This window comes from Bufo bufo, chromosome 5 (assembly GCF_905171765.1).
Source record: "Bufo bufo chromosome 5, aBufBuf1.1, whole genome shotgun sequence".
Lineage (NCBI taxonomy): Eukaryota > Metazoa > Chordata > Amphibia > Anura > Bufonidae > Bufo > Bufo bufo.
The window spans coordinates 391,672,086-391,735,498 of record NC_053393.1 but is presented as its reverse complement, the minus strand read 5'-3'; the positions used below and the strand labels follow the sequence as shown (position 1 = coordinate 391,735,498).

Sequence of the window (63,413 nt, the reverse complement as noted above, 5' to 3'; positions counted from 1 at the left end):
TTAAATAAAGGATTAAAAGTGCTGATCGTACTTCATAAGAGTGAGTACCTACAAATATATATGAAGAATAATATACGGCTGAATTGTATATAAAGACTGTGAAATAATTGAGTCGGCGTGAGACTCTAAGTCAGACCGTGGGGAATAACAGCAATTTTATTGTATATAGTGATAGGTGCAGGTCCCACCTCTTGGACCCGCACCTATACTTAGAATGGATCCTGCATAGTGCTGGAGGGCGCACCGTGCATGCGTGGCTGCCCTTCATTCATTCCTATGGGAGCGCCAAAAATAGCCGAGTGCTGGCTTGACTATTTCTGACAGCCCCATAGAAGTGAATGGAACGGTGGCCGCGCTTGTGCGGTGTGCTTCCCATTCATTTCAAAAAGTCATACACACCCCAGAATTGTATTAATTAAAAGTACAGATCGCCCCATAAAAAATTAGCCCTCACACGGCTCGGTACACATAAAAGTAAAGAATTTGGCAATGCAAAAAAAAATAAAAAAAAATCTAAAGTTTGAATTTTTTTTTCAATATTGAACTGCAAGAAAAACTATACATATGTGGTCTCTTTGTAATTGTATTGACCCGAAAATTAAAGGAACAGGTCAGTCTTACCACATAGGAAACGGTGTAAATAAAACCCCATAAAACTGTGGCGGATTGGTGTTTTTTTTTTTTTATAATTCCACCCCAGTATAAAATGACCTGGTCCACCCCATTACAAAAAACGGAAAATGACCTGGTCTTGAAAGAGTTACTAGGTTGTTGTTGGCCAACATGGTTTTCTTACATCCTTTCTCAGACTTGTGAATGCAGTACTAGTGATGTTTAATCATTAATACCACTGTATGCTTGGTGAGTGGTTTGTCAAGGAGGCCGGCAACTAGTTCCTCTAAGCCAAGCTAGCCGTAGCCAAATCCTGCCCCTTCTCCTTTGATTGACTCTTTTTTTCCTATAGAGAAGTCTTTGGAAAACAACTGAAAAAACACCACACTCATTTCATACTGTAATTTGGAAAAAATACCAAAGTACAAAAGAATGGCAGAAAACTGCCTTGTTATGCCACTACAAAAAACAACAACATTGTTTGTAGGGCATTTTATCATTTTCCATTGTGAACATGTACTCATTGACTAAAAATATTAATAATGCACCAAGAAGAAGTTGTTGGAATGGAATAAAGCTTTACATGTGTGATATAGTTAAGCGATTAAAATATTAGAGGCATAGTATACGTTTATTGGGCAAAACTATACAATTGAAAGGAGGCTCTAGTACCTTGTTGGGCCACTTGTAGCCTGTATACCAGATGAGATATGGTTGGGCATGGAGGCATACACGTTCCATATGGTATCCTGCAGCACATTTGCCCAAAGATGTTGCAGCTGGGTCTGTAGATCCTGCACACTTGTAGGTTGCAGAAACTGGCGCCCAGCTAGTCCCATAAATGCCCTATTGGTAATATTTCTGGCAACTGGGCAGGCCAAGAAAGTATTGCAATCTAGTGGAGATATTCCTGGGAAACCCTTGCTGTGTGTGGGTGAGCCTTATCCTGCTGAAAAATGCCAGTTCAAAGCCCTGCAATAAGAGGCAACCAATGTAGCTGCAGGATGTCCTGAATAGACTCCTGAGCTGTTACTGTCTCTTGCATCACTACTAGGGGTGACCGACTGTCTGACACTCCCCAGCAAAGACAGGATTGAAGTGCTCACCAATTCATTAAAATGACCATCCTGCTTCTATCATTCCAACATGAGCCCCCGGTCAAAGTCTGTCAACTGGGCAAAATGTCTTTGTGTGTGTTGTGGAGGCATTTCTGGGAGTCACTGATCACTCACCAAGAGGAACACTACCCAAAAGTAGCCCCTGGGAGCCTTTTTATAGGGCAGCTTGGGAGCACTTATGCCCTATTGTTAAAGACTTAGTGTCTAATCAGACCACATAGTGTGAGACAGATCAGACTCCAATTTCTTTGACTCAGTCCATTACTTTACATGACAGTTCGCATCAATCCTTGCACGTATTAGGGGAACATTAGTTTCAGTTTTGATCAACAACTGACCACAAGCAGCTAAGTTTTGGTTTATTCACGGATCTAAATGATCTCAGGAGTTCTAGTCTGTTCATGCATTTGTCAATTCCAAAGCAAAAACAAGATTGTTCTTGGAATCTAGTGCAATGTGTGCTGAAGTGCACAATTAGGGGAAGATCAATACAGTCAGATGCTGGACTTTCATCTCTTCTTGCATTTCGAATAATATATCAAAATGTCTCAGCATATTAGGCCATAGCCATCCCATCAGTATTCGCCAGCTTTATTCATGCAGGGATACAATGTTTCATTCTGCATGTACAATGTAATATAATAGCAAACCTAGAATGTGATCAAAATAAATCTAGAGATTTGGCCTATGAGGAAATGTACGGGGACTGAAAATATTTACTAATCCTAATTACAGAACTGCGGCATTTCCTGCAACCTGAGGAAGATAAATAAGGCAGAAATGTGTTATGTGTGGTCTGCCAGAATGATAAATCCTCTCAGTCTCACCTCCCAAAAAACTCTCAAGGACACACACGACTGTAGACTGCGTTCTCTGGCTCTATCTACAAATACCAGGATTGTGCCCTAGAGGAATGGACCTGAAGAACGATGACTTGTGTCTCACGCAGATGGCGTGGTGAAGCCTTTATTCATGTGAGGTATAAAAGGTAAGCTTTTTTCTGTTCATTGAATTCTGCTAAATTATTTTTACCCTTATGAATACTTTCAGCCTACAATGAAAAATGTTCTTTCATTTTTTTTTTTATATATCCTTGGAATACTTCACATTAACGTTATATTATTTTACACGTGTACAAGGAAAAATGCTGAAAACTTGCATACTGTAAGTACTGTACAAATTTAATTATATACAATTGTCATTTCCATTAGTTATTCCTGGAAGCATTTGAAAAGTGCAAGGTAACCAGTCAGTGGGGTTAGTATGGTTAAAGGGGTTGTCCGGGTTCAGAGCTGAACCCGGACATACCCTTATTTTCACCCATGCAGCCCCCCTGAGGTTAGCATCGGAGCATCTCATGCTCCGATGCGCTCCCTTGCCCTGCGAGACAGGCTCTTTTATTTATCATAACACACTGCCGGGTGGAGGCTTCCGCCCGGCAGTGTGTTCGGTGAGGTCACCGGCTCAGATGGGCGGGCTTTAGCACTGCCCTAGCCGTTTTACTGGCTAGGGCAGCACTGAAGCCTGCCCATCAGTGCCGGCGACGTCACTGGGCTTTCTGGTAGCTCCATGGAGAGCTTGGTTCCTTACCGGAACTCCTAAAAATGCCTTTGCCCTGCACGATTTAGCGCAGAGCAAAGGAGAGCATCGGAGCATAAACTCCGATGCTCAAGTCAGGGGGGCTGCCTGGGTTAAAATGGGGATATGTCCGGGTAAAGCTCTGAACCCGGACAACCGCTTTAAAGGGACAGTCCTGCACAAGCTGACAAACTGCTATTCCTAGTGCCATGCTTGAGAGAACTAATTGCCATGGTGTTTTTTTGCCTTGAACGTCCCTTTAAAAATATAGGGGGTCATTTAAATATATAAAAGGAATGCCAGTTTTTGGTGTAAAAAAGTTGCAAGGGAATTTTTATGCAATCCTCGCTGCCGGGGCCGAAATATTGGTCCTGGCAAATTCATTAACATTTACCCCTGTTTCCAAGCGTAAATGGTCTTTGAAATGTACTCCAGTCATGGGCGTGTGGACTGCTGGAGAATGCACCTAATTTATGACGAGGAGCACACCTCATCATAAATTATGTGCATCCTCTGGCAGTGCAGAGGCTATCAAATAGCAGTCTTTGATAAATGACCCCCATAGAGTATATGTGGGAGCTGTATACTGTCAATAGGAACATTATATAGCAATATGTATAGGGGGTGATTGTGGGGTGAGAGACAAGCATGTGGACAGCCCTAGTGCCAATTATTCGCAAATCAGAGGTTCCGTTCCGTGCTTCCGTTCCGCACCTCCGATTTGCGGACCCATTCAAGTGAATGGGTCCGTATCCGTGATGGGGAATGCACAAGGCCGGTGCCCCGTGTATTGGGGACCCGCTGTATGCAGGCCACAATACGGCAACGGAGGGGCACACAACAGTTGCCCCTTCGTTGACGTATATCGGCCCACATACGGCGGTTCCGCAATACACGGGGCACCGGCCGTGTGCATTCCGCATCACAGATGAGGACCCATTCACTTGATTGGGTCCGCAAATCCAGAGATGTGGTGCGGAACGGAAGCATGGAACGGAAAACCACGGAAGCACTACGGAGTACTTCCTGGGGTTCCGTTCCGTCCCTCCGCACCGCAAAAAGATAGAACTTGCTCTATCTTTTTGTGGAACGGACGGATCACGGACTCATTCAAGTGAATGGGTTTGCAATCCGCATGCGGCTGGCCCACAGTCGGTGCCCGTGCATTGCGGACTGCAATTTGTGGTCCACAGCACAGGCACGTGGGGGCAACGGTCGTGTAAACGAGCCCTAACTTTTAGGGTTTATTCAGGGATAGATACCTCCCGACCAAGCAGTGCCACCACTGCCCGGACACCTGGACCCCATTTCTCCTCCTTGGATTACCCATAATATGTATCCGGAACCACATGGTCCCCTGTCCAGTACCAGTCCTACAACAATATGGTAAGGCCGTTCCGTTCACTTACATAGCAAACCCCATTTACATAGCAACCCCCTTTCCTTGAATTTTGGTGTTTTTCCGTTTATTATTTTAGCACACATCTCCCCCCCCCCCCCCCCACTTATTGGGGCTGCATTGTTTGCTATAATATTCATATTACACCCTATTAGCTAGCTCAGTAGTGTTTTATGGCTGAACTTTGTGCTGGATGTTGGTGGAGCACCAGCCCCTGCTCTGGTCCTTGTACCTATCCCATCTTTTTTGAGGGGTATATATACTTTTTCTCTCTTTCTGTACGCATTGAATAGGAACATAGGCACCCACCAGTGCTACACCCACGTCCCACATCTATTAAATAGGTTAGTGGTCAGTGCACTGTGTAGGTCTGTCAAGTGTTGCGATCAAGTACAGATGACTTATGCACTATGCAGGGTAGCACTTAGTTCCCCCGTTCTGCGGACTCGTATAGTTGACCACTTTGTACGTTAGCTGCTGTTTTTACATGCACATTTCCATTTTACGGAGGCATCACTAGCAGGGGCATAGTAACTGCCTGGAAAGGCATCCTATGACAGTGCTGAAAGTCACTTAGCTCTTGGAAGCTAATGTTTTTCTCTAAAGGCTTTATGGCTCCATGCCTCATTTGATGTTCCTTTTTAACAATTGACAATTAGATGAAATGACCCCCAAACCCACTTATAGGCCATACAGTATATCTTCACGGAATGATCTATGTGTACGCGCTGCTGCCTCATCTAAAAAAAAAATATATAACTGCAGGACTTGGCGGTTCAGAGCCATTTAGTGCCATCCTTATTAATAAATCTTATTGGGTCGCTAAAGACCCACCTTCACCAAAGGTTGCTATTCTCCCTTTTTCAAACAAAAACCATCACTTCAGTATTTCATATACAGGATTAGACAACTGCCAAGTTATTGCAGTACAAAAAGATAGATCCTCAGACACCTGTCATGTTGATGAAAGCAGCGCCATCGTCTGACCTTTGCCAGTTCAAGGTCGATAATGAGACAAGTCAGGCAGTAAGATCAGCTTGTGCTGACTCCATTAGTGTTAGCTCTGTGTGTGTGCCGAGTAGCACTGTACCTCCTGTCAATTAGTGTGGGTAAACCAGAGGCAGAGCCGCGTGCGCTGCTGCTACCTCTTCCTTTACACCCTGCTGCATTTTAATTAGCCTACTCCCTTGACTATTCCTTTAGAGCTTCATTACCGCCATCTTCTAGAAATTCAGGGGAAGCTTTTTTTTTTTTTTTCTTACATTTCTCCTCATAAATTAAAAGAAAAGGCTGATTATACGAACAATAGATTCTGATAATGTAGGACCGTGTGCAGGATTTTAAGGGCTTTCTTATAATACAATGTTCTTCGGTGTCGGTCAGAACCTTCCGCACAATCAAATGAAGCCCATGGGGCGCAATTTCAAATCAGCAGGGGATATGGGCTTTTCCGGTGAAGAAGAGTGGAGGTCTATGCGTTCATGTGTGTAAGCATGCATGGCGTTCATGCTGGAATAACTCTCATCATATTCATGCATAAAAATATTCACTAATGTAAAAGCCATACCAGTGTGCAGAGAACTGGTTAAATGGAATTAGTGAGGCAATAGAAATGTGGAGCCGCTGCCGTTCTTTTGTTTAGAAGGTCACTTATCTCCCTGGTGCAGAGAATTAGAACATTCACTTGTAGTTTGTGTTTGTCCGTGCGTGTGTGTATGTCTCAGATAAAGTAAAATTATGCTCCAAGCGGAGATGCAAAGAAAGTCAATGGACAATGATTCAAACCAAAAGACTAAGTTACTAGGCTGAGACCTTAATTTATGCCGTGTTCTGAAATGGTTTTTTTGTACCCTTTATAGCAGAACAAATAAAAAACCCATATTTAACCATAATGCATGGTGACTCCCTTAGCTTTCTGTTATTCTGTGATATACAGTAATATCCGATTTATTTCAGCATTGTGCAAGAACATGACTACATGATAGGATGCTAAAAAGGGTTGTTCACCTTTTGAGAGTGTTTTGGGCAAACCCTTCTGCTGGTTAGGCCTGCAAGGGGAAGCACTTACCTGCTCCCCACTGCTAGATCCCGGCTCCTTTGCTCTACCACCACATGTCCCTTGCTCAGGTCTCCCACTGTCAATATCTGCTTTTTATATATTCTTCATTTTTCATTTTTATATAGTCAAATAATAAAAACATATTAGCATGACATAAATGCAAATCATTATGGCATTAATATCCAAAGTCATACAATATTCAACATTGTAAGATGATCATGCACATACATGGATTTTGAAACATTTGTCATTTCCTTTTAGTTCCTTATAATAGCTAGGGAAATGAAGGAGAGCGGGGGGATTCTTTTCCAGAGATCATCCACAGCGCTCTCTGCTCGATCCATGTGCGAGGCATAAGATAATAAATGAAGGCAGTGAAAAGAAATAAGGGAAGAGCAAGAAATCAAGAATAAGAGTAGGAAGGAAAAGAATAGTCACAAGGAGAGAGAAAGAGAGGGAAGAGGGGGGGGGGGGGGGCACAGATATCAACGTCTCAGGTCTAAATATTATTGCATCTGTTTAGTCAAGAAGTCAGGGTTCACCTACGCCAGAGACCTCCAAGGACTCCATATCTTTGTGAATTTCTTCAAATCTGTATATTTGTGTCACCTTGGCTTTCAATTCTTGTATAGAAGGGGGGTTAACATCTAGCCAATGTAAGGGGATTAATGTTTTAGCCGCAGCTATAATATGTGAGATCAGATTCTTTTTTGAGGGGGAGTTTTGGGGGGTTGGAAGCGCAAGGGCCACCATCTCTAATGTAAGTCTAAAGTTGGGAGTTGTAAGTTTTTGAATCAATGCTTCTATTTCCTTCCAGTAGGACTTAATCTGAGGGCAATTCCACCAGATATGTGATAGGGAACCTACACCAACACCGCATCTCCAACATTCCCTTGTAGAGGCTAGACCTCTCTTGTAGAGAAAGTCAGGGGTTTTATACCACCTGGTTAGTAGTTTAAAATGGTTCTCCTGCAGTCGGATGCAGCGGGAGAAACCATGTGAATTCCTCAGTATCTGCTTTACCTCAGTATCAGTCATTACCCTGTCCAACTCCCATTCTCTGATGTACACAGGCTTCAGAGGTTCACCCTCGCCTCCCACCACTGGGTAGAGCTTCGACACCTTCTTAGCAGCAGTAAGTGGTGATAAGATTAATTTCTCAAATTCAGTTAAGGACCTCTGGAGAGAGCACTTCTCTTTCAACTCCCCACACACAGCTTTAATATGTGGCTTTGCAAGGAAAAACCCTGGAGATTCAGTGATCGAGCATGGAAGAGCTCCTAAAATGGAAGCCTCTACATTTGGGGTAATTTCACCAAGCCTTACCAATGTTAGAGAGTTCCAAAGATGTGGTTTGTCTAAGTTATCACGGTTTAGGAGATCTGGTAATAGGCTCACAGGCAGCAAAGGTGAAGGATCAGGAGCTAATGTTTTGCTCATGTCTCTCCATACCTCTCCAAGACCACGAATCAGTGGATCTATAGTCATGTCTCTGTGAATGTTCCTATCTGGGAGCCATAGGTGTTTCTGGAAATGTCTTCCTATGCTGTGTCTACAGATGGCTTGAACATCTGGGCATCTTTTTGGATCTACCATTTCAAGCTATCTATTAAGTTGTATCGCTCTATAGTATCTGGTTACATCCGGTAGACCTAGTCCTCCCTTCTCCTTATTTCTGATTAGGATTTCATGGGATATCTTAGGTTTCCTACTGTTCCACAGGAACTTAGAGAACATACTCTTCACACTCTTGAGGAAAGATTTAGGGAGCCAGATCGGGACTAATTGCATAACATATAGAACTTTTGGCATTACATAAGCCTTCAGAATGTTTTTTCGTCCCATCCATCAATATCTGCTTTGACGCTGCTGCAGCCAATGAGTGGTCGCAGCAGTGCCCTGGCACCTTTGCATCACGTGACACAAGGGGGGCAGGTCACCTCTGTGGCCAGTCATTGGCTGCAGCAGCATCAAAGCCGATACTGACAGTAGGAGACTTGAGTGAGGCAGCAACTTTGGGGGAGCAAAGGAGCCGGGAACCAGCAGCTAGGGCTCTGGCCAGGGCTGGTGGTGAGGTCAGCCTAAAACCCTATGAACAATCCCTTTAAGATAGGGAAATCAAAGTATTTGTACAGCCTTAGGCCCCCTGCACACGAACGTGTGCACCCCGTGGTCGTGCTGCGGCCCACAAAATGCGGGCCGCAATGCACGAACACAGTCCGTGGGGCAGCCGCAGTGGATCACGGACCCATTCAAGTGAATGGGTCCGCAATACGGCAACATGAAGCACACGCTCGTGTGCAGGGGGCCTTATACAGGCGCATCAAAAATAACAAGTTAAAAATTAATTAATTAATTAAAGTGACCCTCCAGTTCAAGAAATAGATGCACATTAACTAGAGAATCAACAGAACACTTAGGCTACTTTCATGGATCTGCAAAAACGCTTCAGTTACAATAATACAACCGCATGCATCCGTCATGAACGGATCCGGTTGTATTATGTCTTATATAGCCAAGATGGATCCATCATGAACACCATTGAAAGTCAATGGGGGACGGATCTGTTTTCTATTGTGTCAGAGAAAACGGATCCGTCCCCATTGACTTACAGTGCTTCCCATAATTATTCATACCACTGGCAAATTTTGACTTAAAGTTACTTTTATTCAACCAGCAAGTAATTTTTTGATGGGAAATTACATAGGTGTCTCCCATAAGATAATAAGACGATTTACAAGAGGCATTATTGTGGAAAAAATAACATTTCTCAGCTTTTATTTACATTTGAGCAAAAAGTGTCCAGTCCAAAAGTATTCATACCCTTCTCAATAATCAATAGAAAATGGGCAGCACTGTACATTGTGTGTCAGGATGGATCTGTCTCGCTCCATATCCCAGGACGGACAGCAAAACGCAGCAGGCAGTGTTTTGGTGTCCGCCTCCCGAGCGGAATGGTGACTGATCGGTTGCAAACTGAGGCATTCTGAGCGGATCCTTTTACATTCAGAATGCATTAGGGCAAAACTGATCTATTTTGGACAGCTTGTGAGAGCCCATGACGGATCTCACAAACGGAAAGCCAAAACGCTAGTGTAAAAGTAGCCTTAGATGGTGACTTTTTCATCTTTTCAGCTGCAGTTCCACTGATTCCCGGGCTCTTTTGTCGTTCAAGATGGCCGCACCAGCTCTCAAGCTGACTGATGCATAGTGTGCATTAGAAGTCCAAGATAATTCCTGCTTGACCAGCCCTGCTCTTGGACCGGCCTGCACGACTCACATGATCAGTGCTAGCCAATCTAAAGGGCAGCAAGAAGAGTCTTTAGGTAGTCTGACAAGAGGTGTAGCCATCTTGGATGAAAGAGGAGTCCAGGAATCGAATCTGTTGCTGAAAACATGAAAAGGAGGTCACCAGGTAAGTGTTCTGTTTAGGGATGAGCGAACCCGAACTGTATAGTTTGGGTTCGTACCGAATTTTGGGGTGTTCGTGACACGGACCCAAACCCGAACATTTATGTAAAAGTCCGGGTTCGGGTTCAGTGTTCGGTGCTTTCTTGGCGCTTTTTGAAAGGCTGCAAAGCAGCCAATCAACAAGCGTCATACTACTTGCCCCAAGAGGCCATCACAGCCATGCCTACTATTGGCATGGCTGTGATTGGCCAGTGCAGCATGTGACCCAGCCTCTATTTAAGCTGGAGTCACGTAGCGCCGCACGTCACTCTGCTCTGGTCAGTGTAGGGATAGGATGCAGCTGCTGCTGTTAGGGCCAGATTAGGCAGGGATTTACTCATCAAAAACACTTACTGAAGTGATCGATCTACAGCTGTGTATGATTCAACTTCTGCTAGTTAATTGCTCATTGTTTTTAGGCTGCCCAGAGCGTTTTTATGTCACTTTTTTCTGGGGTGCTCGGCGCCCATTATGTGTCTTGTGGTGTGCCAGCACAAGCTGCCACCAAGTCCATTTAACCATCAATAGTGTGTTTTTTTTTTTTTTTTTGCTATATCCTACATCAGGGGCTTGGCTGTGCTTGCTATTTTATTGAGGGGTGAAATACAATTGTCAAAATAGCAGTACCTTAAATCTGGTGTTTCAGCTGTGACTAGCCAATTTTTAATACTGTCTGCTGGAGTCCCAGTTTAATCGCTACTGCAGTCCTGGTTGCCATGGTTACTTAGCAATTTTTAGAAGCATTATACTTACCTGCGAGCTGCGATGTCTGTGACCGACCGGGCGCTCCTCCTACTGGTAAGGCAATGCGCCGCACAGACCTTTCACTTACCAGTAGGAGGAGCGCCCGGCCGGTCACAGACATCGCAGCTCACAGGTAAGTGTAATGCTTCTAAAAATTGCTAAGTAACCATGGCAACCAGGACTGCAGTAGCGTCCTGGTTGCCATGGTTACCGATCGGAGCCCCAGCGATTAAACTGGGACTCCGATCGGAACTCTCCACTGCCACCAATGATGGGGGAACGTGATTTTAACTAGGGGGGGAGATGTGAGGCCGCACTGGACACCAATGATGGGGGATTCGGAACGTGATTTTAACTAGGGGGGGGAGATGTGAGGCCGCACTGGCCACCAATGATAGGGGATTCGGAACGTGATTTTAACTAGGGGGGGGAGATGTGAGGCCGCACTGGCCACCAATGATGGGGGATTCGGAACGTGATTTTAACAAGGGGGGGAGAGAGGGGAGGCCGCACTGGCCACCAATGAATATAATATTGGGGAGGGAGGGGGTCTGCCCCCTCCTGCCTGGCAGCACCTGATCTCTTACAGGGGGCTATGATACGCACAATTAACCTCTCAGGTGCGGCACCTGAGGGGTTAATTGTGCGGATCACAGCCCCCTGTAAGAGATCGGGTGCTGCCAGGCAGCAGGGGGCGGTCATGTACACAGTTCGTAGGATATTCTAACTTGAAGCGTCCCCATCACTATGGGAACGTCTCTGTGTTAGAATATACTGTCGGATATGAGTTTCACGATCTAACTCAAATCCGATGGTATATTCTAACATAGAGGCGTTCCGATGGTGATAGGGACGCTTCAAGTTAAAATATACCATCGGATTGGAGAAAACTCTGATCCTATGGTATATTAACTCCTGACTTTACATTGAAAGTCAATGGGGGACGGATCCGTTTGCAAATGGACGATATTGTGTCAACGTCAAACGGATCCGTCCCCATTGACTTGCATTGTAAATCAGGACGGATCCGTTTGGCTCCGCACGGCCAGGCGGACACCAAAACGACTTTTTTTTCATGTCCGTGGATCCTCCAAAAATTAAGGAAGACCCACGGACGAAAAAACGGTCACGGATCACGGACCGACGGACCCCGTTTTTGCGGACCTTAAAAAAAAAACGGTCGTGTGCATGAGGCCTAAATCTGTGGTTACTGCTGTGGCTGGTCAGGTTATTTAGTGTCCGTCAAAGCACAGTTTTTGTTCTGGGTTGAAATACAATTCCCAAATTAGCAATTCCCTAAATCAGTAGTTTCTGCTGTAGCAGGCCAAGTTTAAATCTATCCATAAAAGGGTATATTACATTTAAGGTGCTGATAGGGTCATCCTCAATAACTTCACACGCTGGGCCCCAGGCGGAGAGCTCTTTGGCACACGTCCTTCCGCCGCCAAGGATTGCAGGGCAACATTCTTTGCCTCCTGTAGCCTCCTCCTCCTACTCGGCTTCCTCCTCCTCTTCTTCCACCTGCTCATCCAGTCAGCCACACACCTTCACCACCAACTTCAGCACAGCCCGGGGTAAACGTCAGCAGGCCATTCTGAAACTCATTTGTTTGGGGGACAGGCCCCACACCGCGCAGGAGTTGTGGCGGGGTATTGAACAACAGACCGAGGCTCACGAGTGGTTGCTGCCGGTAAGCCTCAAGCCCGGCCTGGTGGTGTGCGATAATGGGCGAAATCTCGTCGCAGCTCTGGAACTAGCCGGTTTGACGCACATTCCTTGCCTGGCGCATGTGCAGAATTTGGTGGTGCAGAAGTTCATTCACAACTACCCCGACATGTCAGAGCTGCTGAATAAAGTGCGGGCCGTCTGTGCGCGCTTCCCGCGTTCACATCCTGCCGCTGCTCGCCTGTCTGCGCTACAGCGTAACTTCGGCCTTCCCGCTCACCGCCTCATATGCGACGTGCTCACCAGGTGGAACTCCACCTTGCACATGCTGGACAGACTGTGCGATCAGCAGCAGGGCATAGTGGAGTTTCAGCTGCAGCACGCACGGGTCAGTCGCACTGCGGAACAGCACCACTTCACCACCAATGACTGGGCCTCCATGCGAGACCTGTGTGCCCTGTTGCACTGTTTCGAGTACTCCACCAACATGGCCAGTGGCGATGACGCCGTTATCAGCGTTACAATACCACTTCTATGTCTCCTTGAGACTTAGGGTAATGATGGAAGAGGAGGTGGCCCAGGAGGAGGAGGAGGAAGAGGGGTAATTTTTAGCACTTTCAGGCCAGTCTCTTAGAAGTTACTCAGAGGGAGGTTTTTTGCAACAGCAGAGGCCAGGTACAAATGTGGCCAGACAGGGCCCACTACTGGAGGACGAGGATGAGGAGGAGGTGGAGGAGGAGGAGGATGAAGCATGTTCACAGAGGGGTGGCACCCAATGCAGCTTGGGCCCATCACTGGTGCGTGGCTGGGGAGAAACGCAGGACGATGACGATACGCCTTACCTCTGGGCAGCCTGGCACACATGAGCGACTACATGCTGCAGTGCCTGCGCAACGACAGCAGAGTTGCCCACATTTTAACGTGTGCGGACTACTGGGTTGCCACCCTGCTGGATCCCCGGTACAAAGACAATGTGCCCACCTTACTTCCCTGCACTGGAGCGTGATAGGAAGATGCGCGAGTACAAGCGCACGTTGGTAGACGCGCTACTGAGAGCATTCCCAAATGTCACAGGGGAACAAGTGGAAGCCCAAGGCGAAGGCAGAGAAGGAGCAAGAGGTCGCCAACGCAGCTGTGTCACGGCCAGCTCCTCTGAGGGCAGGGTTAGCATGGCAGAGATCTGGAAAAGTTTTGTCACCACGCCACAGCTAACTGCACCACCACCTGATACGGAACGTGTTAGCAGGAGGTAACATTTCACTAACATGGTGGAACAGTACGTGTGCACACCCCTCCACGTACTGACTGATGGTTCGGCCCCATTCAACTTCTGGGTCTCCAAATTGTCCACGTGGCCAGAGCTAGCCTTTTATGCCTTGGAGGTGCTGGCCTGCCCGGCGGCCAGCGTTTTGTCTGAACGTGTATTCAGCACGGCAGGGTGCGTCATTACAGACAAACGCAGCCGCCTGTCTACAGCCAATGTGGACAAGCTGACGTTCATAAGAATGAACCAGGCATGGATCCCACAGGACCTGTCCATCCCTTGTGCAGATTAGACATTTATAACTACCTCCCCTTAACCATATATTCTTGTACTCCAGGACACTTCCTCATTCAATCCTCTTTTTTTAATTTTACCATTATATTGCGGGGCAACCCAAAGTTGAACGAACCTCTCCTCTGTCTGGGTGCCGGGACCTAAAAATATCTGACAATGGCCTGTTCCAGTGGTGGGTGACATGAAGCCTGATTCTCTGCTATGGGACCTCTCTCCTCTGTCTGGGTGCCGGGGCCTAAAAATATCTGACAGTGGCCTGTTCCAGTGGTGGGTGACATGAAGCCTGATTCTCTGCTATGACATGAAGCTTGATTCTCTGCTATGGGACCTCTCTCCTCTGTCTGGGTTCCGGGGCCTAAAAATATATGACAGTGGCCTGTTCCAGTGGTGGGTGACATGAAGCCTGATTCTCTGCTATGACATGAAGCCTGATTCTCTGCTATGGGACCTCTCTCCTCTGTCTGGGTGCCGGGGCCTAAATATCTCACAGAGGCCTGTTCCAGTGGTGGGTGACATGAAGCCTGATTCTCTGCTATGGGACCTCTCTCCAATTGATATTGGTTTATTATTATTATTATTATTATTTTTTTTTTTATTCATTTCCCTATCCACATTTGTTTCAGGGGATTTACCTACATTTTGCTGCCTTTTGTTCGGGTCCCCATTGACTTCAATGTGGTTCGGGGCGAAGTTCGGGTCGAGTTCGGATCCCGAACCCGAACATTTTCGGGAAGTTCGTCCGAACTTCTCGAACCCGAAAATCCAGGTGTTCGCTCAACTCTAGTTCTGTTCTTTCCCTAGTTAATGTATTTTGTTTAAAATCTTGAACCGGAGGATTGCTTTAATAAACAGAGAGCACACTCTCATAAGAGACAGACACGGAATCTCTCATTAGTGATCCCTCGTGGGAGACAGCTATGGTATGATGATAAAATACCCCAAATCCACTGCCCTATAACTAATCCATTAACAGTTCATATCATGTTGGCCTCAATTGTCTGGAAGCACTGGCTGGATACCTAATGTACAAACTAAATGCTGTATGGCTTTGACTGGACAGCCTGGCACCCAAAGAGTGCTATACAGTACTCACATACAGAAATCATGGCTTAAGAACATTTCCGTTAAAACTAAGGAAATATAATCACTGCCTGGCAAAGACAGTTAAAAACCAAAAAATAATTTCAAATAACTATTGAAAGTAGTGTATCATACCCCCCTGGCCATATTGTATATCTGGCAGATATATGATAAGGTGTGAGAGTATTTAATATTGTCAGAGGATCTTTTTTACCATGAACACACACTCTTCAGAAAGAGTTGACCACTGGCGGTGCGATGCTTCTTGATAAAAATAAGATGCACCCTACTCATCTTCCTACACACCCCAATAACATACAAACGAGCCAGGGGGATTGTGCCCCTAGCAGTCTCATGCACATAGACAGACAATCCCTCCCTGGTCAGACACAGTTTGAGGGAGGCTGGACTGGGAACGGTGCTCTATTGGAAGGGCCATACATATACCTCCATAGGTCCCTCACTCAGCTGTCTTGTTCCCCTGAAACATACTGTTTGAGTCTAGCTCTGCCTGTATAATTCTAAAAGGATAGTACTGCTACTCTGTAGTCCTGAGTGTTGGGGATGCAACAGCATGTACCATATACAGTATTGTGTATTCATATCACTTGACCAGTAGATGGCATTGTATGTTAAGGTTACCAGTTTTATATATCTGTAAAACTTGTTGGTTCTCTCTTTCTCTCTTTATACCAAGATGGCTGCTGTTACAGTTTGCTGAAATGTCTTGTATGTTTGGAACTTAATCTAAACAAGTAAACCAAGTTCTGCCTCATCACAAGCTACTAGTATCTTCTCTAATATATAACCAACACTGAGTCTACTGTAAAGTGTGTCCAGCCAGTGTCAGATACATAGTACATACAGTACACTTATGTCAGCATGACAGTATGTATGTGGGCTTATTGCTGCCCATTCATACCCCCGGTTTTGTATGTGTATGTGTTTATAGATGTGCCCCAAGCATCTGTGGATATATATATGTAATATGTACTATGTATATATGCAATTCCAACTCTTATCAACAGAGTTGTTTAGAGAAAAACTTGTGCTGATAGCCTGTAGGATAACAGCTGATTAGCATCTAGTCCCCTTTTGTTCAGGCCCCAAACAATCAGACTCTCTGGCACCGTTTGTGAGGGGACTTTCTAACCAGAGACATCAAATACCTGTTTTCCACACCTCTGCCCATGACTAAACTCCATGCCTCTACTCCCAGCATTTTTGGGACTAGGGGGGAGGACTCTTGGGATTGTAGGAAGGCACACTATGATGTCACATGCCTGAGGAAGGAGGAGGGGGCTGTTTTTGGGCTATAATAACCCAAACCGGACAGAAATGCGGCCTCTTGCAACTGGACTAGAATCAGAGACACATGGGAGAGAGCAGCTCCATGACGGGCACCTGGAGAAGGCCGGCCTACTAACTCTGGAAGGATTAAGTATCTACCTGTCTAGCCCCTACCTACCCCTCACATACCCCCTATATCCCCAATAATAGTCCCTTCCCTGCCACCAACACATCCTATTTCAACCCCTATAACTATACCCATACCCCCTACAACCCCTTGCCCATAACTCACCACCCTATGATCCCTCTCCCTGTCATCCACTCCTACCATTGCCCTGTACCTCAGCAATCACTTGCAAGGTATTAACCCTGGCATTGCTGAATCCCTAACCACCTAACAGGAGCATCCCTGTTCCCTGTTATCACTTGCAAGGTATTAACCCTTGCATTGCTATATCCAACCCTTGCATTGCTGGATCCCTACCCTTTAGTTCCCCTTACCCTAATTCTACTATACTTGCAAGGCATTAACCCTTGCATTGCTGGACACCTACCCAATGTCTGTGGACTGCATTCACCCCTGCAGTGCCACCAATAACCCTTCGTCGTACTCTTAGGGATAGAATTAGACAGGTGGGGTGGGCTGCTAATACGTGTGTGTATGTGTGTATTGTATAGTTAGTTTGTGGGTGGAACTTGGGAACTGTGTAGTGTAGTTTAGTGCTGTATTTATAGTACTGTATTGTTAGTGTATTGCGTGCGTAGTGTATTGTTGGTATTAATAAATACTATGTTTTATTTATAACTATCTGTGTAATGTGTGGTTATTAGCGATAGTTAGTTTAGTAAGGCGCATGCAGCTAGCTTAGTGATTAGCGTAAGGCAAAGTATAGTGAAAGTATTGTATCATTAGTATATAAAGGTATAAATGGGCGGAGTCATCAATAGACGGCTCCTCCCATTTATGAATCTTAATTATTGATATTTGCATAAATATTAGTGGTTAATTTTCCCCCTTTACAATGGCTTTCAAAAACATCTCATTGCCTCACCTAAACAGACGGCATGCGGAACATGACATCATTATTTTTCTGCAATGAGACAAGCGATAGTAAACAGTAAGCTTTTCTGCGCGTCTTCATTTTCCCAGCAGGAATATTTAATCCATTGTGTTAATTTGTTTAACTTGAAGAGGCAGGATCGCATCCAGGAAAGAGAAGCAGATAGATCGCAAGAAAGAAGAAAGGCAATTCCATCAGCTCCGTACATCTGGCCTGCCCGAGACTGAAAAGATGCTTTATTCATTTATAGGGCAAAGTAAAACATTTTAACAGGGTGGTAATGGAAGAGTCGCTCTTTGGCTTCCGTGAAGAGCCACGAGCACAGGGACCAAACAAATGTTTCATTTTCTGCTCTCCTTTTGCCAGTAATATGACAGGAGCGTTGTTTAGGCCTAACCTGAAAGCTCCACTGTTGTGCCCGTTACGGAGAAATCTCTGCAGGTGCAGCCCTTGGGTACGATCCAGGACTATTTTGCAATAGTGTTGGCTGTAACCACTTTTAAATAGAAACATGATTGCACTTTATTTTAATATCACTTCTTGTAAATAAATGGCGAAAGCACAGACCACGTATTTATCCTTGCCAAGATTCATGCTGATGCATTAATCCCTTTGGAGTTTGCATACAGAGAACACCGTGTAAATGTACTACAAGTTTAAGTCAAGCAAAACCATTAGCTAGATAAAAGTGTAAAATATTACCCATCCCGTATTTCTGGGCATTTCTTAGCTTGCCACACAACAGCCGAGGTATACTACGTTCGTACAGTGAAGCTAATATTTTTGTGCGCGTTGACAAATCCACGACAAGCGTCCATGGGAATGATTCATGTTATTTTTTTTTACTAATGGCTATAATTTATACTGAGGTTTATTCTATAAATTTTAACTGATGTGTATAATAGTTTTTTTTGTATATATGCTAGGAAGATTGATGATTTATTTTAAATAGCCATTTATCACGTGAGGTTTGTCTCTTTTCTACACTTTCTGTTAATGCAGGTGAGCACCTGGCTTGCAAATAAGAAAAACAGGAATACTGTGAGCAGATGAATAATGTTGAAAGTTCTCCCTAAGTGAGTGTCACATGGTCAAGGCACCGCCAACAAAGCACCATCTAGCGACAAGTGGGGGCTGTGGCAGGGCCATGGGCAATGAGCACTTCTAATGTGGAAGCGCCCATCTCTCCATATTTAACTGTATCGCCATCCCCGTCCCTATGTCTCCCTGCCCCACTGTTCCCTCTGATAGGCTACAGGCACTAGGTCTGAAGCCTATCAGAAGTTGTTGCAGGCGGCGCAATGATGTCATCGCACCGCCTGAGCAGGCCAGCATACAGATCAGGGCATAGGGCAGAACAAGCCTATGCCCTGTACTGCATCGCTGACAGCTGCATGGAAGTAGGTATTGGTGTTTATTATTTTTATTTGGCAGCATGCCATTAGGCCACTATGGGGGGCATTATTATAACTGGGGGGGAGCACAGTTATATGCTCTACTGGGGTCACTAAAAGGGGGTATTTTTTGTACTAGGACAAATAAGGTGGTATTTTCTTTGTACTGGCACACATATTATAAGAGTGGACTATTGCCACGGGCTCCTCCCCCTAGGACCCTCTATAATGTGTGACCCAGGTGTAGGAATGCCTAAAATGTCTCTCTATATGTGTCACGGTGCTCCTACCTGGATACGGCTGGACCCCAGGCTTTGGCTCCAAAGCAATAAATATGGGGAATAATTGAGGGATTTGAAAGAAAGATTGAGTCCAGGCCTTGTATGTAGTTGAACAACAGCTTTACTTTAATAAACGCTTCTCCAAAACAGTTTACAGATTTTGTCTTGGTCCCAGCAGGCTTTAGCATTAAAACTGGCAGGCAATCTCGACGCTGCTACATCTGTTTCTCTCTGGCTCTGCTGTACTGACAGGCTGACTGTGTGACGTTGCTTCTTCTTGTATGCTGCCCTTCTCTCTCTGGTCGGACTCTAGATTAGGCCAGGGAACTTTCCTCCTGGCTCCTGAGGCTCTGAGCTTTTGCCTCCATGGCCAGCAGAGCTGAGGGTGCTCTGGCTGGCTTGGGCACATCCAGCAGAGATGTGCCCCTGCACACCTGTTCCCTAGCAGGGGGTAAGCTAGACTAACTGGACTTCTGCCCCACCCTTCCTTCAGGAAGTAGGACTCACCCACTTCTCTCTAGAGGGGGGTTAGAATGGAATGCAAGGTTCCATTCTATCTACATACAGCTCTGCTGTGTTTGCTGCCACCTGCTTGTGAACCAGGCACATTACATGTGAACTTAACAGTTGCATAACAAAATTGGAATGCACATTGTGGAGGACCTGGAATAAATACACAAGATGACATGAGGTTAGACCAATAAAGACAGTAGCAAGGTGAAGAAGTGGTAACACCACTCTTGGGTGTTACACTATGAGGACATTAGCTCTACTGGGAGCACTGAAAGGGGGTATTTTGTTTGTACTGGCAGACAGAAGGGGGGCATTTTTAGTACTGGCACACATAAGGGGGCACTATGGGAATATTAACTGTACTGGTGGCACTATAAGGTGGCATTTTTTGTACTGACACACAGAAAGGGGTATTTTTTTTGTACTGGCACACAATATAAGGGGATATTTTTCATACTGGCACACAGTATAAGGGGGTATTGTTTATACTAGCACACATTATAAGGCGGCATTTGCTGTATTGGTGCACATTATAAAGGGATATTTTTGTACTAGCACACATTATAAAGGGGACATTTCTTGTACTGCCGCAGATTATAAAGGGGTATTTTTGTACTGGCACATATTATAATGGAGTATTTTTCATCCTGGCACACATTATAGTGGGGTATTGTTTGTACTAGCACACATTATAAGCAAGTATTGTTGATACTGGCACACATTATTAGGGAGTATTTTTGTACTGACACACATTATAAGAGTGTATTTTTTCTCCTGACACATATTATACTAGGAATTATTACTGCTGTGGGGCATTATGGTGGTCTTTATTATGAATGGGGGACTATGGGGACATGATTAATAGTATGGGCACTATAGGAGCATTATTACTTCTGGGGCACAATGGGGGACATTATTACTATTGGGGGCACTGTTAATACTAAGTGCACTCTGACAGAGAATTATTACTATTGGTGGGACTTTGGGAGAACAATTACTGTGGAGGAACAGTGGCACAGTATTAGCTTAGCACAATTTTTTTTCGGGGACACTATGTTTACAGCACTATTACTGTCAGGGGCACTATTCCTAGTCAGTTATTTTTTAGGGCACAGTGTAGCAATAATTATTGAATTGCCACGATCAATGTGGTTAATCTGTTTCTTCAGTATAGTATTGGGGAGCACAGTGGGCACAGTATTGGGGGTGGCAGGATAATGGAAAAGTAGGAAACTAAGATGTTTGTCTGTCAAACTCTGCAGAAACAAGAGATGGCTGAAAGAAATCATCATGGCAGTCTGGGCTGAATGGAGAAGATGAGGAAAGAGAATGTCTACATCAGAGGAGACATCACTGGATATAAGAGGTAGTTAGTACTGTATTACCCTGTATGTTTTGTAGCATTGTATGTTATGTTATCCAAGTATGTCTTTAACATAGGGCTGGAGGGAAGGGAAGGGGTTAGGTTGAGAATTTGGCATGGGGGGTGCCATTTCAATTTTTGGCTGAAGCAGAAGAAAGCCTAGATGCACCCCTGTGTATGGTTGACCTTCCGGCTGCTATATCTAAGCAAGACTACTGCATGAGAATAAAGGTTGATGACATAGTGGGTGCACTATGCTGCAACCTCACATGGTAGCCACATCCAGAACAACCTAAATTAAAGGGGTTATCCCATGAAGACAACTTATCCCCTATCTACTAGATAGAGATTAAATATCTCATCAGCAGGGTTCCTAGCTTTGGGGTCCCCGATGGTTCATTCAAATGGGGAGCACAGGCCTCCATTCTTGTAATCAGCGGGAGCTGCTGTGATCCGATCTCTGCCAATTCTGTGGATAGGGGATAATTTGTCTTTATGATACAACCCCTTTAATCACAAACTAACTTGCAGTCTGTGGTGCGCCTAGCCATTCTGCTTCCAGAAACAAAAAATAAAACCATGTATGAGTACACATTGCTATATTTACATTAGCAGTAATAATGACATTGAACAATATACAGTACAGACCAAAAGTTTGGACACACCTTCTCATTCAAAGAGTTTTCTTTATTTTTATGACTATGAAGGCATCAAAACTATGAATTAACACATGTGGAATTATATACATAACAAACAAGTGTGAAACAACTGAAAATATGTCATATTCTAGGTTCTTCAAAGTAGCCACCTTTTGCTTTGATTACTGCTTTGCACACTCTTGGCATTCTCTTGATGAGCTTCAAGAGGTAGTCCCCTGAAATGGTTTTCACTTCACAGGTGTGCCCTGTCAGGTTTAATAAGTGGGATTTATTGCCTTATAAATAGGGTTTGGACCATCAGTGGCGTTGAGGAGAAGTCAGGTAGATACACAGCTGATAGTCCTACTGAATAGACTGTTAGAATTTGTATTATGGCAAGAAAAAAGCAGCTAAGTAAAGAAAAACGAGTGGCCATCATTACTTTAAGAAATGAAGGTCGGTCAGTCAGTCAGTCGAAAAATTGGGAAAACTTTGAAAGTAAGGGCTATTTGACCATGAAGGAGAGTGATGGGGTGCTGCGCCAGATGACCTGGCCTCCACAGTCACCGGACCTGAACCCAATCGAGATGGTTTGGGGTGAGCTGGACCGCAGAGTGAAGGCAAAAGGGCCAACAAGTGCTAAGCATCTCTGGGAACTCCTTCAAGACTGATGGAAGACCATTTCAGGGGACTACCTCTTGAAGCTCATCAAGAGAATGCCAAGAGTGTGCAAAGTAGTAATCAAAGCAAAAGGTGGCTACTTTGAAGAACCTAGAATATGACATATTTTCAGTTGTTTCACACTTGTTTGTTATGTATATAATTCCACATGTGTTAATTCATAGTTTTGATGCCTTCATAGTCATGAAAATAAAGAAAACGCTTTGAATGAGAAGGTGTGTCCAAACTTTTGGTCTATACTGTATATGGTAGCACTGCATTGTAATATGACTGCCTAAGGCTACTTTCACACTAGCGTTTTTGCTGGATCCGGCAGGGTTCAGCAAAAACGCTCCTGTTACTGATTATACAACCATCTGCATCCGTTCTGAACGGATCCGGTTGTATTATCTTTAACATAGCCAAGATGGATCTGTCATGAACTCCATTGAAAGTCAATGGGGGGCGGATCAGTTTTCTATTGTGTCAAATTGTGTCAGAGAAAACGTTCCCATTGACTTGCATTGTGGGTCATGACGGATCAGTTTTGCTCCACATCCCATGATGGAAAGAAAACCGCAGGATGCTGTGGTTTGCTCTCCGGTATGGGAACACAACCAAACAGAATGAAATGTATTTTGGAGCACTCAATTCTGTTCAGTTACGTTTTGTCCCCATTGACAATGAAAGGGGACAAAACTGAGGCATTTTTTTCCGGTATTGAGACCCTATGACTGATCTCAATACTGGAAAATAGAAACGCTAGTGTGAAATTAGCCTAATATTGCTGGATGAACTTTTTTAGCCTAAGTCCTGTGAGATATTTGAAGCACGGATCAGCCAACTCTAGAGGACAGTGGATGGATATCAGCGCAGTCTAAGGCTTCATTCATATCTGCAGCAGGTAACTCCGGTAGTCTGTTTCGTCAGAGAAACAGACTACTGGTGTTACCTTATCTGGCATAGCCAAACATCACCAAATACCACCAGATCCCCATTGATTATAATCGGATCCAACAGATTTCTGGCATAAATGATGTAATTCTTCAGGACAAATACCGCTGCATGCAGCAGAACAATCTTGAAAAATAAATTTTTCTGTGCTTTCTTAATGTTCCCTATTATTTAAGTCTCCAAGGCTATGTACAGTCGTGGCCAAAAGTTTTGAGAATTACATAAATATTGGAAATTGGAAAAGTTGCTGCTTAAGTTTTTATAATAGCAATTTGCATATACTCCAGAATGTTATGAAGAGTGATCAGATGAATTGCATAGTCCTTCTTTGCCATGAAAATTAACTTAATCCCAAAAACAACTTTCCACTGCATTTCATTGCTGTCATTAAAGGACCTGCTGAGATCATTTCAGTAATCGTCTTGTTAACTCAGGTGAGAATGTTGACGAGCACAAGGTTGGAGATCATTATGTTAGGCTGTTTGGGTTAAAATGGCAGACTTGACATGTTAAAAGGAGGGTGATGCTTGAAATCATTGTTCTTCCATTGTTAATTATGGTGACCTGCAAATGTGTACAGCCAAATTATAACTCACCGCAATGCGTTGGGCGAGTTTCCCTGGGTATAGGCTGTCACACATTTGTACCTAGAGTGTCTATGGGTACACAATCAACCAACAAACATAATCAATATATATACAATACAATGTGCTATGAGGTTTCAGGGTAGTACATGTTATACGTCCCGAACCCTCATAGGAAAGAAAGTGTCCATAACATATTTGGCTACAGGACAAAGTTGGAGTTATGTCCTGAGCCTCCTCGTCCGGTTAGTTCTGTAAAGTTCTGTCTGGTTCTGGTGTATTTGGTCAATAAGTCCATTGACCCTCCGATATGACAATGACCAGAACCAGAAGAAGTTTCACTGGGTGAAACAAGCGATCGTAAAATAAACTCTTCCACCCGAACGTCTCCAAGTCTTTCTCCAGAGCCTGAGATAATGCTCCCGCTGGATTGTGGCACAGTCCTCCATCTCTAGAACACCTCTAAACAAAGGTCGCTTGGTTGGCAAAATCCAGTGGGATCCTCTGGAGCCTCACAAGAGTGTCAGGGGGGATAGCTGGTCTCTTCTGTGGCGTCATCTGGGTTTTTCCTCTGCTTCATATAAACACACCTATGGCAGAAGAAAATACCAGGCGCTCCTCACGGTGCAATTAAATGTAAAAAAATCCCAGCACCAATACCTTTGACCCATGAGTAGAGAAAGGTATTGGGCTGCCCTTTATCTCACAGGACCCCTTGTTATCCTAACACTGGTGTCTGAACACCCTACCTTCAGAGGATCGCGTCCTCTGCTGCACATCCCTCTGCACCAACAGATAAGGATGGCCACCCTACTAGGTTAGGATAACTGAAGTGCTGTGGACAAAGCACCATCTTGTTATTGATGGCACCGTATCCCTGTCAACTCATGTGTACCCAGGCTGATTTCCCCCTGTGATCCTGTCCCGTGGAGGCCCGCAGAACCAATGGCATGAGTCATGCCCCGGCTCCCCAGGACCCCACAACACAAGAACACAGTCCACACTCTGCTGCCAAACACTCTGCGTCCAATCCCTATCAGAGCTGTGCTACCTGCTCGGACTAGAATTAAGTGAGCAGCACAACACTACACCAATGTTGTCTGTCCGCCCCAGTCCCCAGCGCAACACAGCCCTACCGAAAACCTTGAGCACAACCGTGTCATCTGTATCGATCTGAGACCCTGGTTGCCCAGAATAACATCACATCATCCTTTGTGCAGGATTTCCCGTGTGAAATTATCTGCTCGCGAACCTATACGTTCTCGATCCACAGTATAACACTGTTCCACTCCAAGGGGACACAGAATGAAACACAAACAGCAGACGGGACTTACAACAAACTACATAAATCAGCATGGTGGAACACATTCGTAGACAAGGACTATCACCATTAACATCAAGAAAACTTACAAACAGATAACAAAAACACACAACATGGACATACACAGGGAACAAACTGTGTAACAAATAGTACAGGGGTGTCAAATGTTGCCTAGCCTAGCTTGGCCACTCTGACCCCTCAGAAGCTGGTGATGCTGCCGAGAGGTAACCCCTTTATGGCCAGGCTGACTAGACCCCACTGCACGATTTGTTACCTGAATCCCATCACTGGACACATTGCAATTACTTGCACAAGGGCAATTCCTTGCAATGTGTCCTTTGTTCCCACACCTGTAGCACCTGATTGGGCTTTCTGTTTTGTGTGTTTTGCAGTGTTTTGCTATATGACCCAAGCCACCACACGCAAAACATTTGATGTTTGCCCGGTATGGCTTAGGTCCGTCCACACTGCATCCGCGCTCCCTGAATTGTTCCATCTTCAGGGAGGCGCTTTTCACAATCTTACTTTTCCCTAAAGTCAGGGAAAAATCTCTCTTAGTCTGGACAGGCTTGGTCTGGTGATTTGGCCCGTCACAGACTACTCTCCCCCCTTTTTGCCCTGCATAGGGCAAAGTTTTGGGAGATTCCGACCCTGACTTTACGGGAAAAGAAAGGGCCGGCACCAACTCGGTGATGACCTGTTGCATGCCAGTTATTATCTGGGAGCTTACAGTAACCTGAGCCTTCAATTTGGCCACCGTCACGTCAGTATAGGCAGTCTGCTCCTTGAAGGCCTTGACCTCAGTATAAGACTGAGTCAACTTAGCCTCAATTTCCTCCTTCTGCCTCTGCAGCTCTACTAACTGTGACTCTAACCTAGCCACCTGCGCATCTCGGTCAACAGTAGACTGCACAATCTCCGCCAGCTGTGTCCGCAATGCCGAAACCTGGTTTGAATTACCGGCACAGCACTGGCAGTGAATGGTCGGAGGAATTGTCTCCGTTGACTGAGACACCAGCGCCACTTCCTTTGGCTTACAGATGCTAGCCTCAAACGTATGAACGAGTTTGGCTAGCATCCGAAGCAGTTTGGTGGCCTTGTTCAACACCGTCCGTTTGTTAACACAAAGCCTGTCATAACTACAAGCCTGTGCTAACAAATCGGACCACAGCATTTCTGCTGACTTGTATGTGGTGGGGAGGATGGGGTTAAATGTGCTGTGTCTGTTCAAGTGTTGCAGTGTGGGGAAGTCCATACTCACCGTTTGCTGAGCGTCCATCTTTTCATTGGGGCCATACCTCTTCGTCCTAACAGCTGCTTGGAAGAAGTCCTTTTTCTTCCGGATCGCTTCTTCCCGACCAGCCGGACTTGTACGCCGCTCCAACGAAGATGGATCTCTTTCAGTGACGTGTCCTCTTCTCCCTCGCAATCACAGTGACTGTGTAAAGCAAATAGCAAAATATTAGTTCACAGATAGACAATAGATTCTCTGCTAAAGATTTTGATCTGCGTTTGGTGCTATAAAGAAGAGTCGCGTTACCTGTCCGAATTATCAGGTCCTAGACGCTCAGACCACTGACCGTGTCTCTCTTGCCTGACAATTCACAGTATAACCGACCTCTAGCCTCAAACCACCGTAAGGAAGAGTCGCGTTACCTGTTCTAATTATCAGGTCTTAGACGCTCAGACCACTGACCGCGTCTCTTGCCAGATAATTGACAGTGTAATGGACCTCTAGCCTCAAAACCAAACACAGATTTCAAAATCTAAGCAGTGGGCCTGGCTCGCCAATGTAAAAGGGGAATATTAATCACTAATATTTATGCAAATATCAATAATTAATATTCATAAATGGGAGGAGCCGTCTATTGATGACTCCGCCCATTTATACCTTTATATACTAATAATACAATACTTTCACTATACTTTGCCTTACGCTAATCACTAAGCTAGCTGCATGCACCTTACTAAACTAACTATCGCTAATAACCACACATTACACAGATAGTTATAAATAAAACATAGTATTCATTAATACCAACAATACACTACGCACGCAATACACTAACAATACAGTACTATAAATACAGCACTAAACTACACTACACAATTCCCAAGTTCCACCCACAAACTAACTATACAATACACACATACACACACGTATTAGCAGCCCACCCCACCTGTCTAATTCTATCCCTAAGAGTACGACGAAGGGTTATTGGTGGCACTGCAGGGGTGAATGCAGTCCACAGACATTGGGTAGGGGTCCAGCAATGCAAGGGTTAATGCCTTGCAAGTATAGTAGGATTAGGGTAAGGGGAACTAAAGGGTAGGGATCCAGCAATGCAAGGGTTGGATACAGCAATGCAAGGGTTAATACCTTGCAAGTGATAACAGGGATGCTCCTGTTAGGATACAGCAATGCAAGGGTTAATACCTTGCAAGTGATAACAGGGATGCTCCTGTTAGGTGGTTAGGGATTCAGCAATGCCAGGGTTAATACCTTGCAAGTGATTGCTGAGGTACAGGGCAATGGTAGGAGTGGATGACAGAGAGAGGGATCATAGGGTGGTGAGTTATGGGCAAGGGGTTGTAGGGGGTATGGGTATAGTTATAGGGGTTAAAATGGGATGTGTTGGTGGCAGGGAAGGGACTATTATTGGGGATATAGGGGGTATGTGAGGGGTAGGTAGGGGCTAGACAGGTAGATACTTAATCCTTCCAGAGTTAGTAGGCCGGCCTTCTCCAGGTGCCCGTCATGGAGCTGCTCTCTCCCATGTGTCTCTGATTCTAGTCCAGTTGCAAGAGGCCGCACCTCTGTCCGGTTTGGGTTATTATAGCCCAAAAACAGCCCCCTCCTCCTTCCTCAGGCATGTGACATCATAGTGTGCCTTCCTACAATCCCAAGAATCCTCCCCCCTAGTCCCAAAAATGCTGGGAGTAGGGGCATGGAGTTTAGCCATGGGCAGAGGTGTGGAAAACAGGTATTTGATGTCTCTGGTTAGAAAGTCCCCTCACAAACGGTGCCAGAGAGTCTGATTGTTTGGGGCCTGAACAAAAGGGGACTAGATGCTAATCAGCTGTTATCCTACAGGCTATCAGCACAAGTTTTTCTCTAAACAACTCTGTTGATAAGAGTTGGAATTGCATATATACATAGTACATATTACATATATATATCCACAGATGCTTGGGGCACATCTATAAACACATACACATGCAAAACCGGGGGTATGAATGGGCAGCAATAAGCCCACATACATACTGTCATGCTGACATAAGTGTATATACATAGACACGTGTGCAAACACATACACACATATCTATATATACACACACCCTCGCATATATCTGGGGCATCACATACAGGGGACATGCATATGTCCCCACTTGCCATACAGGGCCAAAATATACACGGTCTTACAGGAAATATATACTAACTATAAGGGGACACATATAAGGAGGCACATGTATATATATATATGAAAGGGACATAAAGGGGGCACATTTTCCCCACAGGGGCCACCATGAGCCCCTGTGGGCCACTAAGGGCAGATGTGCGCAGATGCTGGGCACATCCGCGCACATCATCCTATGAAGTGACCATTAATGCATGTATATATATCATACATGCATGCACGTATTTGCATGCATATATGTATATATATGCATGCATCTCAACCCTTCCTCAAAAGCCATATTATAACATTAGAAGTCAAACTGCTTAAAAATAATAGTAATAATAATTTTATAACATCGATATATTTCGTAACAATGTACAATCAGGGCAGGAGGTAAATGTACTCAATTGCTCTCTTGACCTGTTCGGTTGAATAAATAATGGTATTCCCCAAAATATACAAATTCTGCATCTTATAACTTGCACCATTCCTCTGTTATTCTTGCTAGAAACTTTGAATAAATCGACAACTGGGCAGCATAGTGGCTCAGTGGGTAGCACTGATGCCTCGCAGAGCTGGGTCCTAGGCAGTGATGGCCAGTTCGCAGTGTTCGCTGACGAACACATGCGATCTGCCATCTTCACTCCCAAGCCCGACAATGCAGGGGTAAGTCCTTACCTGTGCCTGCGCCGCGGGCCGCTCTGAAACACATGTGGTGTGTATAGTTCTGGTTCGTACCGAATTTTGGGGTGTCCGTGACACGGACCCGAACATTTTCGTAAAAGTCCGGGTTCGGGTTCGGTGTTCGGCGCTTTCTTGGCGCTTTTTGAAAGGCTGCAAAGCAGCCAATCAACAAGCGTCATACTACTTGCCCCAAGAGGCCATCACAGCCTTGCCTACTATTGGCATGGCTGTGATTGGCCAGTGCAGCATGTGACCCAGCCTCTATATAAGCTTGGGTCACGTAGCGCTGCACGTCACTCTGCTGATTCAAGCATAGGGAGAGGTTGCTGCTGCGACGTTAGGGCGAGATTAGGCAGTGAATAACTCCTCCAAAAGACTTCATTCTGTGATCGATCTGCAGCTGTGGATCATTGAAGTGCTAGTATCGACTTGCTCACTTTTTTGAGGCTGCCCAGAGCGTTTTTAGATCACTTTTTTCTGTGGTGATCGGCTGCCATTTTGTGGCTTGTGGTGCGCCAGCACAAGCTATCACCAAGTGTATTTAACCATCAATAGTGTGGTTATTTTTTGCTATATCCTACATCAGCTGCAGGCTGAGCCTGTGTCACCGAAGTGCATTTAACCATCAACAGTCTGGTTATTTTTTGGCCATATACTACATCAGCTGCAGGCTGAGCCTGTGTCACCGAAGTGCATTTAACCATCAACAGTCTGGTTATTTTTTGGCCATATACTACATCTGGTGCAGGCTGAGCCTGTGTCACCCAAGTGCATTTAACCATCAATAGTGTGGTTATTTTTTGGCCATATACTACATCAGGGGCAAGTTGAGCCTGTCACCCAGCGCCTAAAAAATTGACCTGACATTTCTATTCAACCAAATTTGTACTATTTTAGCTGGTCAAGTTATTTGTAGTGACCGTAAAAGCACACTTTTTGTTCTGGGTTGAAAAACTATTCCCAAATTTGCCATTCTCAAAATAACTAGTTTCTGCTATATGAGGCCTACTTGAAATCTATCCCAAAAAGGATATCTTACATTGAAGGTGCTGATAGTGTCATTCAGAAAAACCTAACACACACGCTACCGTGCAGATACAAGTCTAATTCTGTAATTAAACCTATACCTGTCACACAGCGCAAAAAAAAACAGGCCTCACATTTCTATTCAATCAAATCTGTACTGTTTTAGCTGGTCAAGTTATTTGTAGTGACCGTAAAAGCACACTTTTTGTTCTGGGTTGAAAAACTATTCCCAAATTTGCCATTCTCAAAATTGTGGTGAACGGGAACAATGAGGAAAACATCTAATAAGGGACGCGGACGCGGACGTGGACATGGTCGTGGTGGTGTTAGTGGACCCTCTGGTGCTGGGAGAGGACGTGGCCGTTCTGCCACAGCCACACGTCCTAGTGAACCAACTACCTCAGGTCCCAGTAGCCAGCAGAATTTACAGCGATATTTGGTGGGGCCCAATGCCGTTCTAAGGATGGTAAGGCCTGAGCAGGTACAGGCATTAGTCAATTGGGTGGCCGACAGTGGATCCAGCACGTTCACATTATCTCCCACCCAGTCTTCTGCAGAAAGCGCACAGATGGCGCATGAAAACCAAGCCCATCGGTCTGTCACATCACCCCCATGCATATCATGTCTGAGCCTCAAGTTATGCAGCAGTCTCTTATGCTGTTTGAAGACTCTGCTGCCAGGGTTTCCCAAGGGCATCTACCTAGCCCTTCCCCAGGGGTGGAAGAGATAGAATGCACTAACGCACAACCACTTATTTTTTCTGATGATGAGGACATGGGAATACCACCTCAGCACATCTCTGATGATGACGAAACACAGGTGCCAACTGCTGCGTCTTTCTGCAGTGTGCAGACTGAACAGGAGGTCAGGGATCAAGACTGGGTGGAAGACGATGCAGGGGACGATGAGGTCCTAGACCCCACATGGAATGAAGGTCGTGCCACTGACTTTCACAGTTCGGAGGAAGAGGCAGTGGTGAGACCGAGCCAACAGTGTAGCAAAAGAGGGAGCAGTGGGCAAAATCAGAACACCCGCCGCCAAGAGACTCCGCCTGCTACTGACCGCCGCCATCTGGGACCGAGCACCCCAAAGGCAGCTTCAAGGAGTTTCCTGGCATGGCACTTCTTCAAACAATGTGCTGACGACAAGACCCGAGTGGTTTGCACGCTGTGCCATCAGAGCCTGAAGCGAGGCATTAACGTTCTGAACCTTAGCACAACCTGCATGACCAGGCACCTGCATGCAAAGCATGAACTGCAGTGGAGTAAACACCTTAAAAACAAGGAACTCACTCAGGCTCCCCCTGCTACCTCTTCTGCTGCTGCCGCCGCCTCGGCCTCTTCCTCCGCCTCTGGAGGAACGTTGGCACCTGCCGCCCAGCAAACATGGGATGTACCACCAACACCACCACCTGCGTCACCAAGCATCTCAACCATGTCACACTGCAGCGTTTAGCTCTCCATCTCACAAACATTTGAGAGAAAGCGTAAATTCCCACCTAGCTACCCTCGATCCCTGGCCCTGAATGCCAGCATTTCTAAACTACAGACCTATGAAATGCTGTCATTTAGGCTGGTGGACACACACAGCTTCAAACAGCTCATGTCGCTTGCTGTCCCACAGTATGTTGTTCCCAGCCGGCACTACTTCTCCAAGAGAGCCGTGCCTTCCCTGCACAACCAAGTGTCCGATAAAATCAAGTGTGCACTGCGCAACGCCATCTGTGGCAAGGTCCACCTAACCACAGATACGTGGACCAGTAAGCACAGCCAGGGACGCTATATCTCCCTAACTGCACACTGGGTAAATGTAGTGGCGGCTGGGCCCCAGGCGGAGAGCTGTTTGGCGCACGTCCTTCCGCCGCCAAGGATCGCAGGGCAACATTCTTTGCCTCCTGTCTCCTCCTCCTCCTACTCAGCTTCCTCCTCCTCTTCTTCCACCTGCTCATCCAGTCAGCCACACACCTTCACCACCAACTACAGCACAGCCCGGGGTAAACGTCAGCAGGCCGTTCTGAAACTCATATGTTTGGGGGACAGGCCCCACACCGCACAGGAGTTGTAGCGGGGTATAGAACAACAGACCGACGAGTGGTTGCTGCCGGTGAGCCTCAAGCCCGGCCTGGTGGTGTGCGATAATGGGCGAAATCTCGTTGCAGCTCTGGGACTAGCCGGTTTGATGCACATCCCTTGCGCATGTGCTGAATTTGGTGGTGCAGAAGTTCATTCACAACTACCCCGACATATCAGAGCTGCTGCATAAAGTGCGGGCCGTCTGTTCGCGCTTCCGGCGTTCACACCCTGTCTGCGCTACAGCGTAACTTTGGCCTTCCCGCTCACCGCCTCATATGCGACGTGCCCACCAGGTGGAACTCCACCTTGCATATGCTGGACAGACTGTGCGAGCAGCAGCAGGCCATAGTGGAGTTTCAGCTGCAGCACGCATGGGTCAGTCGCACTGCGGATCAGACCCACTTCACCACCAATGACTGGGCCTCCATGCGAGACCTGTGTGCCCTGTTGCGCTGTTTCGAGTACTCCACCAACATGGCCAGTGGCGATGACGCCGTTATCAGTGTTACAATACCACTTCTATGTCTCCTTGAGAAAACACTTAGGGCGATGATGGAAGAGGAGGTGGCCCAGGAGGAAGAGGGGTCATTTTTAGCACTTTCAGGCCAGTCTCTTCGAAGTGACTCAGAGGGAGTTTTTTTGCAACACCAGAGGCCAGGTACAAATGTGGCCAGACAGGGCCCACTACTGGAGGACGAGGAGGACGAGGATGAGGAGGAGGTGGAGGAGGATGAAGCATGTTCACAGCGGGGTGGCACCCAAAGCAGCTCGGGCCCATCACTGGTGCGTGTCTGGGGGGAAACACAGGACGATGACGATACGCCTCCCACAGAGGACAGCTTGTCCTTACCTCTGGGCAGCCTGGCACACATGAGCGACTACATGCTGCAGTGCCTGCGCAACGACAGCAGAGTTGCCCACATTTTAACGTGTGCGGACTACTGGGTTGCCACCCTGCTGGATCCCCGGTACAAAGACAATGTGCCCACCTTACTTCCTACACTGGAGCGTGATAGGAAGATGCGCGAGTACAAGCGCACGTTGGTAGACGCGCTACTGAGAGCATTCCCAAATGTCACAGGGGAACCAGTGGAAGCCCAAGGCGAAGGCAGAGGAGGAGCAAGAGGTCGCCAACGCAGCTGTGTCACTGCCAGCTCCTCTGAGGGCAGGGTTAGCATGGCAGAGATGTGGAAAAGTTTTGTCACCACGCCACAGCTAACTGCACCACCACCTGATACGGAACGTGTTAGCAGGAGGCAACATTTCACTAACATGGTGGAACAGTACCTGTGCACACCCCTCCACGTACTGACTGATGGTTCGGCCCCATTCAACTTCTGGGTCTCCAAATTGTCCACGTGGCCAGAGCTAGCCTTTTATGCCTTGGAGGTGCTGGCCTGCCCGGCGGCCAGCGTTTTGTCTGAACGTGTATTCAGCACGGCAGGGGGCGTCATTACAGACAAACGCAGCCGCCTGTCTACAGCCAATGTGGACAAGCTGACGTTCATAAAAATGAACCAGGCATGGATCCCATAGGACCTGTCCATCCCTTGTGCAGATTAGATATTAACTACCTCCCCTTAACAATATATTATTCTACTCCAGGGCACTTCCTCATTCAATACTATTTTTATTTTCATTTTACCATTATATTGCGGGGCAACCCAAAGTTGAATGAACCTCTCCTCTGCCTGGGTGCCGGGGCCTAAATGTGTGACAGTGGCCTGTTCCAGTGGTGGGTGACGTGAAGCCTGATTCTCTGCTATGACATGAAGACAGATTCTGTGTTGACATAAAGCCAGATTCTCTGTTACGGGACCTCTCTCCTCTGTCTGGGTGCCGGGGCCTAAATATGTGACAGTGGCCTGTTCCAGTGGTGGGTGACGTGAAGCCTGATTCTCTGCTATGACATGAAGACAGATTCTGTGCTGACATAAGGCCAGATTCTCTGTTACGGGACCTCTCTCCTCTGCCTGGGTGCCGGGGCCTAAATGTGTGACAGTGGCCTGTTCCAGTGGTGGGTGACGTGAAGCCTGATTCTCTGCTATGACATGAAGACTGATTCTGCGTTGACATAAGGCCAGATTCTCTGTTACGGGACCTCTCTCCTCTGTCTGGGTGCCGGGGCCTAAATATGTGACAGTGGCCTGTTCCAGTGGTGGGTGACGTGAAGCCTGATTCTCTGCTATGACATGAAGACAGATTCTGTGCTGACATAAGGCCACATTCTCTGTTACGGGACCTCTCTCCTCTGCCTGGGTCTAAATATGTGACAGTGGCCTGTTCCAGTGGTGGGTGACGTGAAGCCTGATTCTCTGCTATGACATGAAGACTGATTCTGCGTTGACATAAGGCCAGATTCTCTGTTACGGGACCTCTCTCCTCTGTCTGGGTGCCGGGGCCTAAATATGTGACAGTGGCCTGTTCCAGTGGTGGGTGACGTGAAGCCTGATTCTCTGCTATGACATGAAGACAGATTCTGTGCTGACATAAGGCCAGATTCTCTGTTACGGGACCTCTCTCCTCTGCCTGGGTGCCTGGGCCTAAATATGTGACAGTGGCCTGTTCCAGTGGTGGGTGACGTGAAGCCTGATTCTCTGCTATGACATGAAGACTGATTCTGCGCTGACATAAGGCCAGATTCTCTGTTACGGGACCTCTTTCCTCTGCCTGGGTGCCTGGGCCTAAATATGTGACAGTGGCCTGTTCCAGTGGTGGGTGACGTGAAGCCTGATTCTCTGCTATGACATGAAGACTGATTCTGTGCTGACATAAGGCCAGATTCTCTGTTACGGGACCTCTCTCCTCTGTCTGGATGCCGGGGCCTAAATATGTGACAGTGGCCTGTTCCAGTGGTGGGTGACGTGAAGCCTGATTCTCTGCTATGACATGAAGACAAATTCTGTGCTGACATAAGGCCAGATCCTCTGTTACGGGACCTCTCTCCTCTGTCTGGGTGCCGGGGCCTAAATATGTGACAGTGGCCTGTTCCAGTGGTGGGTGACGTGAAGCCTGATTCTCTGCTATGACATGAAGCCAGATTCTCTGCTATGGCATGAAGAGACTGATTCTCTGCTGACGTGAAGCCAGATTCTCTGCTATGGGACCTCTGTCCAATTGATATTGGTTAATTTTTATTTTTTTTATTTTTATTTTAATTCATTTCCCTATCCACATTTGTTTGCAGGGGATTTACCTACATGTTGCTGCCTTTTGCAGCCCTCTAGCTCTTTCCTGGGCTGTTTTACAGCCTTTTTAGTGACGAAAAGTTTGGGTCCCCATTGACTTCAATGGGGTTCGGGTTCGGGACGAAGTTCGGGTCGGGTTCGGATCCCGAACCCGAACATTTCTGGGAAGTACGGCCGAACTGCTCGAACCCGAACATCCAGGTGTTCGCTCAACTCTAATCATGATTCCTCCCTGCTTAAGTTGCTTGTGGGCCAATGACTCATTGGCCCACAAGCAAGAAGCAGGGAGAAATCATGTGTTCACTGTTCAGATGGGAAAAAATTATGAATATTCGCTATAACGAATATATAGCACTATATTAGAAATTTTGACAAATTTTCAAAGTTGTGATATTCGCGAATAATATTCGCTATTCGAATATTCGCGCTCAACACTAGTTCTCACTATGTTTGCGTGGGTTTCCTCCAGGTACTCTGGATTGTGAGCTCCGAATAGGCTGGCCATTTAGGCCACCCTCAAAAGACGGACTCAAAACTCCGCCCCCTGGTCCAGCGAAGCCACGCCCCAAGCCAGTTAGACCACGCCCTTCCCACTCCCCAGCTGATGGGGATTTTAAAAAATGAAGGTAAAAATCAACTCGCTGTCAGCTGCAGGGGTGGGAGGGACGGTGACTTTCTCCCTGCAGCTCATGCTCAGACAGTACAGTGCTGCTGTCTGAGGCCTCATGCACATAGCCGTTGTGCGGCCATTCCGTGCATTGGGGACCGCAATTTGCATTCCCTAACGCACGGGCAACGTCCGTGCGGCGGTCAGGACAAATCGAGACCGATTCAACTTGAATGGGTCCGTGATCCGTCCGCACCGCAAAAAAATAGAACATGTTCTATTTTTTTGCGGTGCGGAGGAACCGACAGAAACACTACGGAAGCACCGCAGTTCTGGATTGCGGATCCATTGAGGTGAATGGGTCCGCATCCATGATGCGGGGATCACACAGCCGGTGCCCGCATATTGAGACGGCCGTGTGCATGAGGCCTGAGCGTGAGCTGTTCAAAAGGACAGCCCTGCGTCCGTCCAGGCCCTGCGCCGGACAGAAGACAGGGAGTCTGAAAGCTGCTGGACTGTCCGGCCTAAAACCGGACCTCTGGCCACCCTAGATCCATTGGGGACAGCGTGATGCTAACGTCTGTAAAGTGTTGCGGAATATGTCAGTGCTATGTAAGTGAGTAAAATAAATAAAGATAAAGGGGCACATTTATTTAGACCGGCGTTTTAGATGCCGGACTTAATAAAGCCCTGCACTGGCCGTGGATCCGCCGAAGTTATGTAGAGGCGCTGGCCTCTACATAACTTTGGCAGATCCACCACCACTTCTAAGGACTCATGCACATGACCGTTGTTCGGGTCCGCATCCGAGCCGCAGTTTTTGCGGCTCGGGTGCGGACCTATTCACTTCACAACACAGAACCGGTGCAAATCTTTCCATTATACCTTATGACTGTGAAGGCTCTAATCCCTGTTTTGGCTCAATATGGCCGAATGCACACGGCCGTGGAACACGGATGTGAGTGGTCCTTGGTATCCCGGCCTGGCATCCTGCTGAGAACAGGAGCGCACGGCGTCATTGTTTGCTATGACGCCGTGTGCTTCGTTCCACCGCTGCAGTACAGTAATACACTCGTATAGATCATACGAGTGTATTACTGTACTGAAGCGCAGTGATGAGCGCAGTGACGTCACCACAGGTCCTTTTCCTCCTGGGCATCAAAGAAGAAGAAGAAGAGAAGCCGGGCTGCGTAAACAAGTGGATTAAGGCGAGTTAATATATATATTTTTTTTAAGCCCTCCATCATTATTTAACTAAGCATTCTGTATTAAGAATGCTATTAGTTTTCCCTTATAACCATGTGACGCCGGTGACGCCGGTGTGAAAGAGGCCTAAAGCTACATGCACACGAACATTGTTTGTTTCCGTGTCCGTTCCATTTTTTTTGCGGATAGGATGCGGACCCACTCGTTTCAATGGGTCCGCAAAAAATGCGGACAGCACATCGTGTTCTGTCCGCATCAGTATGTCCGTTCCGTAGCCCCGGAAAAAAAAATAGAACATGTCCTATTCTTGTCCGTTTCAGGCATTGTTACAATGGATCCGCAAAAAGAATGGATGGCATACGGATGTCATCAGTTTTTTTTGTGGATCCGCAATTTGCGGACCGCAAAACACATACGGTCGTGTGCATGTAGCCTAAGGCCTCTTTCACACGAGCGTGTCCGGATTAGGTCCGGATGCGTCCCGGTGCATTGCGGCAAACCCGCGCGAGTAGGTACGCAACTGCAGTCAGTTTTGACTGCGATTGCGTTGCGATGTTCAGTTTTTATCGTGCCAGTGCAATGTGTTTTGCACGCGCGTGATAAAAACTGAATGTGGTACCCAGACCCGAACTTCTTCACAGAAAATCTGATTTGGGTTAGTTGTAGTGTAGATTGTATTATTTCCCCTTATAACATGGTTATAAGGGAAAATAATAGCATTCTGAATACAGAATGCATAGTAAAATAGGGCTGGAGGGGAAAAAAAAATAATAATAATAATTTAACTCACCTTAATCCACTTGTTCACGCAGCCGGCATCTCTTCTGTCTTGTTCTGTGAGGAATAGGACCTTTGATCACGTCACTACGTTCATCACATGGTCCGTCACATGATCCATCACCATGATGATGAATCATGTGATGGACCATGTGATGAACGCAGTGACGTCATCAAAGGTCCTATTCCTCACAGATGAAGACAGACGGAGATGCCGGGCTACGCGATCAAGTGGATTAAGGTGAGTTAAATATATATATATATTTTTTTTAACCCCTCCAGCCCTATTTGACTATGCATTCTGTATTCAGAATGCTATTATTTTCCCTTATAACTATGTTATAAGGGGAAATAATAATGATCGGGTCCCCATCCCGATCGTCACCTAGCAACTGTGTGTGAAAATGGCACCGCATCCGCACCTGCTTGCGGATGCTTGCGATTTTCACGCAACCCTATTCATTTCTATGGGGCCTGCGTTACGTGAAAAACGCACAAAGAGGAGCATGCTGCGATTTTCACGCAACGCACAAGTGATGCGTGAAAATCACCGCTCATGTGCACAGCCCCATAGAAATGAATGGGTCTGGATTTAGTGCGGGTGCAATGCGTTCACCTCACGCATTGCACCCGCGCGGAAATCTCGCCCATGTGAAAGGGGCCTAACTGTGTGAATGAGGCATTAGTATGGGGGATCATACATAGGCATCTGTGTGAGACTTAGGCCTCATGCACACGACCGTAGTTATGGTCCGCATCCGAGCCTCAAAAACTGCAATTCACTTCAATGGGGCCGCAAAAGATGCGGACAGCACTCTGTGTTCTGTCCGCATCCGTTGCTCCGTTTCGAGGCCCCGCAAAAAAAATATAGCATGTTCTATTCTTGTCCATTTCTACAATGGGCCGTCCGTTCCGTTCCGTAAATTGCGGAAGACACGTGGGCGGCTTCCGTTTTTTTGGCGGATTCGCGGTCTGCAGACTGCAAAAAATGGCACGGTGTATGGCACAGTCCGCAAAAAAAAAGGATGACATTCCGTATGGCATCCTTTTTTTGGCGGATCCATTGTAATAATGCCTATCCTTGTCCGCAAACTAGAAAAAAATAGGAAATGCAGTATTTTTTTTGCGGGGCTACGGAACGGACATACTAATGCGGACAGCACATGGTGTGCTGTCCGCATTTTTTGCAGAACCATTGAAATTAATGGTTCCACATCCTATCTGCAAAAAAAACGGAACGGACACGGAAACAAACAACGTTCGTGTGCATGAGGCCTGTATTTTTGTGGTCCTCAAAAACGGATCTGCAAAAAATACGGATGACATCCGTGTGCATTCCGTATTTTGCGGAACGGAACAGCTGGCCCCTAATAGAACAGTATTATCCTTGTCCGTAATGCGGACAATAATAGGACATGTTCTATTTTTTTGCGGAAAGGAAATACGGATATACGGAAACGCAATGCACACGGAGTACCTTCCGGCTATGAGCTGAGCGCTGCGATTGGCCAGCGCTACAGCATAGGAGAAGGAGACCGCGGCAGGTTCCCCTGGGTGGAGCCTAACTATGAACATACCGGAGGCTATAACCGGAGAACGGAGCGGCGCCCGGGGATAACTGTATAGTCAGTTTAGATACTTTATTCTGGTGAAAGGACTTCTTTAACACACTAGATATATGTTGGCTAGAAATGTTGGCGGGGCTACAAGCCATCTAAGAGCAGATGATTGATCGCTATCCCTACTGAGAGCACATGTATGCTTGCCAAGCATGCATGTGTATAAAGGGATCTTAAGTGGTAGCTTTGGGTGGAATGAGCATTTGACTGCTATCTTCCATGTATAGCTGGCCTAAAGCTACTTCACAGCCGTAATAAATTTATCTTCAGACCATAGGCTCATACAGTTTACCTGGGTGAGGTCTGCTGACAATCTGATATATATGGTGACCATACACAGCAAATGTTACTAAAATACCGTAAGCTGGATCTGTCAATGAACTACAAATACATTTCGTATGTATAAGGCAAGCAAAAGTGAAGCCAGAAATAGAGCAAATGCCAGTGTGACCAAGGCCTTAGAGCTTCAAATTTAAACTATAAATAAATCCTATACCGGCACTTTTAATAATGCCAGACATGGTGCAAGGATTAAAAAAAAATATCTCATCGCTGGCACACTGGTTCAAGTGCCAAGCTCCCTTCAACTTCCGATACCCAATAAATTGCTTCAGCAGTGGCAGTGGTCATATGCTGTGCCTGGAAATGTCTCTGCAGAGGCCACTGATTGGCCAATAGCAGTGACATATGTGTGGACATCAAGTGACACTTTCAGTCTAGTGGGGACTTGAAGGGGAGGAGAAGGGAACTCAGAGCGAGACTCGGGGCTCTAGTAAAGCTGAGTCTTGATTTTTTTAGAACCCCCTTTAAAAAGGTAGGCATATTTCCTAGCTAGCTGAGCAAAATGTTTGCTCAACAGCTATTCCTTTTGACCTCCTGTAAGCCATGTACCGGGGTGGGCTCCCCAGGATACAGCGAAGTCACGAACGAGGAAAACAACTCCACCACCAGTTTTTGGCAAAACAGAATTTTACTTAAACGTAGTAATGAGAACAAAGACAAATGCTGAAAACCTCCAATTGATTTACATACACCTATCCCGAAGGCTAAGATTCTCCCTTCGATGGATGCAGGAGGAAATCGTGGTAATTTACCTACTGGCGGGCATGACTAAACTGCCACACCTTACCTGTTATTACACTAAAAAGCAAGAATAACTGTATGGATGCATGGTGCAGGCTAGCCTGCGATGCAGCACAACAGCTTACAATATTACAGTGCTCTACAGTATTACCCCTCCCATAACTGGTCTTGTAGCACATGCTTGAGTATTCCTTCTGAGCAAAACATCAGCCTGGCTTGAGTTTGTGGGAAGTTTATCAGCTCTCCAATGTGAAATGTCACTTTAAGTTATGGAGTCCTCACAATGAACAACCAGCAACACTTGTGGCCTGACACAAACAGAGACCCTGACTAATTATAGGCCTGGTCTCAGTCTCTAGGCGCCAACACTGTAATGAAGTGTGTGCATAATCTTACCGACCCAGATCTGCTCTGCATGCGCTGGTGACTCTGAACCGAACAAAAGCCTCTCCAACAAGCATGCGATCTGCAGTGTATGTAGCTTTGCTCCTCAGCTCTTATCAGCGTTACTGAAAGCAATCCTCGTTCCTCTGGACAGGATCAGGGTCTTGGACACAATTAGCTTCACTCAGCTGCCGCTCTGGTCACTGAGGGATGCTCTCACACCTGGATACCGTCAGATCCTCTGCTGACACAGTTCCTCAGTCTCAGCTTCCTCTAAGATGGCTGCACCCTTTCTCTTCCTCTCCAGGCTCTGTGTAACCCCACCTCTTTATGATTATGGAAAAATATGCAGTCTGTAGCTGTGTTTAGGAAACAGCGGCATCTTGTGGCCAAACAGCAGAATGTCAGCCCAGATCATTTAAATTTAATCTACACAAACAGTGTTCAGACAACGAGAGCTGTTTCCCCATCTCACACCCCCCACATACACGCTCAGCTTGGCTGAGCATGCTTGAATTCTCTGTAGGGAGAGGGGAATAGGCCACTGCCAGGCACCTCTAGCAGTGGCTTATCTCTTGTGAAAACAACGGATCAAGCATATTGAAATCTAACATAACTGACATGATCTCATCTGCTATTGGTGTGTGGAGTGTGGACATCTCCATACAGGTTAGATGGTCATCCAGTCCATCCATATCACTAGGTTTGACTTATGTTAATCTAGTTTGTTTGACTAGATAGATAGATAGATAGATAGATAGATAGATAGATAGATAGATAATGATAGATTAGATAGACAGATACATAGATAGATACAGTCAGGTCCATAAATATTAGGACATTGACACAATTCAAACATTTTTGGCTCTATACACCACCACAATGGATTTGAAAAGAAACGAACAAGATGTGCTTTAACTGCAGACTGTCAGCTTTAATTTGAGGGTATTTACATCCAAATCAGGTGAATAGTATAGGAATTACAACAGTTTGCATATGTGCCTCCCACTTGTTAAGGGACCAAAAGTAATGGGACAGAATAATACTCATAAATCAAACTTTCACTTTTTAATACTTGGTTGCAAATCCTTTGCAGTCAATTACAGCCTGAAGTCTGGAATGCATAGACATCACCAGATGCTGGGTTTCATCCCTGGTGATGCTCTGCCAGGCCTCTCCTGCAACTGTCTTCAGTTCCTGCTTGTTCTTGGGGCATTTTCCCTTCAGTTTTGTCTTCAGCAAGTGAAATGCATGCTCAATCGGATTCAGGTCAGGTGATTGACTTGGCCATTGCAGAACATTCCACTTCTTTCCCTTAAAAAAGTGTTTGATTGCTTTTGCAGTATGCTTTGGGTCATTGTCCATCTGCACTGTGAAGCGCCATCCAATGAGTTCTGAAGAATTTGGCTGAGTACGAGCAGATAATATTTCCCGAAACACTTCAGAAATCATCCTGCTGCTTTTGTCAGCAGTCACAACATCAATAAATACAAGAGAACCAGTTCCATTGGCAGCCATACATGCCCACGCCATGACAGTACCACCCCCATGCTTCACTGATGAGGTGGTATGCTTTCCTTCTCCATACTCTTCTATTCCCATCACTCTGGTACAAGTTGATCTTGGTCTCATCTGTCCATAGGATGTTGTTCCAGAACTGTGAAGGCTTTTTTAGATGTCGTTTGGGAAACACTAATCTGGCCTTCCTGTTTTTAAAGCTCACCAATGGTTTACCTCTTGTGGTGAACCCTCTGTATTCACTCTGGTGAAGTCTTCTCTTGATTGTTGACTTTGACACACATACACCTACCTCCTGGAGAGTGTTCTTTATCTGGCCAACTGTTGTGAAGGGTGTTTTCTTCACCAGGGAAAGAATTCTTCGGTCATCCACCACAGTTGTTTTCCGTGGTCTTCCATGTCTTCTGGTGTTGCTGAGCTCACCGGTGTGTTGCTTCTTTTTAAGAATGTTCCAAACAGTTGTGTTGGCCATGCCTAATATTTTTGCTATCTCTCTGATGGGTTTGCTTTGTTTTTTTCTGCCTAATGATGGCTTGCTTCACTGATAGCGACAGCTCTTTGGATCTCATCTTGAGAGTTGACAGCAACAGATTCCAAATGCAAATAGCACACTTGAAATGAACTCTGGGCCTTTTATCTGCTCATTGTAATTGGGATAATGAGGGAATAACACACACCTGGCCATGGAACAGCTAAGAAGCCAATTGTCCCATTACTTTTGGTCCCTTAACAAGTGGGAGGCACATATGCAAACTGTTGTAATTCCTACACCGTTCACCTGATTTGGATGTAAATACCCTCAAATCAGAGCTGACAGTCTGCAGTTAAAGCACATCTTGTTTGTTTCTTTTCAAATCCATTGTGGTGGTGTATAAAGCCAAAAATGTTAGAATTGTGTTGATGTCCCAATATTTATGGACCTGACTGTATATGAGATAGAGAGATATGATATATATATATATATATATATATATATTAGATGGATAGAGATGAGATAGATAGAGAGATAGAAAAACCGCAGTGCAGTCACAAAGATATACACTCACCTAAAGAATTATTAGGAACACCATACTAATACAGTGTTGGACCCCCTTTTGCCTTCAGAACTGCCTTAATTCTACATGGCATTGATTCAACAGGGTGCTGATAGCATTCTTTAGAAATGTTGGCCCATATTGATAGGATAGCATCTTGCAGTTGATGGAGATTTGAGGGATGCACATCCAGGGCACGAAGCTCCCGTTCCACCACATCCCAAAGTTGCTCTATTGGGTTGAGATCTGGTGACTGTGGGGGCCATTTTAGTACAGTGAACTCATTGTTATGTTCAAGAAACCAATTTGAAATTATTCGAGCTTTGTGACATGGTGCATTATCCTGCTGGAAGTAGCCATCAGAGGATGGATACATGTTCTCATTCTGTTTACACCAAATTCGGACTCTACCATTTGAATGTCTCAACAGAAATCGAGACTCATCAGACCAGGCAACATTTTTCCAGTCTTCAACAGTCCAATTTTGGGGAGCTCGTGCAAATTGTAGCCTCTTTTTCCTATTTGTAGTGGAGATGAGTGGTACCCGGTGGGGTCTTCTGCTGTTGTAGCCCATCCCTCAAAGGCCACAGGTCCACGGTCCACTGTAAAATTCTAAATTCTAAAAACGAGGCAGCACTCCGAACAACGGAGAATAGGGTGTTGGGCAAAGGCCTCATTGTGCTGGGCTGACATGTTGCTGTGGAATAAATTGGGTCCAACACCCTATTCTCTGTTTAGATAGATAGAATAAAAATTAATTAAAAAAATGTAATGTAGATAGGATTTTACTACTGTGTAGAAATAACAACTGAAAATGTAGAACTGCAAGATGCAAAAAGGCTGCAGATGAGTAATTTGCACTTGTTTAACAAGAACAGCTGAATCTTCTTGTGTTCGGAGCTGATAATAAGATTTGTAGAGGTGTCACTTTTGCGCTGCTTTTCAACCCGAGATGTTTTCATCACTACTTAGAATTAATTCTGTTCAGCAATATGCAATACAATGCATCTGATTAAAACTACTGTGGCAAAATGAAACCAAAAAGATTGCACATTTAAAACCATTGTTTCTAATTTATTTGAAATCAAAAGTCCAAATCCGAGTTTAATGACAAGACATTCACGCTGGGTTTGGAGCTCGGAAAACCATTTTCTCTATGGTCTGTGTATACTAAACAGCACTAATGTGTCTTATAATGTCACTAATAAAAAAAACATCAACAAGAAATGCATTGTCATTTTATGTACTATATGGCGCTTTACAAGGCAGTGATACTGATAAATGAAGATGTGTAATCACTCTGGATTCCTTTGTTACATTTCACAGTGTGAAAATAGCTTGATCTCAGCATGTTACCAGGGAAGAAATAAACAAGCTTTCTCTATTTCCTCCATCAATCTTTCCTTATTTTTATAATTAAAGCCCTTTCACACTCGGTGCCTGCAAAAAAATAAAAATGGGAAAGGCAAAAAAATAATAAAAGACTCAAAAATCATTTCTACTCTTGTATTTATCAGCTCTGGATAGATGGCTGGAGGACTGTTCCTCTACAATTCACAGCTTCAGTCTCAAAAAGGGTCTCATTAAAATTTACTTTCGCCTGCCATTTCCCCCTTACCGTTTGCTGTCTTTTTGTACTTGGTGATAATTAGTTATCAGCATGAGACTCAAAGGTGTATCTAGCCATCTTTGGAAGAATGACACATTCTACAATAACACCTTTGAAGACATTTGTCACATACTCTCCCTACACCAGTCTCATTGATGTTCAAACTATCTTTTTCCCCATTTGTGTCTTTTCTACCATTATTTTTTTCTAATTTAATGTTTTTCCTCTGTTGCCACCATTATAGTTTAAAAAGGAAAATAAGTGGATGTCAAATAGAAGAACCCCAAGGCTGTGATAATTAGTATAATTAATAGCTATCACTCATTAAACGTTCAGTTATGGAGTGTTTTTCAAATATTACTTATTTTGCTTGGGTTTTTTACTGTTTAAAAGGAAGTCCGTCACCAGCAGCAGCTGTACAACACCAAGGCCATGTTCAAATTGGCATTGCTTACCTCAATCTGTTAAAAATTCCATGCCACCGTTGGGCTTATTTTTTATAAAAATGCAAATGAGCTTTTCCTTGCGCCTAGGGCATTCCCGCTGCCCTTGATGCATGAAAAATCCCCTCCTTCATCCCCCAGGCACAACTTCTGAAGTCTGATAGAAAGGGCCAGCATTATCTATGTCATCTTGCCTGGCCCTATGTTCTTGATTATACATTGGCACATGCACAGTAGTCTTGTTTTCATCCCAGCAGAAACTCCAGGCTCTACTGTGAATGCGCAAAAATCTAATTACAGATGTAGCCAAGCTAAAATTGACTCTGATAACAGTGTTATCTTGGTTATCTCATGACAAAAGCCATTGAAATCCATTGAAAATTTAGTTAACTTTTTCTTGCCATTCTTCACTTAACACATTAATCATGAAGTGTGGCTTGGCTGCATCTGTACATGGAGCTTGTGTAATGCCTGTAGGTAGGGACAGACAAGAACAGTGAGCCTTAACATAGAACCCAGCCTGCTCTCCCTACCTACTTGCAGTATAAGCCCCACTGTACTTGGCAGAACCGCAACTGGATGACGGTCCCTACTCTAAATAAGTGCAGAGACGGACAAACATCAATGGACAAAAAGCATGAAAGAAGAATCAAACGGCAATGGGTCAGAACAAGACGGGCTGCACAGTATCAAACAAAAGACAGATGGTGGTCAGAAAACGAGCCGAGGTCAGAAGCACAGAGGAATCGGTACACAAATGCAGGAACAGGGAACAAGGAACCTAGCTAGTGGGCCAAACAAGACTATCACTGGCAATTGTGTATGGCTAGGAAGGGATTTAAAGGGTTTCTGTCGAATGAAAAATGGGTATTAACCCCTTAAGGATGCAGGGTGTACCGGTACGCCCTATTTCCCGAGTCCTTAAGGACTCAGGGCGTACCGGTACGTCCTAACTTTAAATCGCGATTCCGGCGCCGCGGGGGTTAATCGGAAGGGGATGCCGGCTGAAATCATTCAGCCGGCATCCTGTCACAACGCCAGGGGGGATCATGTGACCCCCGTATCGGCGATCGCCGCAAACCGCAGGTCAATTCAGACCTGCGGTTTGCTGCGCTTTCTGCAGTTTCTGATCCCCGCGGTCCCTGACCGTAGGGATCAGAAACTTTAGTGTCCCTAAAATATAGATTTTTCACCCCCCCCTGCACCCCTGCATGATTTTTTGTCGGTGGGTGGTGCAGGGGGAGGAGTTGTGGGCGGTGGGGGCGGTGCGGCAGGCAGGATCGCGATCCCCCGCCCACCTTCTCTTGAAAATTCGTTGGTGGCCAGTGGGTATACCAGGGTGTCAGCACATTGCTGACACCCTGGTATAAACGGCTGACATCTGTGCAGATGTCAACCGTTTAACCCTTTCCATACCGCGGTCCATACGGACCGCTGTATGGAAAAAGTTAACAGTAAGAGGGGGCTCCCTCCCTCTCCCATCGGGGGGCTGCTGTGCCTTTGCAGCTCCCCGAAGGAGAGGGAGAGAGCCCCCAGACAGCCCCGTCCTTACCCTTCCCCGTCTGCAAAGTTCTGACCACTACTGAGCAGACGGGGAAGGTTCCCATGGCAACAGGGCAGAGATCTGTTCAGACAAAGTGTAAGTAAAATACAGTACAAAACACTATATAGTGTACTGTACTGTATTATACAGACATCAGACCCACTGGATCTTCAAGAACCAAGCGGGTCTGGGTAAAAAAAAAGTAAAAGAAAGTGAAAAAAAAGTAAAAATCAAAAAACACATTTATCACTGATTAAAAATAAAAAAAATAAAAAATTCCCTACACATGTTTGGTATCGCCGCGTCCGTAACGACCTAATCTATAAAATGGTCATGTTACTTTCCCCGCACGGTGAACGCCATAAAAATAAAAAAATAAAAACTATTAGGAAATTGAAATTTTGCCCACCTTACTTCCCAAAAAAGGTAATAAAAGTGATCAAAAAAGTCGCATGTACGCCAAAATAGTACCAATCAAACCATCATCTCATCCCACAAAAAATGAGACCCTACCTAAGATAATAGCCCAATAACTGAAAAAACTATGGCTCTCAGACTATGGAGACACTAAAACATGATTTTGTTTGTTTCAAAAATGAAATCATTGTGTAAAACTTACATAAATAAATAGTATACATATTAGGTATCGCCGCGTCTGCGACAACCTGCTCTATAAAAATACCACATGATCTAACCTGTCAGATGAATGTTGTAAATAACAAAAAAAAGGTGCCAAAAAAGCTATTTCTTGTTATCTTGGCTCACAAAAAGTGTAATATAGAGCAACCAAAAATCATATGTACCCTAAACTAGTACCAACAAAACTGCCACCTTATTTGGAGTTTCTACTCTAGGGGTGCATCAGGGGGGCTTCAAATGGGACATGGTGTCAAAAAAACCAGTCCTGCAAAATCTGCCTTCCAAAAACCGTATGGCATTCCTTTCCTTCTGCGCCCTGCCATGTGCCCGTACAGCAGTTTACGACCACATATGGGGTGTAAACTACAGAATCAGGCCCATAAATAATGAGTTTTGTTTGGCTGTTAACCCTTGCTTAGTAACTGGAAAAAAAATATTAAAATGTAAAATCTGCCCAAAAAGTGAAATTTTGAAATTGTATCTCTATTTTCCATTAAATCTTGGCGAACACCTAAGAGGTTAAGAAAGTTTGTAAAATCAGTTTTGAATACCTTGAGGGGTGTAGTTTCTTAGATGGGGTCACTTTTATGGAGTTTCTACTCTAGGGGTGCATCAAATGGGACATGGTGTCAAAAAACCAGTCCAGCAAAATCTGGCTTCCAAAAACCATACGGCGCACCTTTCCCTCTACGCCCTACTGTGGGCCCGTACAGTAGTTTAAGGCCACATATGGGGTGTTTCTGTAAACGGCAGAGTCAGGGCAATAAAGATACAGTCTTGTTTGGCTGTTAACCCTTGCTTTGTTAGTGGAAAAAATGGGTTAAAATGTAAAATTAGGCAAAAAAATGAAATTCTCAAATTTCATCCCCATTTGCCAATAACTCTTGTGCAACACCTAAAGGGTTAACAAAGTTTGTAAAATCAGTTTTGAATACCTTGAGGGGTGTAGTTTATAGAATGGGGTCATTTTTGGGTGGTTTCTATTATGTAAGCCTCGCAAAGTGACTTCAGACCTGTAGTGGTCCCTAAAAATTGGGTTTTTGTAAATTTCTGAAAAATTTCAAGATTTGCTTCTAAACTTCTAAGCCTTGTAACATCCCCAAAAAATAAAATATCATTCCCAAAATGCTACAAACATGAAGTAGACATATGGGGAATGTAAAGTCATCCAAATTTTTGGGGGTATTACTATGTATTACAGAAGTAGAGAAACTGAAACTTTTTGAAATTTGCTAATTTTTCCCAATTTTTGGTAAATATGGTATTTTTTAATAAAAAAAAATTAACTTTTTTTACCCAATTTTAGCAGTGTCATGAAGTACAATATGTGACGAAAAAACAATCTCAGAACCGCCTGGGTAAGTCAAAGCGTTTTAAAGTTATCAGCACTTAAAGTGACACTGGTCAGATTTGCAAAAAATGGCCAAGTCCTTAAGGTGAAATAGGGCTGAGTCTTTAAGGGGTTAAGCTGGCTGACATTAGCGATGTGCTAATGTCAGCTGAACATAACTATATTAGTGCCATCTCACTGCCTGAAGCCTTTATTGAGAAAAACAAAACGTTTATAATATGCTAATTAGCCTCTAGGAGCAGGGGGGGGGAGGGTCCGTTTGCCCACCTCTCTTTACGCCCTTCTTCTCTTGATTGACAAGGTCAGGGCAGCGCTGCTTTCCTCCCGCCGGCCGTGTCTACTAAGAAAATCTCGCACCTGAGCCGCCCCGTTCAGTATTCGGCGCAGGCGCAGTGAGGGAAGGACGCTCGGAGGCTGCTGGCTTCCTCACTGCACCTGCGCTGAATATGTCACAGTGTGGAAGCCGGCTGCCGGAGAAAGTCCTTCCCTCACTGCGCCTGCACCGAATACTGAACGAAACGGCGCAGGCACGAGATTTTCTTAGTAGACACCGCCAGAGGGAGGAGAGCAGCACTGCCCTGGCCCTGTCAATCAGGAGAAGGGAGTGAAAAGAGGTTAGCAAACAGAGCCTCTAGGAGCAGGTGCAACGCCCCCCCCCCCCCCCCCTGCTCCTAGAGGCTAATTAGCATATTATAAAAGTTTGTTTTTCTCAATAAAGGCTTCAGGCAGTGAGATGGCACTAATATAGTTATGTTTAGCTGACATTAGCACATCACTAATGTCAGCCAGATTAATACCTATTTTTCAGGTGACAGAAACCCTTTAAATAGAGTGTCAAGTCCCCTGATCAAAACCTGATAGGTCCATGACTCAGCTTTCCATTACACAAATAAAGTACCATAATGCCATAATTATAAAAAATATTCTGGTGCTAATGTTATGCTCAATAAGCGTAGCATGAGCAACAGAATATTTTGTACTTTGTGTTTGCGGAGTGCTGTTTTTTTGTCTTTGCGCTTTCAGCCATGGCAACGTGCACCTGCACAATGGGATGTACTGAATGACCCCCTTTTTCTTTGCAGTTCGTATTGGAGATGTGGCTGACTCCATTGGTCTTGCACCCCTGACTAGCCTGTCTGCCCCTACACTAGTGCAAGTATAAAGCTATAGCCTGCTCTCCCTGCATTAATTGGAAGCCTTCTGGCACCAGGAGAGGTAACGTATAGAGTGAGCTCGGCATGCATGTTGGACCTGCATTTCCTGTATTTTACGGTGGCCAGTATGGCACCATAACAGGTAGCATTTAGTGTTAGGTTTCCTGTCCTATAGAGATCGCCTTGATGCGGGCAGATGGGCACAAATAATTTTTTACAAAATATATTTGCCAAGAATATCAAATTTATAAAATGACCGTAGCATTAGCACCAGAATATTTTCTATAATTATGGCATTATTGTACTTTATTTGTGTTTGCAGAGTTGTGTTGCATTGATTAAAAAAAAATAATTGTGTTGTTGCTTTCAGCCATGGCAACGTGCACCTGCGCATTGGCATGTGCTGACTGACCCTTTTTTTCTCTTCAGCACGCTATTAGTCAGAAACTCACAGAGCTTAACCCAGAAACATGGATTAAAACCATAATTACAAAAAAAGGTGAGAGGATACTAGAGGAGCTGACATGATTGTTGATCGCAAACTCCGCTAGGGACAAAAACCTCATCTACTTGTTCTGCTAGTCAGACACAAAGGGGCACATTTAAAACGCCGGTCTTAATAAAGCCCCATAGTTGGCTGTGGATCCGCTGAAGTTATGAAGAGACGCAGGCCTCTCCATATCTTCGGCACATCCAGCGTCAGTTCTAAATGTAAAACAGCTTCCGAGCTGTCTTACGTTTAGACAGTCCTCTTCACTGCCCCAGCCACGCCCACAGTTTTTGACCTGGCGTGAGCAGGGTGAAGTCGAAGAAAGTGGCGCAATCTGCGTCTGAAAAATGCCTAATTTTGGCGTATTTCTGAATAGTAAATAAACCCCAGAGTATCTTAAACTGTTCCAGTACCTGGTTGATCATTTCAGTTTATCCACCTAGATGACCGTCTTCCTCTAGGAGGGTGGAAGGTCACAATGAAATCCATTGAGATGTGGGTTCTATGTGGAATGGGCAAGGGGCAAAGTAGACCTACAGGACGTCTCTTGGGTACCTTGGCCCTTGCACAAATATCACATACCGAGACAAAGGCAACCACATCTTGTGACCAAGTAGGCCACCAGTGAGCTCTAGAGACTACATTTTTTGTCCCAGCAATTCCCGGAAGACCTGCAAGTACAGAGCAATGAGATTCCTACAAAACTTTAAGGCAAAAATTTGGAAGAACAAACAATTTACCAGAGGGAAGGTTACTGGGGGCCAAATCCTGACAACATTGTATTTCTGGGGCAGGATCAGGATTATTGGCAGCAATTGCATTACCTGGTGGAAGAACGTTACCAGGTTCAGTATTGATAAAATCACAAGTACCAAAACTACGTAATAAAGCATCCGTTTTCACATTACCTATCCCAGGATGATAAGTAACAATAAAATTTAACCGGGTGAAGGATTCAAGTGCTTAGCAGTGTCCAGATATATTAGGTTTTCGTGATCCGACAGTACAATGATCTGGTGGTGAGCCCCTTCTAACAAATGTCGCCATTCCTCAAAGACCCATTTGATAGCCAGCAGTTCATAATTCCTCTTGGCGGAGGAAAATTTTCTCGAGAAAAATGAACATGGCTGAAGATTAGTTAAAGATGACCCATGACCCATGAGACAGTACTGCACCCATTCCTACCTCAGAAGCATCCACCTCAACAATGAATGGTTTGGTGAAATTAGGCTGAATAAGTGTGTACAGGTGCGTGAATGAACCTTTCTTTCAGTGTTTTAAAGGTGGACAGAGTATCATAAGACCAATGGAGACAATCCACCCCCTTCCTGGTTAAGTCAGTCAAAGGCTTGGCAATAACTGAAAAAGTTTTAATACATTTTCTATAATAGTTTGCAAAACCGAGGAATCGTTGAAGGGCCATAAGAGAAGTAGGCCTAGCCAAATCAACTACAGCTTTCAATTTAGTGGGGTCCATGAGGAAACTTTGGGGTCATAGGATATTACCCAGAAAGGGGTATTGAACAATGTTTTTCATTCACCCCCTCCCATATTTTAATCAAATTGTAGGTCAATTTTAGTGAACCACAGAGCCCCAACAAATTGATTGACCAGATCAAGAATGAGAGGAAAGGGGTTCTGATTTCTGACCATGATTTTATTAAGTTCTCTGTAATCAATACTGGGACACAATCCACTCTTCTTTTTCTCACAAAAAAGAATACAGCTTCCATGGCAGATACAGACGGTCGAATATACCTTTGCTTCAGACTATCCTGAATATAATCATTCATAGCCTGCCTTTCAGGCCCAAAAAGATAAAAAATTCGGCCTTTGGGAAGTTTAGCACCAGGGACAAGCTCAATGGCGCAATCATACTCGCAATGAGAAGGCAAGACTTCAGAGGCCTCTTTGAAAAACATATCCTGAAAGTCCTTAATAAACTCAGGTAGTGGTCCTTCCTCTAGTTAAAGACCAGATAGTTGGATAGATAAGCAATGATAAGATCACTAAGGCCCTCATTTTACTAATTCCCCACAACTCCAATTAAAGACAGGACTATGCGCCCTCAACCCAAGGCAACTATGCGCCCTCAACCTTAACCAAGATGACATCAGCTGACTAATTTTTCATGACAAATGACAAACACTTTTCAGAATGAATAGGTCCGATCTTCAAAACCAATTCAGGGGTTTTATACTAAATAAATCCTCTGGCTAAGGGAGTAGTATCCACCCCAGAAACCATAATGGGTTAAAGGGGTTATCCCAAGACTAACATAAAATATGAAAGTCAGATATCATATAGTACATGACAATCTCTTTGTAACAAAGCTAGAACCAGCCCTGTAACTGACATGGATACCGAGATCTCCCCAGTCATTGCACTGCTACATTTATATCAAGCTGACAGGTCAAGGGGAGAGTCTTTTCTGTAGTAGCTAAGGGGGCGTGTTAATGCTCTCCGTATCACAACTCAGGAGGCAGTTGAAGGATGAAACTGAGCATGTGCGGCCATGTCAGTGAGCAGGGCAAGGAAATAAGAAAAAGAACAAACAGTAGGTGGCTCTATAGAGATAAATTATATTGAATAACTCAGGGGCTATGCAAAATTTTTAATTACATGCAGTTACAAAAGAAATCAGATCCAAGTGCTGGCTTGAAAACTGTTGAATATTTTTAGCTACCCCATTAAGGTAGTTTACATACCACGAGATCCAAGACTGACAGAAAATTTAATTTAACAAAGTTAGCTGCAGCCCTCTAGTCCACAAAAGCTAAACCAGAAACATATCTTCCTTGTGAAGACAGATTAATAGGCAGTAGCACCCTAACAGTCTTTTCGGAAAATACCTGTGCGTCTGAGTGATTTTCCCAATTATCACTCAGACACTGACGTTTTCCGCCTTCGGCCTAGGAGGACAGGATCGCAGTTGATGTGCAGGACTGCTGCAGTAGAAGCAAAGACCATTCCGGTGTTTCTTCCGTTGCTGAGAAGACATGGTGGCCACTTGCATAGGCTCCTCAGACTCCACTGGCGCCTTGGACACAGAGGCTTGAGGAGCAGAGGAAAAAGAAGGACGGATAAGGACAGATCTTTCCTGCTTACGTTCCCTAAGACTTCAGTCCAGTCAAAATTCTAAAGACATAGCTACGATGACTAACTAGGAGGTCTTCCAGAGTATCAGAAAGGCCAGTCTAAACTCTGACCTCAGGGCCAGATCATTCCAGCCAGAGGCAATACTGCACTTGCGGAATTCAGAGCAATGGACTTCCGCAGGTCATCTGGCTTGACATAATGAAAGCAGCTGACTTTCAGCGAAGCTGCCCAATTTGGCTCATCAGGTCACCATGGTTAACAATGGAAGAACAATGATTTCAAGCATCACCCTCCTTTTAACATGTCAAGTCTGCCATTTTAACCCAATCAGCCTGACATAATGATCTCCAGCCTTGTGCTCGTCAACATTCTCACCTGAGTTAACAAGACGATTACTGAAATGATCTCAGCAGGTCCTTTAATTGCAAATTGCTATTATAAAAACTTAAGCAGCAACTTTTCCAATTTCCAATATTTATCTAATTCTCAAAACTTTTGGCCACGACTGTATGTAGATATTTGCTGCACATACCACCCACATTATTACATAAATTCTGCATACATATCATTTACACATAAATATGTAAGCGATGTGTGTAGCACATATCTTATGTGTAAGTGATGTGTGTAGAGCATAAATCTATATTTTTGAGCGTCGTGACATTTTTCTAATGTGTAAGTTGCATTTATGTGTCATGTGTGCAGCAGGTGTGGATTGGCCATAGACCCTACAAGGAAATATCCCGGAGGGCCGATGCCCCAGGGGGCCACCCAAGCGACCACATGCCCTCCTGAATACAACTGCTGTGACCCGCACCTCACCTCCTAAGCCTCCTGCTCCATAGACAACTGGAGGAGGAGGACACAAAATGGTAGCTTTTGATGGCCACCAATATTAGGGGCAGTATATTGTGCTACACTATGTTATTTGGTTTTGCTGGGATGGTATTTTGCACTATGGTATTGTTGACCCTGCCTACTTGCGTTGCCCTGCCTTCTGTTATTTGGACCTGCCTACAAAATGGAGCCACTTAGTTTATTTTTCCAGGGCCACTTTAAGTTCCCAGTCAGACCCTGCATGTGTGCAATGTGTGGTGTAGTGAGTGGCGAGTGTGTCATATATCCAATGTGTGAGTAGTGTGTGTGTCATTTGTCCAATGTGTGAGGGACATGTGTGGCAGGTATATTTTCAGCAATTTCTTTTTTTTATTTAGTAAGCACACAGTACACATACACTCACCTAAAGAATTATTAGGAACACCATACTAATACAGTGTTGGACCCCCTTTTGCCTTCAGAACTGCCTTAATTCTACGTGGCATTGATTCCACAAGGTGCTGATAGCATTCTTTAGAAATGTTGGCCCATATTGATAGGATAGCATCTTGCAGTTGATGGAGATTTGAGGGATGCACATCCAGGGCACGAAGCTCCCGTTCCACCACATCCCAAAGATGCTCTATTGGGTTGAGATCTGGTGACTGTGGGGGCCATTTTAGTACAGTGAACTCATTGTCATGTTCAAGAAACCAATTTGAAATGATTCGAGCTTTGTGACATGGTGCATTATCCTGCTGGAAGTAGTCATCAGAGGATGGGTACATGGTGGTCATGAAGGGATGGACATGGTCAGAAACAATGCTCAGGTAGCCCATGGCATTTAAACGATGCCAAATTGGCACTAAGGGGCCTAAAGTGTGCCCAGAAAACATCCCCCACACCATTACACCACCACCACCAGCTTGCACAGTGGTAACAAGGCATGATGGATACATGTTCTCATTCTGTTTACCCCAAATTCGGACTCTACCATTTGAATGTCTCAACAGAAATCGAGACTCATCAGACCAGGCAACATTTTTCCAGTCTTCAACAGTCCAATTTTGGTGAGCTCGTGCAAATTGTAGCCTCTTTTTCCTATTTGTAGTGGAGATGAGTGGTTCCCGGTGGGGTCTTCTGCTGTTGTAGCCCATCCGCCTCAAGGTTGTGCGTGTTGTGGCTTCACAAATGCTTTGCTGCATACCTCGGTTGTAACGAGTGGTTATTTCAGTCAACGTTGCTCTTCTATCAGCTTGAATCAGTCGGCCCATTCTCCTCTGACCTCTAGCATCAACAAGGCATTTTCGCCCACAGGACTGTCGCATACTGGATGTTTTTCCCTTTACACACCATTCTTTGTAAACCCTAGAAATGGTTGTGCGTGAAAATCCCAGTAACTGAGCAGATTGTGAAATACTCAGAGCGGCCCGTCTGGCACCAACAACCATGCCACGCTCAAAATTGCTTAAATCACTTTTCTTTCCCATTCTGACATTCAGTTTGGAGTTCAGGAGATTGTCTTGACCAGGACCACACCCCTAAATGCATTGAAGAAACTGCCATGTGATTGGTTGACTAGATAATTGCATTAATGAGAAATAGAACAGGTGTTCCTAATAATTCTTTAGGTGAGTGTATATTAGTGAATAAGTCTACAAATCCAAGTAGAGACAATAAAATAATCCAACTAAGCAGAAATACAGTTTTAATAGTACAGTAGAAGGATCTATGCAAAGATACAAATTTTGAGATTCAACTGTAGCAAAGGAATACAAAAAAAAAAAAACACAAAAACACAAGAAATGATGCAGAAAAAGGTACTTATGTACTCATGATCATATAATGTACAAAGACGGTATAGAATACAATTCGTAAATCCCACCTCAAAGAAAGGGGAAAAATGGGAGCAAAATCATGCGCATTTACATAAAAGTTTACATTTGACATATATGGGTTTCAGCCATCCAGAAAGGGTACAAACAAGAGGGCAGGCATGAAAGTTCCTTTTCTACTCTCCCTGAAAACTGTATAGGGGTCCCAAATTTTTATAAATTAGTTTTGAGTCCAGTCAACCCAAGAGTTGATCTCCTCAAGTCTAAAGATATTGGGGGTCATTTATTAAGACCCCCAATAACCCCTATATCTGGCAGTGGATCCGCAGAAGTTAGGCGCATAACTTCGGAGCATCCAGCGCCAGTTTAAATGTAAACCAGCAGAGTCTTAGTCCATGTGAAGATATAAGAAGCTCAATCCAATGTCCTGTGTGGCTGGGGGAGAAGTACAAGCAACTCCTCCCATCAAGCCATCTGTAGGCAGCATGTTGTGGTGCAGTAGCCATGTCTTTCCTATTACAAGACATGAGTTGAGTTACCATAAGATATAATCAGTTTACTGGGGAAACCCCGTTTATACTGCTCTTTTTGGTCCTGAAGATGTCTCGCCACCTCAGAGAATTGCCTGCGTGATTGTAAGGTAGTCGCCATGGGGTCATCATATAGAGAGACTGCAGCACCCTCAGGATTTTATCTTTAGTATGATAATAGTAGATCCTCGCCAATACATCCCTTGACACAGATTCTAGTACTGATTTTGACTTTGGCAAACTATGAGCCCGGTCTATGATGATGTCTAAGTCAGAGAAAGATGGAATCAAGAGTCTGAATACATCTTGTAAGTAGGTAATAAGGGCCTTAGCTGGCACTGTTTCTGGGATCCCTCGAAACTTTATATTGCTATGTCTGGACAGATCCTCCAATTCTATCATTTTAGCCCTCAAGATCGTAATTTCAGATTCCAAGGCAACATGGGCGTCAACTAAATCATTGTGTGCTTCAGCATATTCTGCCATAATGGTTTCAATATGAGCAGTGCGGTTGCCTAACTTCTCCATTGCAGATTGCATTTGTAACATAGCTGTTGGCAGCTCCCCTTTAATAGGCTTATGTAGGGAAAGCAACATGTCCCTAAGGCACACATTAGTGACTGGAGCCTCAGTACCTGGAGAGGTGTGCAGGTCTTGTATGGAGGCAAAATCCTCTGATGCTGCTCTTGCTGCTGATGCTGCAGTTGCTGCCGCCTAAGACTCCGTCTGTGCCACTCGTCAGGTGGTAGGCCCTTTAGAAATGATTTTGTGGTGAAGAGTGTAAGGTTTTCTCATCTATGTGCTTCACCTACCAACGAGTTATCCAGCGCATGCTTCCTGGCTGAGACGGAATTGCCAGTAGGGTGCAGGCCTGGAGGTGAGCTCACTGTGCTCACCTCTACACGTGTTGGCGACAGCTCTGATAGCAAAGAGCCGCAAGCAGCCTCATCTGAGTTACCTGGCTGCGTGGATGGGAAGAAGTTGGTGAGATTTTTTGGCCCGGGGAGTAGAGAAGCGCCGCAGCTCACAAACCAGCAGCCATACCTCAGCATGGCCCAAGTCTCCCCCTCAGTCTTTGCAACTTTATGTTGAGGAACATTTTTCTGAAATTGTTGCACATTCTTTAGATGCAATTTTTCACAAGATTGGTAAACCTCTGAACATGTTTGCTCATGAGAAACTTCACCTCTCAAACATTTGTCCTTTTTCTACCTAGTTATGTGACTTGACTTAGCGAAAATTGCTCCTCCAGCTGTTTTTATCAAGACAACTTGCTTTTCCAGCCTTTTTTTGAGATGTGTTGCTGCCATTAAGTTCCAAATTTTTTTTTTTCATGAAATGGTAAAATGTCTCAATTTCAACATCTGATATATAGTCAGGTCCATAAATATTGGGACATCAACACAGTTCTAACATTTTTGGCTCTATACACCACCACAATGGATTTGAAATGAAACGAACTAGATGTGCTTTAACTGCAGACTGTCAGCTTTAATTTGAGGGAATTTACATCCACATCAGGTGAACGGTGCAGGAATTACAACAGTTTGCATATGTGCCTCCCACTTGTTAAGGGACCAAAAGTAATGGGACAATTGGCTTCTCAGCTGTTCAATGGCCAGGTGTGTGTTATTCCCTCATTATCCCAATTACAATGAGCAGATAAAAGGCCCAGAGTTCATTTCAAGTGTGCTATTTGCATCTGGAATCTGTTGCTGTCAACTCTCAAGATGAGATCCAAAGAGCTGTCACCATCAGAGAAGCAAGCCATCATTAGGCAGAAAAAAAACACAACAAACCCATCAGAGAGATAGCAAAAACATTAGGCATGGCCAAAACAACTGTTTGGAACATTCTTAAAAAGAAGGAATGCACCGGTGAGCTCAGCAACACCAAAAGACCCGGAAGACCACGGAAAACAACTGTGGTGGATGACCGAAGAATTCTTTCCATGGTAAAGAAAACACCATTCACAACAGTTGGCCAGATCAAGAACACTCTCCAGGAAGTAGGTGTATGTGTGTGTCAAAGTCAACAATCAAGAGAAGACTTCACCAGAGTGAATACAGATGGTTCACCACAAGATGTAAACCATTGGTGAGCCTCAAAAACAGGAAGGCCAGATTAGAGTTTGCCAAACGACATCTAAAAAAAGCCTTCACAGTTCTGGAACAACATCCTATGGACAGATGAGACGAAGATCAACGTGTACCAGAGTGAGGGGAAGAGTATGGAGGAGGAAAGGAACTGCTCATGATCCTAAGCATACCACCTCGTCAGTGAAACATGGTGGTGGTAGTGTCATAGCGTGGGCATTTATGGCGGCCAATGGATCTGCTTCTCTTGTATTTATTGATGATGTGACTGCTGACAAAAGCAGCAGGATGAATTCTGAAGTGTTTCGAGCAATATTATCTGCTCATATTCAGCCAAATGCTTCAGAACTCGTTGGACGGCGCTTCACAGTGCAGATGGACAATGACCCAAAGCATACTGCAAAAGCAACCAAAGATTTTTTTAAGGGAAAGAAGTGGAATGTTCTGCAATGGCCAAGTCAATCACCTGACCTGAATCCGATTGAGCATGCATTTCACTTGCTGAAGACAAAACTGAAGGGAAAATGCCCCAAGAACAAGCAGGAACTGAAGACAGTTGCAGTAGAGGCCTGGCAGAGCATCACCAGGGATGAAACCCACCATCTGGTGATGTTTATGCGTTCCAGACTTCAGGCTATAATTGACTGCAAAGGATTTGCAACCAAGTATTAAAAAGTAAAAGTTTGATTTATGATTATTATTATGTCCCATTACTTTTGGTTCCTTAACCGCCTCACGTCCGCCCATAGACTATAAACGTCCTATGGGTGGACGTCTATTTCTGACAGCACGTTTTAAAACGTCCTGTCAGAAATAGCAGCTGCACGCTAATCGTGCAGCTGCTGATCGGGTTGCCCGCTGTCAGTGACAGCAGGGCAACCCTAAGACAAGGCAGGGACAGTTCCCAGGTGTCCCTGCCTTCACGATCGCTGCAGACACAGCGCTCACCGAGCGCTGTGTCTGCAGAGAAGGAAGCGCCGTGCGCTTCCTGTTCCGGCCCGGCGGTCATGTGACCGCCGTGACCGGAGAGTGCAGGGGCTGTGTGAGGTCTCTCAGAGACCTCGATCAGCCCTGCTCTGAGGCTGTACAGCGCTGGATTGCTGCTGTACAGCCTCTATAGGGGTGCATTTGTCCTGTAACTGGGGCTACTATGTCAGCCCCAGTTACAGGAGAAATCAACAGTGAAAAAAAAAAAGAAAGTGAAGTAAATGTCCCCCAGAGGTCTTGTATGACCTTATGGGGGACGAAAAGTGTAAAATAAAAAAAAATAAAAATAAAAGGTTGAAAATAAAAAAATAAAAAAAAGTTTCACATGTAAAAAAAAAAAAAGTCCCCAAGTAAGGAATGAAAAAAAAAAGTTAAAAATAGAAAAAATTTAAAAAAAGTATACATATTAGGTATCGCCGCGTCCGTATAAACCAGCTCTATAAAAATATCACATGACCTAACCCCTCGGGTGAACACCGTAAAAAAAAAAAAAAAAAACTGTGTCAAAACAAGCAATTTTTGTCACCTTGCATCACAAAAGGTGCAACACCAAGTGATCAAAAACACGTATGTCCCACAAAATAGTAACAATAAAACAGTCACCTCATCCCGCAAAAAATGAGCCCCTACATAAGAAAATCTCTCAAAAAATAAAAAAACTATAGCTCTCAGAACATGGACACATTAAAACATAATTTTTTTGTTTCAAAAATGCCATTATTGTGTAAAACTTTAATAAATGAGAAAAAGTATACATATTAGGTATCGCCACGTCCGTATCAATCTGCTCTAGAAAAATGTCACTTGACTGAACCCCTCAGGTGAACGCTGTAAAAATAAATAAATAGAAACTGTGCTAAAACAACCAATTTTTTGGTCACCTTGCCCCATAAAGTGTTATAATGAATGATCAAAAAAATCATATGTACCCAAAAATAGAACTAATAAAACTGGCACCTTATCCCCTAGTTTCCAAAATGGGGTCATTTCTTGGGAGTTTCTACTGTAAGGGTGCATCAGGGGGCTTCAAATGGGACATGGCATCTAAAAACCATGTGGAGTTCCTTTTCTTCTGCGCCCTGCCGTGTGCCCATACAGCAGTTTATGACCACATGTGGGGTGTTTCTGTAAACCGCAGAATCTGGGTAATAAATATTGAGTTTTGTTTGGCTGTTAACCATCGATGTGTTAAAGAAAAAAATTTATTCAAATGGAAAATCTGCCAAAAAAGTGAAATTTAAAAATTTGATCTCCATTTTCCTTTAATTCTTGTGGAACGCCTAAAGAGTTAACAAAGTTTGTAAAATCGGTTTTGAATACCTTGAGGGGTGTAGTTTCTACAATGGGGTCATTTATGGGGGTATCCACTATGTAGGCCCCACAAAGTGACTTCAGACCTGAACTGGTCCTTATAAAGTGGATTTTGGCAATTTTCTTAAAAATTTGAAGAATTCCTTCTAAACTTCTAACGTCCTAAAAAAATAAAATGACATTTCCAAAATGATGCCAACATAAAGTAGACATATGGGGAATGTTAATAAATATTTTATGAGGTATCACTTTCTGTTTTAAAAGCAGAGAAATTGAAATTTAGAAAATTGCGAATTTTTCAAATTTTTGGGTAAATTTGGGATTTTTTCATAAATAAAGGTGAAATATTTTGACTCAAATTTATGACTATCATGAAGTACAATGTGTCACGAGAAAACAATCTCTGAATGACTTGGATAAATAAAGGCGTTCCAAAGTTATTACCACATAAAGTGAGATATGTCAGTTTTGCAAAATTTGGCCTGGTCAGGAAGGGGGCAAAGGGCCCAGATGGGAAGTGGTTAACAAGTGGGAGGCAAATATGCAAACTGTTGTAATTCCTACACCGTTCACCTGATTTGGATGTAAATGCCCTCAAATTAAAGCTGACAGTCTGCAGTTAATGTACATCTTGTTCATTTCATTTCAAATCCATTGTGGTGGTGTATAGAGCCAAACATGTTAGAATTGTGTCGATGTCTCAATATTTATGGACCTGACTGTATGTTCTATTGTGAATAAAATATGGTTCTAAGATTTGTAAATCATTGCATTCTGTCTTTATTTACATTTACTTACACTTTACACTGCCCCAACTTTTTTGGAAATAGGGATGTGCATATATATATATATATATATACACACACACAGATAAAACAAGATTTTGTTTCATAGGTACCATTGCTTTTCACAAAATCACATTTGTTCATTTCATATTTCCCCTTCACTTGCTTCAGTCTTGTTTTTCTGTCTCTTTCTTTTCCACTTATCTCCTGACATGAAGCCCCCCAGGGTTGCTTAGAACAGAGTCACTGGCAATGGTAAATGTGGTGATCTGCCCTTCAGTTGGCATCTTGTTAGAGAAGATGAAAATCTATGATTCTCAGAGTGGTTTCTTGCTTAGAGGGTGATCCTAATTAAATAGTAAAATGTCAAACATTAGTTAGAAGGTATCCCTGTGGGGTGGAATGCTGATTTGAGTTTATTAATCATTGAGCAGCAGCCCTTTTTTAACTTTTCAGTACATACAAATCCATCAGTGCTTTGCTCTAATGCAATGGCTAAGCATGGCAAACAAAGTTGGATTAAATATTCTCTAAAATCCTTGCAGAAGTTTTATGACATTATACAAATATCTCTTAAGATACGTTATCAATTCTGTATAAAGGATGTTATGACCTTTTTCAGGACAACGGTTAGTGCCTACTAGTGCAACTTTTCCCTGCTCATGCCAGGTCAAAAAAAGTGGGCATGGGTGGAGTATTGGTGGAGAAGGGGATGGGCCGGCGTAGAAAATGGTCTAAATGTAAAACAGCTAGGCCTGCGTCTCCTCATAACTTCAGCGGATCCACCACCAGATATAGGGGTTA

At 44.6% G+C, this 63,413-nt stretch overlaps 1 long non-coding RNA gene across 1 annotated transcript; it reads right to left on the bottom strand.

The window, feature by feature from the left end:
• Positions 1–4,413: 4,413 nt before the first annotated feature.
• Positions 4,414–31,233, bottom strand: LOC121001581. The gene is made up of 3 exons (XR_005779094.1): positions 31,221–31,233; positions 15,062–15,070; positions 4,414–4,542 (listed from the first exon to the last, which is right to left on the bottom strand). It is a non-coding gene; the product is annotated as an uncharacterized LOC121001581 (long non-coding RNA).
• Positions 31,234–63,413: the final 32,180 nt, after the last annotated feature.